Below are 72089 nucleotides of genomic sequence, written 5' to 3'. Positions count from 1 at the left end.
AATGAGTCCTAACTTCGTTTTATGCTTGTCACTCACCGGACTGTGAGTGCCATTTCTCCTGTGTTCAGGAACCGTGGCCATCAACCATCCTGAGGGTCTGCGCATGTGAAGCCCTTATGAAACCTTCAGTACCTGTTGCTTTTAATTAATTGGATGATCAGGCAACCCTCCCTATTTAAACCACCTGGGATCATTACCTGATCTTGGAGTCTCATTTCCCCATGAGCCTCTGAAGGTGTTCCTGTGTTTCCTCGTGTATTCAGCTCCAGCTGATTCCTGTCTACTACGATTGTGGTTTCCTGACCACTTCAACTCTCCTGTGTTCATCGTGTCTGCACTCAGCTGATTCCTATCTGCTACTGCTGCCGGATTCCAGACCGCCTCAACTCTCCTGTGTTCAGCATGTCTGCTCTCCGCTGCCTCCGTTACTACTGCCGGGTTCCAGACCATCTCAACTCTCCTGTGTTCATCGTGTCAGCTCTCCACTGATTCCTATCTGCTACTGCTGCCGGATTCTAGACTGCCTCTACTCTCCTGTGTTCAGCGTGTCTCCCCTCCGCTGCCTCCGCTACTACTGCCGGATACCAGACAGCCTCAACTCTCCCGTGTTCATCATGTTTCCAGTTTTGCTTACTACTGCTTCCTGAGTATTGCTCCTTGGATTACCGGTTACCTTTCGTGCGCTGCACCAACCTGATTACCGCTTCTCTCCTCCTGCCGGCGTTCAGCCGTTCAGGTATCCCTGCACTTCTCCTTGACAGCCTGCTCTCCTGAACCGCGGTATGCATACTTTCCATTGACTTTGCTATTGTATTGCATATCCGTCTGGACTGTGTTGTGTTCATCTCCGGAGTCTTCCATCTACTGAAGCTATTGTTACTATTGACTTTGTTTCCTATTACCTGGATCTCTATAGTGACTTTGTATACTTCAAGCAGTGCTTGTCAGTTATTATTGTATTGTGGTTATCATCGTGGGATCAAGTTCCGTGTGCACCCCGTGTATCCTCTGTATTCCATTCATCTCCTCGTGCCCCTCCTCACATATATAGAGCAGTGGTACAACTTGCTGAACGCAGACCACTGACTCCTGTTTCCCATTGGCACCAGTTTCAAGTATTCTCTCACATAAGCAGTGGTACAACTTGCTGTACACAGACCACTGACTTCCCCGTTACCTACTTGCACCTGGAACCCAGTCCTTCACTATAGAAAGTGGTGCAACTTGCTATACGTAGACCACTGACTTTCACTACCTCCTCTCTACTCCTGGACATTCCTCCTCACTATAGCAGTGGTACAACTTGCTGTACGCAGACCACTGACTCTCCTTGCGTTTACTTGTCCATCTGGTTCCTCGTGTTCATACATCTAAGTCATTACCAGTTGCTGCTAGTCATAGACTTTCCTTGAGCATTCTCTCACCATCTGCTGATTCTCCTGTTCCTCTGTCACCCTGCTACCAGAGGACCATAGTACCAGCTATATTACTCAGGTAAGAACTTCATCTGGTGATATCCTGGGCAAAGACTCCTAGTGCCCGTGAGAGTAAGATCAGGCCATGACAGACCCAGGATCGGAACCCACAGCTAAAGAGATGCTGCAGTATCTGGTTACCCGTATTGAACAACAGGATGTTCGCCAACAACAATTGCTGCAATGTTGCCAGGCGTTAGCCTCCCAAAATATCACAGCTACTGTGGATGCTCCTGTGCCTTCATCCGTTTCCCCAGTGCTATTCCAGGTGTCTACTGCTTCTACGCTACACCTGCCTACTCCTTCAAAATATGATGGAGACCCCAAAACATGCAGGGGTTTTCTAAATCAATGCTCAGTTCATTTTGAGCTTCAACCTCACAATTTCTCTACTCATCATTCCAGAGTGGCCTATCTCATTTCTTTGTTTTCCGGACAAGCTCTCGCATGGGCTTCCCCTCTGTGGGAAAGAAATTATCCATTATTACAAGATAGTGCCAAATTTATTTCCACGTTTCGAAGTGTATTTGATGAACCTGGTCGTTTTATTTCCGCTGCATCCAGCATCCTCAGTCTACATCAGGGTTCTCGTACTGTAGCCCAGTACGTCATTCAATTTCGGATATTAGCCTCTGAACTTCAGTGGAACACTGAAGCTTTAATTGCCGCCTTCTGGCAGGGGCTTTCTGATAAAATTAAAGATGCACTGACTACTCAAGAATTACCTACTTCTCTAGAAGATTTGATTTCTCTTTGCCATCGTGTAGACATGAGATTTCGTGAAAGAGAGTCTGAAAAAACAACTTCATATAAAGCACCTCTTCGCTCAAGTCCTCAAGTTCGCCAAGTTTTATCTCCGGTAGTATTAACTTCAGAGGAGAGGGACCGAAGAGTAAAACATAGACTTTGTATCTATTGTGCTGATTCTACTCATATGCTCAATTCATGGCCTAAAAAATCGGGAAATGCCAGGCCCTAACCAGTTCTGGAGAGGTGAAGTTAGGGTCCCTGGAGTCCTCTCCATGTTCTACGAAATTAAAAGTTTGTGCTTTTGATGTTACTGTTTCCTTTGCTACCAAATCTTTCATGTCCCAAGCACTTATTGACTCTGGAGCTGCAGGAAATTTTATTTCTAAATCCCTCGTGAATCAATGGTCCCTACCAGTGATTACTTTGAAAATACCAATTACTGTGACTGCTATCGATGGATCACGCATTATTAATGGTCTCATCACCCAGAGTATGTCTCCAGTAACCCTTCAAATTGGTGTATTACACCAGGAGGAAATTTCATTTTTAATTCTTCCTGTTACTACCAGTTCGATTGTATTAGGCCTTCCATGGCTTCAACGTCATTCTCCCCAGATTGACTGGCACACTACTCAAGTTACGTCTTGGGGGTCTGAGTGTCATCATCGTTGCCTCTCTCAAGTCGTTCCTCTCAAGATACAGCAATCCTCCATTTCACCTTGTTCACCGGGACTTCCTCCTCAGTATGCTTCTTTTGCCGATGTATTTGATAAACTTCAGTCTGAACGTCTTCCTCCTCATCGTTCGTGGGACTGTCCGATTGATCTTCAACCTGGCAAGACTCCTCCCAGGGGTCATGTGTATCCACTTTCGTTACCTGTTTCCCATTGGCACCAGTTTCAAGTATTCTCTCACATAAGCAGTGGTACAACTTGATGTACGCAGACCACTGACTTCCCCGTTACCTACTTGCACCTGGAACCCATTCCTTCACTATAGACAGTGGTACAACTTGCTATACGCAGACCACTGACTTTCACTACCTCCTCTCTACTCCTGGACATTCCTCCTCACTATAGCAGTGGTACAACTTGCTGTACGCAAACCACTGACTCTCCTCGCGTTTACTTGTCCATCTGGTTCCTCGTGTTCATACATCTAAGTCATTACCAGTTGCTGCTAGTCATAGACTTTCCTTGAGCATTCTCTCACCATCTGCTGATTTTCCTGTTCCGTTGTCACCCTGCTACCAGAGGACCATAGTACCAGCTATATTACTCTGGTAAGAACTTCATCTGGTGATATCCTGGGCAAAGACTCCTAGTGCCCGTGAGAGTAAGATCAGGCCATGACAGACCCAGGATCGGAACCCACAGCTAAAGAGATGCTGCAGTATCTGGTTACCCGTATTGAACAACAGGATGTTCGCCAACAACAATTGCTGCAATGTTGCCAGGCGTTAGCCTCCCAAAATATCACAGCTACTGTGGATGCTCCTGTGCCTTCATCCATTTCCCCAGTGCCATCCCAGGTGTCTACTGCTTCCACGCTACACCTGCCTACTCCTTCAAAATATGATGGAGACCCCAAAACATGCAGGGGTTTTCTAAATCAATGCTCAGTTCATTTTGAGCTTCAACCTCACAATTTCTCTACTCATCATTCCAGAGTGGCCTATCAAATTTCTTTGTTTTCCGGACAAGCTCTCGCATGGGCTTCCCCTCTGTGGGAAAGAAATGATCCATTATTACAAGATAGTGCCAAATTTATTTCCATGTTTCGAAGTGTATTTGATGAACCTGGTAGTTTTATTTCCGCTGCATCCAGCATCCTCCGTCTACTAGGGGTTCCTGTACTGTAGCCCAGTACGACATTCAATTTCGGATATTAGCCTCTGAACTTCAGTGGAACACTGAAGCTTTAATTGCCGCCTTCTGGCAGGGGCTTTCTGATAAAATTAAAGATGCACTGACTACTCAAGAATTACCTACTTCTCTAGAAGATTTGATTTCTCTTTGCCATCGTGTAGACATGAGATTTCGTGAAAGAGAGTCTGAAAAAACAACTTCATATAAAGCACCTCTTCGCTCAAGTCCTCAAGTTCGCCAAGTTTCATCTCCGGTAGTACCTATGGAGATAGGTTGCTCCAAATTAACTTCAGAGGAGAGGGACCGAAAAGTAAAAAATAGACTTTGTATCTATTGTGCTGATTCTACTCATATGCTCAATTCATGGCCTAAAAAATCGGGAAATGCCAGGCCCTAACCAGTTCTGGAGAGGTGAAGTTAGGGTCCCTGGAGTCCTCTCCATGTTCTATGAAATTAAAAGTTTGTGCTTTTGATGTTACTGTTTCCTTTGCTACCAAATCTTTCATGTCCCAAGCACTTATTGACTCTAGAGCTGCAGGAAATTTTATTTCTAAATCCCTCGTGAATCAATGGTCCCTACCAGTGATTACTTTGAAAATACCAATTACTGTGACTGCTATCGATGGATCACGCATTATTAATGGTCTCATCATCCAGAGTACGTCTCCAGTAACCCTTCAAATTGGTGTATTACACCAGGAGGAAATTTCATTTTTAATTCCTCCTGTTACTACCATTCCGATTGTATTAGGCCTTCCATGGCTTCAACGTCATTCTCCCCAGATTGACTGGCACACTCCTCAAGTTACGTCTTGGGGGTCTGAGTGTCATCATCGTTGCCTCTCTCAAGTCGTTCCTTTCAAGATACAGCAATCCTCCATTTCACCTTGTTCACCGGGACTTCCTCCTCAGTATGCTTCTTTTGCCGATGTATTTGATAAACTTCAGTCTGAACGTCTTCCTCCTCATCGTTCGTGGGACTGTCCGATTGATCTTCAACCTGGCAAGACTCCTCCCAGGGGTCGTGTGTATCCACTTTCGTTACCTGAAACTCAAGCCACATCTGAGTACATCAAAGAGAATCTCCAGCGAGGATTTATTCGACCTTCTACCTCTCCTGCTGGAGCAGGTTTTTTCTTCGTAAAAAAGAAGGATGGGTAATTACGTCCTTGCATAGATTTCCGTGGACTTAATGCCATAACTATCAAAAATCGGTATCCCATTCCATTAATTACTGAGTTATTTGATCGTATCAAGGGAGCCCGGATCTTTACCAAGTTGGATCTTCGCGGTGCCTATAATTTAATTCGAATCAGGTCCGGTGACGAATGGAAGACAGCTTTCAACACCAGAGACGGGCATTATGAGTATTTAGTAATGCCCTTCAGGTTATGTAACGCCCCCGCTGTTTTCCAGGGCTTCATTAATGAAATCTTCCGGGACTTGTTATATGTTTGTGTCGTCGTCTATCTGGACGACATATTGATCTTTTCTCAGGACCTGCCTTCTCATCATCAACATGTGGCAGAGGTTCTTTCCAGACTCCGAAAAAATTCATTATTCTGCAAGTTAGAAAAATGTTCATTCGAGTTGCCCCAGATTCCATTTCTGAGATATATTGTCTCCGGAGTTGGTCTTCAAATGGATCCAGAAAAGGTGAATGCTGTATTACATTGGCCTCAGCCAACTACTCTTCATGCAATTCAGCGTTTTTCAGGTTTTGCCAATTACTATAGACGCTTCATTCAAGATTTTTCCTCGATTGCATCTCCTATTGTGGCCCTAACTCGTAAAGGGGCCAATATTAAACAATGGTCCTCTGAGGCCCTTCAAGCTTTCCAGTTGCTCAATAAGTCCTTCTCCTCCGCTCCTGTTCTTCGACAGCCTGATGTGACGCGTCCCTTCTTCCTAGAGGTAGATGCCTCTAATGTTGGCTAAGGAGCCATTCTCTCCCAAAGATCGGAGCAACAAAAATTCCATCCTTGTGCCTTTTACTCTCGGGGTCTTCTGCCTGCAGAGAGGAATTATACCATCGGGGACAAGGAGTTGTTGGCTATAAAAGTAGCATTAGAGGAATGGAGATATTTGTTGGAAGGAGCTCGTCATCCCGTGACAATTTTTACTGATCATAAAAATTTGTCATATTTACAGTCTGCTCAATGTTTGAATCCTCGTCAAGCAAGATGGTCTCTTTTATTTTCTCGTTTTGAACTAATCATAACCTTCAAACCAGCTGCAAAAAATAAAAAAGCAGACGCCCTATCTCGAGCTTTTGTGACATCCTCAGACGTTGAAGATGTTCCTAACCACTCTATATTAGACCCCAAATGTGTTTCTCTGGCTGCTTCTTCCACTAAGGTGCTACCATTTGGGAGAACCCTCGTGCCTCCTGCTCTTAGGAAGAAAATCCTTTCGTGGTTTCACTCTTCTCATTTTTCTGGACATTCTGGTGAACGCAAGACTTTTGAAATTCTTTCTCAAAGTTACTGGTGGCCTTCTATGAGGAGAGATGTCAAAGATTTTGTTGCTGCTTGTGAATTGTGTTCCCAGTTTAAGACTCCCCGCAGAACTTCAGCGGGTTTGCTTCAACCACTACCCATTCCTTCCAAGCCGTGGACCCATATTAGTATGGACTTTGTTACTGATCTTCCTCCTAGTAAAAAGTGCAATACTATTTGGGTAGTGGTGGATAGATTTTCGAAGATGGCACATTTCATTCCTTTGACCGGTTTACCTTCTTCATCTACTCTGGCTGATTATTTCATCAAAGAAATCTTCCGTATTCATGGATGTCCTTCCGAGATTGTTTCAGATAGAGGAGTGCAATTCGTTTCCAGATACCTTGGGTATCCGATTATCACTCTCATCCTCTTGCCATCCTCAATCAAACGGGGAAAACAAAAGGGTCAATCAAGATCTTGAGACTTTTATAAGGATGTTCTCTTCAGCCAACCAAGACAACTGGGTAGATTTGCTTCCATGGGCTGATGTCAGGATTTCCCAGGTATGACCACGGAGAGGAGATAAGTGGTTATAATGAGTTTATTAATAAACAGAGATGACAAGGTAACTCATGAGACAGTTCAAAGTGCAGATGAGAAACAGGTAACTGCAATAGTAGTTTTCAACAGGCAGCGTAGAACTACAAGTACCAGGTATAATGGTTAAAGATGCAGGAGTCCAGGACACAGGTAACAGCAAATAGTGGATTTCAACAGGCAGCGTAGAACTACAAGTACCAGGTATAATGGTTGAAGATGCAGGAGTCCAGGACACAGGTAACAGCAAATAGTGGATTTCAACAGGCAGCGTAGAACTACAAGTACCAGGTATAATGGTTGAAGATGCAGGAGTCCAGGACACAGGTAACAGCAAATAGTGGATTTCAACAGGCAGCGTAGAACTACAAGTACCAGGTATAATGGTTGAAGATGCAGGAGTCCAGGACACAGGTAACAGCAAATAGTAGATTTCAACGAAGAAATATGCAGGAGTCCAGATAGCAGATAGAAGCTGAGCACAGGGAATGCTCCTCGGAATGACCTGATGATCTGGCCCAGACTGTTTGAAGCAGGCAGGTATAAATAGGCCTCATGCAGCTGAAACCACTCCCAGTGATCAAGGAGAATAATCAAGTAGCACAGTGGCCCCTTTGGTGGGCAGTGGTACTACAAGTGGAAAGCATACCAAATCCAATAGAGTCACTGCAGACAGCAGCTGCAGAGTGCAAATCGTGACAGCTGAATTCGCTCATAACAACATGTATCATGAATCATCTTCTAAAAATCCATTCTTTGTGGTTTACGGTCACCATCCGTCTTTTCCGGAGTTTCCTGCCCTCCCTCCCACCCAAGTTCCTGCTGTAGAGACTGTTTGTCAGACCTTCAAAAATATTTGGTCTCAGGTCAAAACCTGTTTAAAGAAGACATCTGCCAGATATAAGTCTTTTGCAGATAAAAAGAGACGGGCTATTCCACCACTTAAAATCGGAGAACGTGTATGGTTATCAACCAAAAATATTCGTTTGAAGGTCCCATCTATGAAGTTCGCTCCTCGTTTCATTGCCCTTATGAAACCTTTAGTACCTGTTACTTTTAATTAATTGGATGATCAGACAACCCTCCCTATTTAAACCACCTGTGATCATTATCTAGTTGCCTTATCTTGGAGTCTCATTCTCCATGAGCCTCTAAATGTGTTCCTGTGTTTCCTCGTGTATTCAGCTCCAGCTGATTCCTGTCTACTACGATTGTGGTTTCCTGACCACTTCAACTCTACTGTGTTCATTGTGTCTGCACTCAGCTGATTCCTATCTGCTACTGCTGCCGGATTCCAGACCGCCTCAACTCTCCTGTGTTCAGCGTGTCAGCTCTCCACTGATTCCTATCTGCTACTGCTGCCGGATTCCAGACCGCCTCTACTCTCCTGTGTTCAGCGTGTCTGCTCTCCGCTGCCTCCGTTACTACTGCCGGGTTCCAGACCATCTCAACTCTCCTGTGTTCATCGTGTCAGCTCTCCACTGATTCCTATCTGCTACTGCTGCCGGATTCTAGACTGCCTCTACTCTCCTGTGTTCAGCGTGTCTCCCCTCCGCTGCCTCCGCTACTACTGCCGGATACCAGACAGCCTCAACTCTCCCGTGTTCATCATGTTTCCAGTTTTGCTTACTACTGCTTCCTGAGTATTGCTCCTTGGATTACCGGTTACCTTTCGTGCGCTGCACCAACCTGATTACCGCTTCCATCCTCCAGTGGTCTCTCCTCCTGCCGGCGTTCAGCCGTTCAGGTATCCCTGCACTTCTCCTTGACAGCCTGCTCTCCTGAACCGCGGTATGCATACTTTCCATTGACTTTGCTATTGTATTGCATATCCGTCTGGACTGTGTTGTGTTCATCTCCGGAGTCTTCCATCTACTGAAGCTATTGTTACTATTGACTTTGTTTCCTATTACCTGGATCTCTATAGTGACTTTGTATACTTCAAGCAGTGCTTGTCAGTTATTATTGTATTGTGGTTATCATCGTGGGATCAAGTTCCGTGTGCACCCCGTGTATCCTCTGTATTCCATTCATCTCCTCGTGCCCCTCCTCACATATATAGAGCAGTGGTACAACTTGCTGAACGCAGACCACTGACTCCTGTTTCCCATTGGCACCAGTTTCAAGTATTCTCTCACATAAGCAGTGGTACAACTTGATGTACGCAGACCACTGACTTCCCCGTTACCTACTTGCACCTGGAACCCATTCCTTCACTATAGACAGTGGTACAACTTGCTATACGCAGACCACTGACTTTCACTACCTCATCTCTACTCCTGGACATTCCTCCTCACTATAGCAGTGGTACAACTTGCTGTACGCAGACCACTGACTCTCCTCGCGTTTACTTGTCCATCTGGTTCCTCGTGTTCATACATCTAAGTCATTACCAATTGCTGCTAGTCATAGACTTTCCTTGAGCATTCTCTCACCATCTGCTGATTTTCCTGTTCCGTTGTCACCCTGCAACCAGAGGACCATAGTACCATTTCTATTTCTCTGGTAAGTCCATCATCTGGTGATATCCTGGGCAAAGACTCCTAGTGCCCGTGACACTAATACTGTATAATTACCATCCTATGCAAACTAACAATGTCTATTAAGGTTGGCAAACCAAAGGTCATTCCAGATTATAGATTTACACTGTACACCGAACTAATACTTACACACCTGCCAGTGTACACTTTTCACAGGACACATACCCTTTACTATTAGCTCTGTTTCAGTAATAGGCCTACATTACCATTAAATATCATATTATTATAAACATTGATTAAACTACTCTATAGTAGCGCCAACTACAAATACAAGGCACATGCGCTATATAACACATTGTGTAACAGTAACATCTCAAGTACAATATTATATTTATGAAATCTATCTTTGTCCTACATTGTTACTAACAAGTTATTTTCAAATAATTACCAAGAAGCAACGCATCTCCGTGTGGTCTGACACCCACTTGCCTCTATTGCAATCTAGGCCACAACCATGAGTTATGAAATGCATAGGAGTCATGGGTACTCCCCCCCCCATTTCGCAACCAGGTTACGAATCTGGAGAGACGGGTCACATATGGCCTGGACATTTATTGAGTGGAAATGCTTCCGGTTAATCAAAACCGAAGCATTTCCACTCAACGGCACCAGTGCCACATGCGTCCCGTCTACAGCCCTTATGACGTGCGGAAAGCCAGCTATGGTGGCAAACTGCTGCTTGATCTGCACAAGAGACTCCTCATCAAGTGGCAGATGGATAAACTGCCGGAGCCGCGACAGAAACGCCCTCAAGATAACCTTCAGCACACGGCTGAAGGTCGCCTGAGACATAACTGCCGCGACCCCGACTGTGCACTGGAATGACCCAGTAGCACAGAAGTGCAGTACCGCCACAAAGGCGGTACTGCTGTCGAGATGTTACGCATTGGCTCAAGGTCACACTGCACAATGCGCAAGGTGTACAAGATCACATGTGGAGAAAACCGATAGCGACGCACAACCTTCGCATCTGACATCTCAAAGATGCTGACACGTGGCCTGAAGATGCGCTCCCTCGGACGGCGACGTTGGCGTAGTTGCTAGTTAGGAAGGGGCAGAGGAGAAGGCCCCTCGTGAAACAGAATGAGGTCCAACTCCAGGAGTGCCTGTATGTGTTGCAAAAGCCAGAGTTTACAAACCAACACTTTTAAACTTTGCTTTTTCTTACTTTGACACAAATGAGACAACCAATACATACAATGTAGTCGTTATTCATCCTAAAGCTTTTTGGTTGAAAAGGACAGTCCATAAGTAGAGGTTTTCAAAAAATGGGGAAGGCGAAAAAATGTTTAAAAAGAAAAAATAATAATAAAAAAAAAAAAACAGTAACACAAAACCTATTCATTGACCAAACAGCACCTAATCATATAGAAACACCAGCAAAGTGCATGCAAACGTGATACTTACCATAGCCATATAACCTTTTAAAAATCAAGTTAGTTACATTACAATTGTTCAGGTGTAATCCGTTTAAGATAGTGCAACACAAAATACAGAGTGTTAAGGTTTTTGTTTTTTCGCTACCAAACCAAAAAATAAAAAAAAACAAGTGTTTGAAAACACACTAAAACACCACCTAAACCACAGCATGCCCCTTCTTACTGCAAATGTTTTCAAAAATGTGTATGTTATTACATTTATCACATTTCTGCTTACCACACACACAGAAAATATGGTGTCCTGATTACACCGATCACTCTCACAGCTCCAAATATGAACACAGATCAACACAGATCCAATATCTGTGGGGGAGGGTCAACAGGTAACAAATTAAACCATGAAAAAGGTATAAGATTTAGGCAATTCACTACATTCTAGAGGTCTGTATGCAGTCCCACCTTTAAGTATACACAGTGGCCTAAACATTCAAACTCTGCAGCTAACCAAACACTTTACCACTAACCTTCTACATATAAACCACTACCACAGTACATTAAGCCCTTTCAACAGCAATTGAGGTTTCTAGCTCACCAACACCAACCAATGCTTTGCTAAATATTTAAACATACTGAGGGCGGAGCCAGGTACAGCAGTAAACAGCAGAACAAAAAACATTTGACCATCTACGGTCTACTTACCCAGAACTGTGAAACTCCCAACAACACAGAAGTTCTAGCAAGGTATTTTTAACTACCGCTGTAATTAGTGAATTAAATTCCGGTGAATACGCGGGAAAGTACACCGGACAGACATCATTACGAGCACACAGGTGCGTTCTAATTAACTGAGTGTGTTTTTATCTAAATGTGATCTGCCATGTTAGCAAAGTGGTTTGAATGTACAGGAAGTCTATTTTCTAACGATTATTACATATGTAACAAATGAGCTTAGCTGTTAGTGTTGTTGCAATATTATTGTTTAATTAGTATACATTTGAAATATATGCCGTAGAAAATATTTACTATGTCTGGTAGACGATAGTGTAGTGGTTAGGTATTGCACCCACTAATACTAAGGGCAGAAATTAAAGGCCACAAGTCAACCCTGAGCAGAAAGTGGTTTAAGAGCCTACATTAAGCATACACACAAAAGAATAAAGTATAAAAGGCAAATTAAATACGCAAATGCTTATAACTCATCCTGAGATTCGCAATCATTTATTGTTTTTTTCTGGAGTGTTTGCAGCTCCTGCTGGTTTAGAAAAACAGTTTTTTCTGTGTGTGTGTGTGTGTGTGTGTCTAGGGTAATCAATTTCATAGCACTTTATCCGTCATGCTGATAATAATAAATGCAACATGACAGAGTATTGATGAACAAGACAGCGATTCAGCTGACCCAAATAAGTTGAGTGCAACCACTTTTAGGAATCAACCACTACTGACAGTGATGTATTTTCAAATATGAGGCGCAAACCCCTTTGTCTCCAATGTGTGCAAAATGGATAAAGAGATGTTTGAGCCACATGTCAAATTCCATTTTACAATTAATTTTTATTACGTTACACAGTGCATATCCCACTGAGTGCCATCTGTAATACTTTTTTGTTCAATATTTCCCATTATCTGTATATACACAAAACATAGGAAAAGTAGATAAGGTTGCTAGTGTGTAGTTAAATGTATGCAAGTGTCATTGTTTGTAGAATCACTTGCTAATTGTTGTAGCGGTTAGAGAATGCACCTTTGCACATTGTAAACCTGAGTTCAAGTCCTCCCCCATCCAATTGTGCGCTTGTAATCAGTAATTTTGTACTTAGTGTCTATAAATTAAGATGTACCAAAGTGTCTATATAGTGAAAGGCAGCTAGCTCTATTTTCTGCCACTTCTGGCGTTCAAAGTGACAATGTAGCAGTATAATCTGTTTACTGAAGACCCACTCAGAAGCAGAGGGCGCTATATTGAGCTATCTAATTTCACCCTTCCGGCATTCCAGCAGTTCGTGATTGAGGGCAATGGGCTAAAATAACATCAAACATCTTGCACTTGCCAATGGCATTTATTAGAAAGGTGTCTGTAAGGAAAAAATGATTAGTTTAATCAAAAATACTAATGTAACCTTTGAAATATATATATATATATATATATATATACTAATAAATGTTTTTTGTTGTAAACAATAAAAAGCTTGTCACAAATGTCTGTATTGATATATATGTATGTTGTGCATATTTCCTTTTGATTTTTAAACGGCCAAAAATGCTTTTACACACATTCCCTTGACCTATAACTCCCAAAAAATAAAAGGCCACTAATGCAATCACCAGCAGCAAATCACAGAAACTTTAGCAATGTAATCAACTTCCAAAGTCTGCATGAGGATGTATTTTATAGTGGTTTGTAATGTGGTTTGTATGTGTTTAATATTTCTATGTATTGTCCTTTTTAACAACGTTGAAATAAAAACAACTTATGATAGAAGTAGGTGGTCAGCTTTTAGTTCTATCACATTTCCTTGACATGTTGGTTTCATCACTTGTACATTGGTGTAGCAGTTAGCTATTCTACCTTGCAAGCCTGCAAGTGTGAGATCAAGTCCTGACCAATGCTCTTGTCTCTGAGGGATCATTAATATTCTTGCCATACTTGTGCTGACGTTAAAAGTCCTGGGCTCGTATTACGCTCTGGTTAAAGTCACATAAATCATGCGTGTAATTCCAAAAAAAATGTAATATATTTCTTTCGATTCATAGTGGTTTTTCATGCAAAAGCACCATCAACAACTGTCACATTATCCATTTCACATCGACAGTAATTAGAATGGTGGTTGTGGTGATTCTAAAGAGAATTAAAAACAATATTTATGATAACGTTGAATGCTAGTGGTAGACTAAAAATAATTTTTTTCATCATGCACGCTGCACTCCATTCCAGCTGCCGGAATAAATGTTAAATGAGTGTGCACTCCATTCCGGCTGCTGGAATGAATGGGGAATGAGTGTGCACTCCATACCGGCTGCTTTAATTAATGGGGAATGAGTGGGCACTCCATTTTGGCTCCCAGGATGGATAGGGAGTGATAGTACAGGAGATATCTGCCCAGCATACCGAACTGCAGTGTAGAGTCCTGTAAAAGCCTGGCCTCTATACTGAAGACCCAGTAAGCAGCAGAGGGCGCTATATGAAGCTAACTAATCCCACCGTTCCGGCATTCCGGCAGTTCCGATTCTAACCCAAAGGGCCAAAATATCATTAAACATCTTACACTTGGCAGTAGCATTTATTCGAAAGGTGTCTGTAAGGAAAAGAGGTTTCTTTTACACAAACACACTAATGGAACATTTCATACATATATATATATGTATGTATACAAATAAATGTAATTTTTTTTTATTTTTTTAAATCTATAATGTCTGTATTGATATGTATGTTTGTTTTGCATACTTGGTTGTGTTTTTTATCCGCAAAGTATGCTTCTAAAGGCGTTTATTAGTTGTTTTCGCTAGCTGTTTTGGACATAAACATGACCAGGAGCTTCCTTAACTTTTGACAAGAATATGAGGCATGAGTGACGTCAGTTTCCCTTAACTGCACAGAGGGAACGCCTACTGTTCTCAAGTTACAAAGCATAACGCCTACTTGACTCAAGTGATTTCTCATCTCCACCCGGTCCACGCCTACTCTCCTCTCATTCTCACCAATTTCTTCTCAAGTGGTCAGCCGCCATCTCAAATATATTTGCGTTGGAATTTGCAATTGAATTGCCTTTGAGTGCTAGATCTGCTCTGTTTGAGCAGCGTATGTGGTGTTTTACGCGGCTCAATTCCCATTTTCGCGCATGCGCAGAGACGACTAGCAGATTATCCTCATGCGTTTGAGTTTGCGTAACTTGATAAATCGGGCCCAGGATCTGTAATGTTATATTAAAGTGCAGATGAACTAATATTGTGTGAAGATAATTTTGACATCAGTGATGAGAATAATGATGAGATTTGACATTGTCAACAAATCCTGCTTGCATTTCCGCCATTGTTCCGACCGTTGCCAAGGCTATGGTCGGACGCTTTTCTCTGTAGCGCCGCATCTCGGCAACTGAGGACAGCTGGGCATGTGCGAAAAAGCAGGCAACAATCTGCAGCCCATTAGAGCTTGATTTATTAATTAGTGAGCTACTGGAGATGTTTTCAGAGCTAGACTCTGATTGGTGGCCACCAGTATTTAAGGCAGTGAGGTCTGCAGCCTCACTGCCGGTTATAACTTCTGTTACCAGTTCTGCTGACATGCTCTGCTCCTTGATCCTATCCTTTGGATATTCTGTTGGATTGCCCGTGTATGACCCCTTGCCTGGATTTTGGCCCTGCCTGTGTTTCTTGTGACCCCGACCTCTGGCGTGTTTAACGACTTTCCTGTTTGCTCGTGACCCTTGACCTCGACTTGTTTATTGGATTCGCTGTCTGCTGCCGGCCCTTGACCCTTAATTGGACTTCGCTCTGCTTTCCTGGGTTCTCCCCAGCTGGTACGCACTTCACTACCCTCTGATAGTCTGCGGCCAAATCTGTCCCCACCACTAGGGTGAACACTAGACTGGCAGAGCAGACTCCGGGTTGTACTGTAACGGCTAGAGGGGTTCCTAACACACACATAAGTGGTTAAGATTAAAAAATAAATTTGCAGTGTTTGCAACTGTAAATTTGCGAGACGAGACTATACATAGTAATAATTCACATTTATTTAATAATTTAGAGAGTAAGGTTATAGTCATTTGTGTGTTTGAAGTGAGAGAAAGAAACAAAGAAGTAAAAGAGGAGAAAGAAGAAAAGGGAACATAAGAAATAAATGTTTTTACATGATTTTGTTTTAGAGTCTAGATTGAAATCACTGGGGAGTAAGTATTTGCATTGTATAGATTCATCTAGACTTTTTATGTTTTAGATGTAAAGTTGTCACCTCTCCAGAATTTATTTGCATGTTTGTCTTGTGAGTGATAGTTTAGGTGGATCTATGTTATGCACTGTCAGTGGTCGAAGTGGAAAATTAGAAGTGCTGGTGTGGAAAATCAAGAGAATGGCCAGGGTGAAATTCATTTTAGATGCTTTGCAACACTCCCGAAAGTGTAAACAGGTGACAGTAATGTAACAAATGCTAAAAGAATGCAGATGTGTGTGACGCAGAAACACATTTTAATATAAACATCCCAAGATAAAGTCTTCACTCAGAAACAGAAATTATAAGTACTAGGGGCTAATGATGCCTCTTGAGTGCCCCATTTCACATATTTTTGCTCTATGGATGTTGTCTGGGGTCTGTATTTATTATTTATTGGGCAATTACATTTGGACAACATCATTTTGAAATATGACAAGACCTTAGCTTAGTGGATTGGAAAATAAATTACACAGTAGAGAGATATCAGATCCTTTGATTGTTTGTCCCTTGTTTGCAATTTGCCCTTTTTATATGACTGCTGGACACCTCTTTGCTCCTTGACCCACCATCATGCTTCACCGCCAGAGGGGGCTTTACTCACAGCTGCACTCACATCAGAATTTTGGGTTTTGAGTTTCAAAATGTTCTGCTAAGGGAATGATAAATGGTATGTAATAGAGCAGTTACATCACAGTGCAAAATGTGCTGAAGTCGGTTACAAATTTTGGATTTTTGATACATGAACTCAACATGTGATTGTATAATATGAATGACTTTTAAAGGCATATAAATGAGAATACTACAAATTCATTTCTATGCAATGTTATAATAGTAATATTTTAGGCAAGCTGTCTGTTTGTGATCTTTAAGTAATTATAACACTAATAACAATAACAGTAATTATACAAACATGATGTTTCCCAGTGATGCTTTATTAAAATTTCAATACAGTAAAATGTAGGATAGTAAATATTTATATTGAATTATTAGCAGCTACAACCAAAATAACCCAAATCACAATGTAGTTGTTCATGTGTCGTACTATGAAATTAATAATCCAGTTACCATGATCTCTTAATTACTATTCTCTTGTTTAAAGTTGTCATAGATGATAGTCACACTTTGATGAAGATATTGTAATGTATTGTATATATAGGACGCCCCAGTACTGAACCACAATACACAACTAAATATCAACAAAATATTTCACTAACGTTGAAGTTTCTACAAATTTCACTGTTTGCCAAAAAGAAATCAGCTCTCAAAGGTTAAGCATTGTAGTGAGAAACCACTGAATTTTATCAAGACTATTAATTGCAGAATTTATAAACCTTCACGTGACGATCAGGGCCGCCGAGAGGGGGGGGGAGCGGGTACTAATTACCCGGGCCCGGCATGTCAGGGGGCCCGGCCCGGGCCCTTGCGCTGCTGATTTTTTTTAATTTTCAAATATTTTTTTTCAAAACGTTTTTTTTCCTTTTCTTTTTTTTTTTTTTTTTTTTTTGGCAGGGGGTATTTGTGGTATCCTATAGATTCATGCTGACTACCATCTAACATTTAGACCTTCATGCAGCTGTAGCAAGACCTAATTTCACAATATTCAACAATTAAGTATATCTTAAAGAGAAATCAAAATGTATTGGGGGTCATTATCACATTTATTAAACAATTAAATACAGGTAACACACACTTAGTACTAGGGATGTGCACCGGCGACTTTTGGTGTCTCGTGTTTTGTGTTTTGGATTCAGATTTTCGTGATGTTTTGGGTTCGGATTTGTTTCGCAAAACACCTGCCGAAAGGTTTTGGTTCGGATTTAAGGTTTTGGATTCGGATTTTTTTTGAAAAAAGCATAAAAAGTTCAAAAATCAAGTTTTTGGGCTTATTTTCACTCCTACGCTATTATTACCCTCAATAACATTCAATAACAAGCATTTCCTCTAATTTACAGTGTATTATGAACACCTCACAATATAGTTATTAGTCCAAAACGTTGCAACGAGGTATCTTTCTGGACTGCGTAGTAAAGTGGTCCCCACAATATAATAAGAAAACCATCAACTGGTCTTAATCGCACCAAAAAATGCACCTGGACTGCGTAGAGGAGTGGTCACCACAATATAATTTAAAAACCCTGAACTTGTATGATTCGCACCAATAAATGTATCTGGACTGCGTAGAGGAGTGGTCACCACAATATAATTTAAAAACCCTGAACTTGTATGATTCGCACCAATAAATGTATCTGGACTGCGTAGAGGAGTGGTCACCACAATATATATATAATAAGAAAACCATCAACTGGTATGAATCGCATCGAATAATGTACCTGGACTGCGTAGAGGAGTGGGTCACCACAATATAATAAGAAAACCATCAACTGGTCTGAATCGCACCGAATAATGTACCTGGACTGCATAGAGGAGTGGGTCACCACAATATAATAAGAAAACCATCAACTGGTATTAATCGCACCAAAAAATGTACCTGGACTGCGTAGAGGAGTGGGTCACCACAATATAATTTAAAAACCCTGAACTTGTATGATTCACACCAATAAATGTATCTGGACTGCGTAGAGGAGTGGTCACCACAATATATATAATAAGAAAACCATCAACTGGTCTGAATCGCATCGAATAATGTACCTGGACTGCGTAGAGGAGTGGTCACCACAATATAATTAATAAAAAACCCTCCACGGCTCTGAATTCCCCAAAACAAAAATTCTGGACTGTGTAGTGGGGTGGCCCCGGTACTAAATTTGATACCAGGGCCACAATATAATAAATAGTTACACCCTCAACTGGTCAGAATTCCAACAAACAAGTATCTGGACTGCGTAGTGGGGTGGCCCAGGTACTAAATTTGATACCGGGGCCACAATACCTCCTCCAAGTTCCAAGTGTAGTGTTTATAACATATTAACACTACACTAATTCTAGCACGTCAGTACCTCTTGTTTTAAACAATGACAGATCATTTAACTTTTCATTAAATTTTTTGAATTTGCTGACATTTTCTTTTACTTTTTGAACATGGCAAACGACTGTTGAATGGTCACATAATGCCAAAAAAATAGTTGCAAGATGGAATTGTCCTTGGGCCCTCCCACCCACCCTTATGTTGTTGAAATAGGACATGCACACTTTAACAAACCAATCATTTCAGCGACAGGGCCTACCAAACAACTGTGGCTGAAATGATTGTTTTTTGTTTGGGACCCCACACCAAAAAAGCAATTAATCTGTCCCTGTACAAACTAAACAGGCTTTACTGAGGAAAGATGTCGTCCTCATCCTCAACCTCTGATTCCTCTCCCCCTACAGTGTGTACTTCCTCCTCCTCACACATTATCAATTCGTCCCCGCTGGACTCCACAACCACAGGTCCCTCTGTACTATCTGGAGGGCAGTGCTGTACTTCATTGAGGAATTGATTATTCATTTTTATAAACATAATTTTTTCTACGTTGTGAGGAAGCAACCTCCTTCTACGCTCACTGACCAGGTTCCCCGCTGCAATAAAAACTCTTTCCGAGTACAAACTGGAGGGGGGACAACTCAGGTAAAATAGAGCCAGTTTGTACAAGGGCTTCCAAACTGCCTTTTTTTCCTGCCAGTAACAATATGGACTGTCTGACATGTCTACTTGGATGGTGTCAGCAAAATAATCCTCCACCATTTTTTCAACTGTGACAGCATCCAATGCAGCGACAGTAGACATGTCTGCAATGGTTGGCAGGTCCTTCAGTCCGGACCAGATGTTATCAGCATCCCCGCCAGCTGCTCTTTTAGGAAAACTGAGCTTTTTCCTCGCAGCCATAGATGTGGAAGAAAATGAGGATGGAGCTGTTGGCATGTCACGGTCCTCTTCAGAGGACAATCTCCTGACCAGAAGGTCTTTGCACCGCTGTAGACTTGTGTCCACCGAAAACAGAGACACAACATACGCTTTAAACCGAGGATCGAGCTCGGTGGCCAGAATATATTCCTCTGACTTTAAAAGAGTGACCACCCTCGGATCCTGGCAAAGCGTACGAAGGGCTACATCCACAAGAGCTACATGCTTGGTGTAATCGCAATGGTTTACCAGCTCCTCCCTCACTTTCTCCAGCTGCTTCTGCAACAGCCTGATCAGGGGAATGACCTGACTCAAGCTGGCAGTGTCAGAACTGACTTCTCGTGTGGCAAGTTCAAACGGCTGGAGAACCTTGCACAACACAGAAATCAGTCTCCACTGCGCTTGACTCAGGCGCATCCCCACTCCTTTGCCTATGTCGTAGGTGGCTGTGTAGGCCTGAATGGCCTTTTGCTGCTCCTCCATCCTCTGCAGCATATAGAGGGTGGAGTGCCAGCGCGTCACAACCTCTTGTTTGAGGTGATGGCAGGGCAGGTTCATGCTTTTTTGATGTGCCTCTAGTCTGCGGTAGGCACTGGCTGAATGCCGAAAGTGTCCAGCAATTTTGCGCGCCACCGCAAGCATCTCCTGCACACCCCTGTCACTCTTGAGGTAATGCTGCACCACCAAATTAATGGTGTGGGCAAAACATGGGACCTGCTGGAAATTGCCCATATTTAATGCCCGCACAATGTTACTGGCATTGTCTGACACCACAAATCCCCATGAGAGTCTAAATGGGGTAAGCCACTGGGAGATAATTTCCCTCAGTTTCTCTAATATGTTGGTAGCGTTGTGCCTCTTATTAAAGCCTGTAATACACAATGTTGCCTGCCTTTGCACGAGCAGCCATTTTGTAGATGCTGCCACTGATGCAGCTGTTGCTGTTGCTGCGGAAGGCGATGCATCTACCCAGTGGGCTGTCACAGTCATATAGTCCTTCGTTTGCCCAGAACCACTTGTCCACATGTCCGTGGTTAAGTGGACAGTGGGTACAACCACATTTTTCAGAGCACTGAGGACACTTGATTGTACTTCTCTGTACATTTTTGGTATCGCCTGCCTAGTGAAGTGGAATCTCGACGGGATTTGGTACCGGGGACACAATACCTCCATCAACCCTCTAAATTCCACTCCACTGATGGCGGACACCGGGCGCACGTCTAACACCAACATTGCAGTTACAGCAGCAGTTATACGCTTTGCAATAGGGTGACTACTATCGTATTTTGTGGTCATGGCAAACGACTGTTGGACGGTCAATTGTTTTGTGAAAGACTAAGCGGTCTTACGACTTCCCCTCTGGGAAGATGACCGACTAACAGCAGCAACAGCAGCATTGGCAGTAGTAGGCTTACCGCTGCAGGATTCCTCGGATGAATCCCGTATTGGAGAGGACTTAGTCTGGCTGCTGACTTGGGCTGCAGGACTGAATCTGATGGAGATCGTGGAGGAAGTTGACGAGGAAGGTGTTGCTGGTGTGTATCCAACTGGACCACGGGATTTAGGTGTCCCTGTACCGATGACGGTCCTAGCCCCAGTTCCTGAACTAACCACTGAACTATGAAGGTTATTCAGGTGACGTATAAGGGAGGATGTCCCTAGGTGGGCAAGATCCTTACTCCTGCTTATTTGAGCTTTACATAAGCTACATATGGCCATACATTGGTTGTCCGGATTTGGATAAAAATAACTCCAGACGAAGAGGTGCATTTTTTGGTCTTCTGACCAAGCATGACGATGGGCTTTTTCATCCCATGGACATCAGCTGTTTCCCCCCCTTTTGCCTCATTTACAATAACCACATCACCATCCTCATCATCAAGTTCCTCCACAGCGCCAGCTACATCATCAATAGCCTCCTCCCAAGCCACCTCTTCCTGTACAGTGATGGGAAGGTCAGGCTTGACAACCACCAACACCCTTGGACTCGCCTTGGGGATTTGTGATAATTTCTCTTTAGAAGGCAGAGTTGTTTGCTGTTTTGTTGCTGACAGCATAACTCTCTTCAATTTTTTGTAGGGGGTGGAGGAGGAGGAGGGCTAAGATCCTTGGGTGAAGATGGACCACTAGTCATGAACACGGGCCAGGGCCATAGCCGTTCCTTGCCACTACGTGTCGTAAATGGCATATTGTCAACTTTACGTTTCTCCGCAGATGATTTTAAGTTTCTCTTTTTGCTTTTTTTTGAGAACTTGGGCTTTTTGGATTTTACATGCCCTGTACTAGGAGATTGGGCATCGGGCTTGGAAGATGACGTTGATGGCATTTCATCGTCTATGTCATGACTAGTGGCAGCAGCTTCAGCATTAGGAGGAAGTGGGTCTTCATCTTTCCCAACTTTATCCTCCAAATTTTTGCTCTCCATTATATGTAGCACAAGATACTGCAGAATGTGTGAACTTGGTAATATTGCATTACCAATGGGCTTATACTGCAGGATTGGTTTTGCAAATTTTGTTGTAATTACATTTTTTTACAATTATTTTTTTGTATTTTTTTTAACAACTTTTTTTACATTTTTTAAACACTTGGGAATATTGGGGAAATAACTATGCCCTTAGAAGAACAGAGCACGGGACACAGGACCACTGGACTGAACAGGCCACAGTACACAGGACCCAGCAGCACCACTGAACTCAAAATTGACAGAGCACAGCACACAGCACCACTGGACTGATACTGCAGAATGCGTGAACTTTGTAATATTGCAGCAGTACCACTGGACTTTTACTGCTGAATGTGTGAACTTGGTAATATTGCAGTACCAATGGGCTTATACTGCAGGATTTGTTTGGCAAATTTTGTTGTAATTAAAAAAAAATTTAATTAGTTTTTTGAATATTTTTTTTATTAACTTTTTTTTAATTTTTTTAAACACTTGGGAATATTGGGGAAATAACTATGCCCTTAGAAGCACAGAGCACGGGACACAGGACCACTGGACTGAACAGGACACAGCACACAGGACCCAGCAGCACCACTGAACTCAAAATTGACAGAGCACAGCACACAGCACCACTGGACTGATACTGCAGAACACAGCACAGCACAGCACAGAACTAAACAGCACAGCACAGCACAGCACGAGATCTACCAGAACAGAGGACCACCTAACACACCCACCCTCTACCTTGATCAATGCCCGAGTGAAGATGGCGGTGACTAGCTGGGAATTTATAGGTTCTGAGTATTGCGAGATCCGACAGCGGGATTATGACTCTGAGCCTCGGTTTCAATTTTTCATTACCCGGATCTGTCTCGGATCCGACTCGGATCGGCAACGTTCGGGTGGGCTCGGATTCAGGAAATCCGAGTGCGCTCATCTCTAGTTATTACGTGGAAGAAGAGAAGCATGTATGTGGAGAGGTAACGGGATTCAGCTGTTACTCAGCCCCTGAGGACTAGAGACTCACATCTGCACTGTCTGCGCTATGTTCAATGAGATCCTGATAACAGCAACCGGAAGTCACAAATGCTTTCCAGTGGTTATACCCAAAAGTACTAAATTCAAGTTCAATAAGTAATACAATAATACCGAACATTTCTTACCTTGGTTCCGGAGTTCCCTCTGATTCAGTAGGTACCATAATGACTGTAGCAGGCCAGCAATGCTGATCCAACCAGAAATGTTTCAACAAGCAGTTAACGGGAACGGGGCATCAACAACACTTCTGCCAGTGTGAAACATGAAGAGAATCAATGACCTGTTACAGATGTCAGGGTACTCACTGAAACAGGGTGATCACCAGACCCCAGTGAAGTATAATTCAGCATTATTATATTACTAGGTATGCTCTTATCATGGTCACTTATAATTAAAGCTTATTTTACAACCCACAGCACAATAGTTCATTGAACACCCCTCTTTCTCTTTCTCTGTCTCTCTGTCTCTCTCTTTTTCTCTCTCTCTGTCTCTCTCTCTTTTTCTCTCTCTCTCTGTCTCTCTTTCTTTGTCTCTTTCTCTTCATGTTTTAAACCATCTAATTCTTCTACTGATATAAATTTTTTCCCCACCTATATGTTTCTCTTTGTCAAAACCTGACACACAAACAATGAACATGGTAAAGGAGATAGCAACATCTCATCCAGGTATAACCGTTAAGAATAGACATAGTCCATACTGCCCTAGTTTAGCTACACACTGCCGAGCATGTAAATATGTTTACCATTAAATATTGTGCATTAATGACCATCACTGGGATATTTTACATACTTTTGGGTAAGTAAAACATTTATATTTTGGAAATTTACTACAGCACAATTAAAACTGTTTGCTAAAGATTGTGTTATTATTCCCCTTTACTCTGTATGTGATTATACTGACATTGTCAATGTCTATTTGGATTTTTCATATTTTTAAAATATAATTTGAGATGAGTGAACCTTCTGTGGTTCAGTTAGGAGAAGGTCTTACGATATTGTTCCATATAGTCTTATTTTATCATTTAGTCAAAAAAAGTAATTTTTAAATATGTAGAGGGGCATAAAAGTTGATTATATTGTAATTTTTTATGTGATATGTATGAATGTGTTTGTCTTGGGGACAATGCTGTCTGTTTAGCAGTCTCAACAACCTCACTCACACTTACTTCTGAATTGAAAGTTACAAAACAGAAGTAGGAACATTTTCCTAATATTTTTTTTAAACCATATACTAGACATTTATATCTGGACACACTGTAACATATGAGAGTCTGGTCATATAACATATTTATCTGGTCTTACGGAAGTCATGTATAGCAAAAAAAAACATAAACATAAAATGTAGATTACATTTTTAGGAATTTGTTTAGTAAACTGCAACAACTGCACTCAGGAGACTATTCATATAAATGTATTATACACAGTTATCACATTGTAGGTCTCAAAGGATCAAAGCAGAGGCCACTTGTGAGGATACTAAGAAGAGGTCCTCAATCTGCTCTTTTCAGAGCCACAGATTGGGGGTGGGGAGGGGGCAGAATGCTGTAGGGGCAATGGAGCCAGGCAATGTTTTGTCCCTGTTCAGGAGACTATCCATATAGATGTAGTATACATTGATACCACATTATATGTACATTTGTATTTACAGCAGATACAGATGCCAGTGAACCTGAAGATATTTTCAGCAGGATTATTGAAGTCAACAAAGGTATCAACCTACTACTAAATGCTAAAATGCAATACAAAGGAGTTAGGTTAAGAAGTCTAAGGGGGAATTGAATTAGCTATAACGAGTCTATGGAAATATGGAAATATATTGCCTCAATGTTTTTTCTCAAATCTCTGCTCATTCTCCCTATCATTTCGTAGAGATGTGGGGAGAAAAGGACTGGAAACGTGTTACTGCATTTTCTGGCAATGTGTACAGACGGACATTGGTATGATGTCCGTCGGCACCTTGCCTCTAATTTAATTCATCCATAAATGTAGAACAATAGTATTTATGTAGAACAATATTATTTTCAGTTGGTGTGTTGAAATGACTCTTACATTGTACATGCATTTGTAATTTAACTACAATAACTCTTATAAAGTAAGTGAAGTTGTGTTATTGATCTAAGAAACATATTTTTAATGGAAACAAAGATGGGTATAATATTACTTTGATATTGTTACAAGTTAGGATTAAGTTATTAATCTGACATTTCATTAATTTGTGTTTTTCATCTCTGCAACTTTCTTTTTAAGAATAAGTATATTCATTCAATACCACGCTCAATCAGACTTTCCCACAGCCTTCAAATCTTTAGATGCTCTTTGAAAACCAATCTCTCTTTTAGAGGTGACCTCATCCCCGATAACACTATTCACACTAATGCACCCTTGTAACTGTCCCAATCTTCATTCTCAACCACATTGGCTCCTACTATTTCAGCTGTGCCTGCTTCCACTTAGAATGTAAGCTCTGTAATGGGCAGGGTCCTTCATGCTGTTGATTTCATTTCTGCGTTTATTTTGTCTACCTTGTATGTCACTGTTTTATGTATGTCCTGATTTTATTACTGTACAGCGTTTCAGCACTTTAAAAATCTACATTAATAATAATAATAATAATGTCACTCACCGGACCGTGAGTGCGTGGCTCTCCAGTATTCATGCCAGCACCTATCCTGAACCGTGGCCGCCTGCCATCCTGATGGTCTGCGCATGCGCAGTTCCTAAGAACTCTTCTGACCTTTGCTTTTAGTTAATTGGTTGATCAGGCAACGCTCCCTATTTAAAGCACCTGTGTTCATTACCTCGTGGCCTGATCTTGGAGTCTCTTTCCCTGTGAGTCTCTGAAGGTGTTCCTGTGTAATTCTCCCTGTCTTCAGCTTCCTGCTGATTCCTGCTCAACTCATTGCCGGTTTCCAGACCGCTTCAAGTCTCCTGTGTTCTACTATGTCTTCAGTTCCCTGCTGATTCCTGCTCTAATCATCTGCGGCTTCCAGTCCGCTATTACCTCCAGTGTTCTACTCGTGTTTGCTATCTCCAGTGATTCCTGCATTGCTCATCGTTGTTCTACCCGTGTCAAGTTCTCTGCCTGTGTGCTGACCCGGACCCTGATTACCGCTACCACTCACCTGTGGTTTCTTTACTCGTGCTGGCGTGCAGCCGCTCAGCTGTTCCTGTATCCTCTCGTGGACAGCCTGCTCAACTGAACCGCGGTATTCTTACTTTCTATTGACTGTATTTGTTTACTGCATATCCGCTTGGACTGTTCTCCACTTACCCACGGAATCCTCTATTTCCCTGAGACTGTGTTATTACTCCGCATATCTGCTGGGAAGTTTACCTCCTTGTTCAGTCGTGAGATACATATGCTAATTGACCTTCTGCTATTAGCCTGGATTCCAGTAGTGAATTTGTCTCTGTCAAGCAGCGCCTGCCACACCAACATAGACTTGTGCATATGGTTTGGGATCAAGTTCCTTGTGCTCTCAGTGTCTACATTCTATGTTTCCACTCATCAACACTTGTACACCTCCTCACCTATTAAGCAGTGGTACAACTTGCTATATGCAGACCACTGACTTCCCCGCTACCTACCTGCACCTGGACAAGTCTTCTCACCATAAGCAGTGGTACAACTTGCTATACGCAGACCACTGACTTTCCCGCTACCTACCTGCACCTGGACAAGTCCTCTCACCATAAGCAGTGGTACAACTTGCTATACGCAGACCACTGACTTCCCCGCTACCTACCTGCACCTGGACAAGTCTCTTCACCAAAAGCAGTGGTACAACTTGCTGTACGCAGACCACTGACTTTCCCGCTACCTACCTGTACCTGGACAAGTCCTCTCACCATAAGCAGTGGTACAACTTGCTATACGCAGACCACTGACTTTCCCGCTACCTACCTGCACCTGGACAAGTCCTCTCACCATAAGCAGTGGTACAACTTGCTATACGCAGACCACTGACTTCCCCGCTACCTACCTGCACCTGGACAAGTCTCTTCACCATAAGCAGTGGTACAACTTGCTATACGCAGACCACTGACTTCCCCGCTACCTACCTACACCTGGACAAGTCTCTTCACCATAAGCAGTGGTACAACTTGCTGTACGCAGACCACTGACTTCCCTGTTACCTTCCTGCACTTCTTTACGTCCATCAAGATCCTCGTGCTCATATCTACCTAATCATTAACCAGATTGCTGCTAGTCATTGACTTTTCTATTTGCATCCTCTCACCATCTGCTGAGTCATATGTTCCGCTAGTCACCCTTCTACCAGAGGACCACTGTGTAACCCACACTACTCTGGTAAGATCATCATCTGGTGATATCCTGGGCAAAGACTCCTAGTGCCCGTGACAAATAATAATTCTTTATGTGTGTTGCTTTGACTAACGATCCCCCTGGGCCGCACCAATTTCTTGAAAATTTCTCTGCATGGCTCCCTCACTTCTTATATTCCTACATGCCCAGCATCATCCTGGGTGATTTTATCTTACCCATTGTTAATCCACTTTCCAATGCCTCTTTCAAATTATTGTCTTTAAGCTCTTCCCTTGGCCTCCCCCAGTTGGTTGAATCCTGTACTTATTGCGATGGCCACTGCCTTGATCTTGTTTTCTCTAGCCTATGTTCATTTTCTGATTTCCTTAACCCTCCATTTCCTCTCTCAGATCATCAACTTATCAGCTGTATGCTCACCCCCACTACTTTATCCTATATGCTGTCAAACTCTACCAAACCTCCTCATACCCGCAGAAATCTTAACAATATTCATTTTCAACAGTTTTCCACCTCTCTCCAACACCTTTTCTCCCCAATCTCTATATTATTCTCCCCTGATACAGCAGTATCTCATTCTCACCAATCCCTAGCAGCAGTCCTAGATCATGTGTCTCTAGCGAGTCTCCTCCACATGGTGTTGGAAGTCAGCCGTGGCACACTAAAGTAACACTAAGTCTTCAAAGATGTTCCCGTAAGCAGACTGTCACTCTTGTAAATCTCCTACCTTTAGTGAATTCCTCACATATAGTTCGAACTATTACACTTATCCACATGCTCTGGACAAATCAAAACTAACATACTTGAAATCGTTCATTTCTGCTCATGCTTCTAACCCCCAAACGTTTTTTAAACATATTTTCTTCTGAACCCTCCCAGCCCAATCCCTCTCAATACAATCTGTGCCTAGTATCATCATCATCATTATTAGTTATTTATATAGCGCCACTTCTTACTTCAAGTACAAGATTGATAAGATCAGACTTGGAATGGTATCATCTCCCTCGACAAGCAATCAGCTCAATTCCTTCCCAGCATCCTCTGACATCCTCTTTTTATTTGATTTCACAAATGAAGATCTACTCTTTACTTATCTTCCTGCTCTACCTTCTGTCCTCTTGATTCTATACCTTCACATGTCTCTTGTACTCATTTCACCTCCAAATACAAATAAAACAGAGTTAATAATATTCCCACCCAACAAGAGAAGTTTCCCACCTGACATTTCTATTTTGGTTGACAACATGATCATAAACCCCACCCCACAAGCTTGCTGCCTTGGTGTGATCTTTGACTCAGAACCATCCTTTTTTCCCCACATGACTCTATATTTAAATCATGTTGCAGACTTTCAAAAAAACTTTGCTAGTATACACACATATCTTACACAATACACTGCAAAAATCTAATTCATGCACTCATCATCTCCCACATTGACTATTGCAAATCCCTCATTACTGGTCTTCACCAAAACAGACTCAAGCCTCTACAATCTATTTTGCACACAGAGGCTAAATTGATTTTCCTGGCAAATCATTCTTCCTCTGCTGAGCCACTCTGTCAGTCTCTACATTGGTTGCCTGTTTTTTACCAAATGCAATATGAAATTCTTCTACTAAACAACAAGGTCATTAGCAAAACTGCACCAGCATTCAGCTTCTTACTTTTACCACCCTTTGCACAATTCCCACAAGACAATAACACTCTGACCCCTGACCAACATTGCTATGTGACTGGATCATATTGCATACTAATAACTTTTACCTTTGCAATATGGCTGGACCGAAATGCAATATGTAGACCTAACCTAATGTATCAAACTCCCATTGTCCCTTAGATTGTAAGCATGTAGGCAGGGCCTTTCTACCTCTTTATCTGTATTATCCAGTATTGTATATTATTGTGTTTGTCCCCAATTGTGGGCTACAGAATTTGTTTGTACTATATATAGAAATATTGATGATGATGATGACACGACATGAATTTTGCTCATAGTAAATTAACATTTAAATGCTTCATGTCTATTTTTCTGATTAATGCAGGTTATAACATGACAAGACAGCAAGGAGACATTGTTATAAAAACTGGGCGCAGCGCTATCATGTGTTTAAGATGCCTGTGGCCTAAATCTGAAGATGGGACTGTCCCTGTTCCATACACCTTATCCCCTGATTACAGTGAGTTTCCTCTTCCATATGGTTTACTAATGTATTCATGGCCATCTATTGCTCTAATCTATTAATAAATGTGCATCATTCTTTCTCCACAGATGACAAGCAACTGAAGGTGTTTACAAATGCTATGCAGGAGTATGAGACATTAACCTGTGTGAGGTTTATACCTCGGACAACAGAGACGGCTTTTCTCAACATTGTCTCTTCAGAGGGGTAGGTTCTTCCATTCTGTCTATGTCAAAAAGGAATTATTATTATTAAAGGTTTATTAAGAGGAGAGATGAGAAAAATAGTACAACATTGTTTGGAATTATTATTATTATTATTATTATTATTATTATTAGCACTGACATATTACACAATGCTGTACATTGACAGAATCATGATACATACAAATGACATAAAACAGAAGGTAAAGAAGGCCCTGCCCTAATGGGCTTACACTCTAGGTGTGGGGAAGACTTGATACATAAGGGAGTGGAATAACAATTGTATCAGCTGTTGGAGAAAGTGTGTGTGATTATAGTAAGACAGAACCATTATCAGCCAACAATAATAAAGCAGTCATTGGTGACCCAAAATATTAACCAGTTACTTTAAAAATCTTAACACAGTCAGCAGATGTCAACCATAGCTGCCCTTCACTATTTATTGTGGGGTTTGCAAACTTCAGGGATCTTGAATCAATCTGGACACTGATTTGCAGGGAAACAAATACCATGGGAGATTTGCTAATCTATATTCTCGAGTGCAAAACAAACAAAAAACAAATAAATAAAAATCACACATATGTATATATGTATATGTTTTAACAAATATATTAGAAATAAAAACAGGAAACAAGCAGTATGTATAACCTGCTAATAACAGTCTACATACCTCACTGTGCTGTATAGAGGAGTCTGTACATGGGATACAATAGTTTTAGAAACAGTTGTGCAACATATTTCCTGTTTATATAACACATTCATTTTTTCTGGTCAATCAGTCGAGCCAGACATCTGCCACCTTTTTGAATTTAACTATGAGACTAACTATGCAGAATATTCTTAATATTGAATATATAGAAGAAGTGATTCTTACATTACATTTATTTGAATAGATCTAAATCTTCCTTCCAGGTAATTACTATGTATTGCTCTGTGTGGATGACTATGCTGTAACCATTGAACAAACTCTCATTGCTTCCTTACTGTTTCTAGCTGTGAGTCATTGGTCGGACGAACAGGTGGAGGTCAGAAGGTTGGAGTACAGATTGGTGGTTGTGTGAGCAGAGGGATTATACAACATGAACTAAATCATGCCCTGGGATTTTACCATGAACATATGAGGAGTGACCGTGACAACTATGTCGACATCATGTACCAGAACATCTCACCAAGTACTTTGCACAAAGCAATTACATAAATATTAATTTTGAGTTGTTTTCATTGATGCATGTGGTGTTGTAACTGGGCATTTCCTGTTGCAGTGTGGTGGCCTGATTTCAAGTCCACAGACACTAATAACCTGGGTCTGGAGTATGACTATGGCTCAGTGATGCATTATGGAAGGTAAGTTAATACCATTTGCTATGCACATTTTTATTATATTGTAGATGATGGTGCTGGAAAATAACTAGAACACATTGATGTTGGAATATTCCTTTTTATGATGTATCATTCTGGAATGTACTGATGTCTTTTGTCTGTGTGACAGGTATACATTTTCTAACACTGCAAACCAACCTAGCATTGTATCCAAGCCAGACCCCAACGTGCCTATGGGACAAAGGAATGGATTAAGTATCTTGGACGTTTCCAAAATTAACCGGCTTTATCAGTGCAGTAAGTATTGATAGATATTTGATTCTCAACAATGGCCTTATCTGTGTGCAGTTTGTATGTTCTCCTCTTGTTTGCGTGGGTTTCCTCCGGGTGCTCAGGTTTCCTCCCACACTCCAATAACATACCGGTAGGTTATTTGGCTGCTATTAAATTGCCCTTAGTCTCTCTCAGTCTGTGTGTGTATGTGTGTGTACGCTAGGGGATTTAGATTGTAAGCTCCAATGGGGCAGGGACTGATGTGAATGAGTTCTCTGTGCAGCATTGTGGAATTAGTGGCGCTATATAAATAAATAGATGAAAATGATGATATGAGGCCCCAATTAGATTTAGGAGTAAATCGAGCTTGCACCTTGGCATACCATGTTGGCTGCATGCGGGGAAGGGTAAGCTCCTATCTCATCTCTAAACTGCAGTGTAATGTTATAGTTGCTAATATATTTGTGCTGTGTGCCAAAGGTAATTCAAGAATATGTAGAGGCAGGAGAGAAGTTCAAATGACTATGAGATTATTTGAATTTAATGTAAACATATACAGTTACCAATGATCATATTCAGTGAAAGCACAGCTTGCAAATGATTTGTAAACTAAGAACAGAGTAGTCTAGTAGTGGCTTCATCTGACAGCCATAGTGAATAAATGATCAGTAGGTAGTGATATAGAAAGATTTCCTTCCTAGCCAGCTGACCAATGTTTAATAGACTGTTCAATGTTGAAAATGCTCTACACACAGGTAGATATCACAGTAAGCAGAAAGCCAAAATGCTGAGTTGGAGTAGTAATGTTGGTGCCAAGGTCCAGAGTCAGAAGTCTTTGTATGCCGTTAGTCAGGGAATAAAGAGCCATATTTGAAGGTGAAAACAGTAAACTGAAGAACCCCAGAGGGGAGACTGTACAGGAGTCAAGAATAAAACTCACTGACAAAGCTGCAGAGAACAGGAGGGTCATTTAAACTCCACAGGTCCAATCAGGTCAAAAGAGAAGCATACCTTAATTTATTGAGACAGGTGTATATTAACACATGCCCACCTGAGCTAAAGTGGCAATCCCAATATCCTAACAGGAAGAGTGTATTTTCCATGCATTGAAAACAACTTGTATTTACACTCCTTACATAGCGCCATGGTTTGTCCAGGTGTAAGATTCTACCCTGAAGAGAGATTCCTTCCTAATTCTACATGAGGCTCATAGAGTGTGTAGGTGAAGTTATCTGTCACATATATAGTAAATCAAAATGAACTAATAACTGGAAATACTTCACCAAGTCTACAGTAATTGATTAAAATCACTGTCTCCCTTCATAGATGTTTGTGCTCATTTACTTACGAACAAAAATGGAATATTGAAATCAGCCAACTATCCCTCAGCCTATCCCAATGATGCCAGCTGTGTTTGGTTGATCAGAACAACCACTGAACAGGTACAGTATAGAATGCTTGGAACAGGTGACAAACAGAAGGCAAAGGAATTAAATATAATTTCCAAAAATCAGTTCTGCCACTTCCGGGGACATGAAATCCAATACACCTGGAAGATATTCAGAGCAGATCTCACTGCATTGAAATGGATTTTGATCTATCACGATGGAGCTTCAAAAGATCCAATCACCAGCTAATAAGTGTAATATATGTGTATTATGGCACTACACACACAGTGATATAAGTAGCGTTAGATGCCTTTCTGTCCTGACTATTTGCAGGTAAGGACACACACACGTTATATTCATTCAGACGGATCTCAAGGTGCGTCCAGCTGTACATCACTAGCATTGGTGCCAAGTGTACATCAGAAATAAGAAGTTTGTGTATTTAGCCCCACGATAGCCTATAGAAAGTATAGGGATGTCACAGACTTAGTAGTAAATACAAAAGCCACATTACTCTATATGTTCACAATCTAATAATGTGTCATACACAACTGAGATTAGTAGCTTTACAGTTTCTAATAAATGTGAAATGTTCAATTACCTTATAAATATATATAAGTAGAAACACAAATATCATTGCACCTCACTGAACCAGCCCTCCTAGCACCCACATCAGATACCTTCCTACTGGTGTATCTGCAGCTCCATGTCTACTACAGTCTCAGTTATGTGACTATTCCTTACTTACTGTACTCGGCCTATGTTTGCTCGCATGTTCCCTCCACCTTTTCATTAGTTGTAAGTGTAAGATGCATTGTAAGCTGCATACAGACGTATCAGTATGGCTTTTATACATATGCTCAGTAAGAAAATGTGTATTTTACACAAATAAAAGAGACAACTCTGCATGAGCCCCACAGTGTTCATCGTGCATTACAAAATCACAAGAACCTATAGAGTTTGGGTCCGAACCAGATGTATTTCTTGGAAATTATCAACCTTCACTTAATAAGTAAGGAAAAGGCAGATTTATAATAGGACCTATAGATGGTGCTTCCCTGAATAAGAATAATCATTTATCAAACAAAATAAAGTGTATTCCTATAGGGGCATTCGGGGGCTGAAATATTATAAAACACCTGCTGCTCAATTCAAAATGCAATGCTTCTAGTTATAGTTCTACAATACTCTAGGGGATAAGTGATTATCCCCAATGACTTATCAACTCTTTTTTTTATCCCCCTAAAAGAATATTTGTCTAGATTTTGTGGAGCGTAGGACAGGAGAGAGGTCCAGGAATATTTGTGGACATTTAAAAAAGAGAGTTGAGAAGCTTTAATCACATATTGATCACATCCTCTGTGCAGTAAAGTCCAGTTTGGCTTAAAAGTGTAAATTAAGTTACACGTGGTCTTATTTCTTAAACTAACATTTCTGATATTAATGTTTAATATTTAGATCACCCTGGATTTTAATGGCTTTGATGTCCAATACTCACCTGATTGTGTATCTGACTACATCAAGATTTATGATGGTCCCAGTAGGACTTCTCCTGTGTTGCTGGACAAAACATGTGGGACAGGACCGATCCCTCGCATAGTTGCTTCCACTAATCAGATGCTGATTGAGTTTGTCAGTGACAGCCGTGTTACTGGGGTCGGCTTCAAAGCTACATATAGCTCAGGTATTGTATTCAGATTTTAAAAAATGGCTTATATGTCCCTTGTATTTGCACAGTTTTATCATATGGACATTATACTGTATATTAATGAGAACAAAGCCATTGGTTAACCCCATATACTTGGTAACTGTTGTATATAGTTATGTGTCTTCTATATATGATTATTACATAATATGCAGGTAGAAGAATGTACATATGTGTGATCATTTAGTTTTCTAATTCCTATTTCTTTCTCTTTCTTTACAGTATAATTGAGGAATATTACACACCGGGCAATGTCATATTGCAGTAAGAACAATAATTAATTGAGGAGAAAACTGACATCACAACTGAGGCAAAACTCACAGTATCATTTCCTGTCTATACATGGTGAAATTTTTTTTATTTCTCCCAGCAGATTTGTAATAAAAACCATAAAGATAAACAATGTAATATCTATATAAAATATTGTTTATACGTTAATAGGAAATTATATTTGTATCTCTCTTACTATGGATTTGAAAACATATTTTTTGTAATGTATACATAATAAAATGGTTTTCTCGAATAGTTGTGTAAGATAATTATTTTTAACACTATGTTTTATATTCAGTGACTTTAATGGTCATACACATTTGAGTCTGGAAGAGGTTGATCTAAAGTTACATGACTACAATTGCAATGTATTTCTGTACACCATAAATATCTATGAAATAAATGGGATTTATCTACCAGGAAATATAAGCATATTAGAGGTGACTAATACCACTTTCATACTGCTGCCCAGGCAATATCCCGGGTTTTTCAAGCCGGGTTTTTGCAGGGGCTTGGAGCGTCCCAGCTCAGAAACACCATTCATACTGCACCTCGGACCCGGGAATTTTCCGGGTTGACCCCATTCATACTGCACAAGTCTGTGCCCCGGCAATTTGTGGGAGTCATCACCAGAGCAGTTTTCATTGGCAGAAAAATGAAGACTGGATGCTGCTCCAGTGTTTAAATCCTGGCAGAAAAACCTGAACTTTGCTTCCTTTCACACAACTAGTATTTCCCAGACTTTGTAACTCTGTAATGTGGGATATCAGCTACATCAGACACCCAAATAAAAACACAGCACTGCACTTTAATCAGGACAAGTAACCTTTAAAGGGAAATATACTCTATCTATTAGCATGATTTATATATGTAAAAAAGTACAATAGTGATGGTCTCTATATATCTCCAATCATGTATACCCAATGGTATATTTATGTATGTAATAGCCATTAATAAAATTTCTGTAAACTGCCCTTCTTTTCATATACATTCTTTGTATTCTCCTGCTTTAAATCCTCCAGAGACAGGCAGACAGCCAATCATCTTGTTTTCTGTGCAACCCGGGTTGAAAAACCCGGGTTGCACCATTCATAGAGCAGGCAACCCGGGTCCGACCCGGGAATTACCCCTCGATAAATCCCAAGTTGAAGACCCGGGTTTTTAGACCGTTGATTTTTGACTTGTATCATTCATACTGCACCAAGACCCGGGTCATTTGAGCTCGCCCCGGGAAAAACCCGGGATTTTGGTGCAGTATGAATGGGGTATAAATCATTCCATGACCATAGGAAAGCACAAAGCCACAAAATAAGAGGTTGCCTTATTTCTCATAATACATAAGTAGTATTTTATAACTCTTCCAGGCAAAGATGAGGCATCCGCTAAATAATATTATTATGTTTGTCCCTCTCTGACATCACTGGTCACAATTACTTATACAAGTATTCACACCATGAATGTATTATAATATCTTACTTGTACTCACAAAGGGGGCTGGTAGTACAGTATTTACCTATAGAACTTGTGCTATCCAGAATCTCTATAACAAAACAATCCACCAATCTGTTTATGTAGAAGACAAGGGGGGTAAAGTAGTAAATCAATGGATTAAAAAATCCCTTTACATTGTCTATAATTTTGGTCAGCATATTATAACAAATTGATTGGCAATTACAAAATGAACAGATTATAAGTAAATCAATGTACACATGGGCCATTTGTCCTCATTAAACAAATATATTATTTGTAGTACCTAGTAATAAAGTGTGCATTTGAATATATTTTTTTAACATATTTTACGTTGGGAAACTGGGTCAATTAGAAGAAGCTGCACTGGAACCTCAGGCAAAGTGCAGCTACAGGAAATGCATAAGTTAGGTGCATGTAATGCTGATATTAATAGTTATTACATGTTAATCCATATTAGATGGATGTAGATGAAATAATAATATGTGTCAGGTCAGCAAAGTTGCTGTGAGAAATAGTCCATGTAGTTTAATAACAACTGTGCATCCTAAACATGATATAGAGGGATGATATTATATATAGAATTGACACTTTGTCTAGTTGCACCCCGCTGATAGTAACAGAGAGAACATAACTGGAAGCACTGTCTAGATTATATTGGTATCACGTATGAGCACTTACCCTTCATCACAACTAGTAGAGCTCATTTTCTTAAAATGCCTTGAGGAAGAAAATGTGCAGTAAAACAACAGCAACCAACCTGCAAATATCTGTGCTGTGTAATTTAGTCAATGACAAAAAAGTCCCTTAATGGCTGCTCTTGTTCAATGCAGATGTTGCACCTTAATGCACTGTTTGTAAGTATTAAAGTAATTCTATCGTTTTAAAATAAGCATTGCCCAATCAATTGAATGTGTGTCCAAAGCACAAAGTGATTTATTTTTAACGGATGTAAATAGTCAACAATTCAATACATTATTATATCATGATAAAGTACAGTACAGCACAGCCAATACCAAAAGATAAGTACATACCAAATGCAATCGCTTGCGCACGCTGCGCAATCACCGGACCCGATGGACAATATTCTGTATAGAATATTGTGTCAGAGTTGACTGAGGCCCCAGTGAGATGCAACTAATATATATACAGTCAGTGTTTCATTGTGAACAATAGAGATGACGTAGATTGTTTCTATAGGTCCAGACGTTGGGTGGGTCCAGGCCAGACAGGTAATAGGTTGATTCAATCTAAGGAATCCAAAGGTGGGGGTCTTCTCTCCAGGGGGTCTGCTCCTTTTCATAGCCAGTATCATACAAAGGTTTTACTCTCTAATATCAATAACTAAAGCATGCAATGTGCGATCTCTTCGCCGACTGCACCGGACGGCTGCTGATGATTAGGGCTTCAATATGATATCAGGCATGACACCTTTCCTATTACCTAAACCTTTAATAACACTACAATGTACATATAATCAACATATACATATATATATATATATATATATATAGACTAATAATAAACCGAATACTATCTGCTCCTGAATTACAGTGTAACAGAACCAATATGAAATTATATAAATAACTAACTGTTGTAATGCGAGTGTGTGCGTGCGTATTTTACCGTGCGAACGCACCACGTCACGTAACACATGGCGTACGCTTCGCAATACGCACGGCAAACCAATATTAAACCAATATACTTTCGTTCATCCAATTATACGACTTCAACAGTCCACCCTTTGATAGTACAATAAACTATCACCTTAAAGATGTTATAAGCAGGATCTCAGTACCACGTTTCATTGTTATGTAATACAAATCCCCTTTGGTGTATGTCCACACTGTTTGTAGATCTAAACAAGTTATCATAAGAGAGAGTCTTAATCCTCTAAACGACTTCTTCTTTTACTATAAACCGTACACTTCTGGAGCTTGGAGATAACTTTTTGTATGCCCTTCAAGGGTGCAATAAAACACTTAATACATTATTTGGAAAGGTACAAGGTACAGTAGAACGTGTATCAGCTATACAGAATTCTCTACTACAGTTCTTCAAGTTTAACAGGTTCTTCTGTCCAACGCATGTCTTTAAGCTCAGAATACATTTAAACACTTCATGTTCATCAATAGCATCATCCTATTTCTATCAATAATGTCATATGCAATCTCTTTCAGCTTGCGTTAATATACACACATCTAATAATGTCACCAGTTCTTTTCATCACCACTTGTGGGCGGGCTATTGTCTGTTCGTTCTTCCCAGTCTCCCAATACTCAGATTTAACAGTGATCGGCTTGTAAAGCATTGGGAGACTTCAGACTAAGGGACCTAGGTGTCCTACTTTTTCCCCTAGTGACCTCCCACCCATAGTTCGGGTACCTCAAGAATATTTAGTGGAAAGAGAACTAATCCTACTTGATATAATCACTGAGGCACGCGTGAGCACGCCCAGCACTTTGTTTGGTCTAAAACCTTACCCTCCCAAAAATGATAATCATTCTCAAGGATGCCTGCTCAAGTCCGAATATTACTGGACTGGCATCGCTGGGTGTGTCTCCTTTTTTTTTAACTATGGGGTCGCCGTACTTACGGACGTAATGCTACTCAGACAATAGCCCCTCGCACTTTCTCCAAGCTCCAAGGTTTCTAAATTTTCCTTTACCCCTGAATTGAATAGAGTAATTGACTGGACTGATTATGCTACTAACTTCTTCCTCCCCAATACCTCCTTATCACTACCTGAACCAGTCTTTGTCACCTGCCAATAATCGAAAGAATTAACCGCCCTGAGAAGAAAATGAAATGAGAGAACACAAAACAGGAAAAACTACAACTTCATGCTGGACAACAGTCTTAGCCTTTGGCTCAGGTGCTACTAACTGCATTCGAGGCCTTCCAGTACAGACTCATGAGTGCCCTTGGACCCTTCTCTGAGTGTTGGCCCCTCTGCAGTGGGTGGTATGGGCACCAGTGTGTCTCTGCTACCCTTAAAGCCGTGAGGCTGGTAGCCTACACCTGGTACCTGTCTGGCAAATAACCTAAGCTTAAGAAATTTCTGCTCCACAACTTACTCTCCCGATCCAACATCCTGACAGTTAGTGTGACCTTTCAGGAAACAGTGTTTTGGACGTTCTTGGTTACTGTCTCGCTATTTTACTTCTCTCAAGGTCTAACCTAGCCTCCCAGTTACAATCTCATCTCACGAGGGGTCAAGAACATTTCAAAAACTGACAGGTTAGGAGTCTGCCCAGGGGTGATCTCTTGGTAGCGGGAAAGGACTAGTGGCACTTCAATCAAGTTCCAACTCTTATTCTATTCAATTCATTCTACCGAGTACCACTACTTTATGTTCACACTGGTTTATGGCTAATTGAAAGTATGTGATTTGTTACCACTACTCATACATTATACATCTATTATCAATAACATGAATACCCTATCATCTATTATAACTCTAGGACTATCACATTGAATAACAAAAGCTTTGAGTATGATACAGTAATACATTAGACACATTTCAATACATCTCTACCCAAACATTTTTCATTGGTACACCTGTGTATACTTGAGGATCCTGCATGGTGGTAATTGGATGACGTGTATTTGTTTTACCTGGAGGAAAACCCATCAGCAGGAGGGATATGGGATGGCTCTATTGGTCTACCTTGTCCATCTCTCCAGAGTCCACCAGACTCCTCACCACATCTCTTCACCTTCCAGACAGTTTATCCTTCAGGTAACACAAATCTTCCTATATTAACCAATATGTGTATGTGTGCACGTGTGTGTGTGTTCACCTTTCTTAAAACTAAAACAATACAACGAAAAACAAAACAAAACATAGATTTGTTAGCTGTCACATAAAACCCTGCTGTCTATTTGACAGCTATGTTCTCCCTGGTGTGACAGCCATGTATGGTTGTGCGTGTAAGTGTGGACCTTACTAGCAGCTACTTCAGTTGGTAACTGTGTCACTGTATAAAGTCCTCTATGTAGTGTCCTAATCATGTGCTGGTATTGCTATAAAACGATTTCTCAGTCACCTCAACATCGCCCTCTAGACTAGAAAAATGCTAAAGACCAATGTATATCAATCGATTTTCCCTCTGCCAACTCACGTCATTCTCAGTACCTCATATTCAGCTACTTGACTAAGTGGGAAAGGCAAAGAGGTCTCTTTCTATAACACTTTCTTCAAATATAACAGTATCCAGTACATGCTTGTCTAACAGTGAAAATTATAAAACATGAAAATTCTACATTTTCTAGGGTTTCACATTATGTCGTATCTTGTGGTAAAAATCCTACTCCAATGTTCTACACAGAGATGCATATCTGTATGCCTATCCTCTAGCAATCTCCTGTCTCCACCCTTTGTGCATCCATAAAAAGGCACATTTTTGTACAGGAGGCACGAACCAAAACAACAAAAAAACAAAAAACAAAACAGATATGCAATCTATAAAACATGAATCATATTTCCACAACAGAACCTTTCTGCTTAAAAATCAGCAGTTTCTATACACATGAAAACAAAACCCCTGACTGTTTCTGTGACTTATGTCAATCTAGTGTGTGTATATCTCTGAATTTGTCTTATGTAAAAACATAAAAATATGTTTTAGCCCCATTGTTGAGACTGTCTGATTTTATCTCTACCAGAGCAGAGAGAGAGAGGGAGAGAGAGGTAGAGAGAGAGAGAGAGAGAGGGAGCGGGAGCGGGAGAGAGAGAGAGAGGGAGAGAGAGAGGGAGGGAGAGAGACTAGCGTTTGTGTAAAGAATGAGAAATAGGAAAGCAATGAATGATGGGAATACAAAGGTTTGAATACAAACATACATGTAGAAAGGGAGATTTTTTTTACAACAAAATGACAGCTGGATTGGACTCTGACTCTATGGGGAAATGGCTGTATTCATTCCACTGTTCCCCTTAACTATTTGCTAACTATGACCCCTCCCCATACTTGACTAGGGGTTCTTAACAGTGCAATCCAGTGTCGTCCGTCATTTGTTCATTAAGAACTCGGTATCTCATTGACTACATACCTTTTCAACGGACTTTTCTAACTTATAATAGAGAAATGTGAAAAATGTACTCTTAGTGACTCATATTTTCTCTGAGATACATAAAACGATATTTTGGAGCAAAGTATGTACATACTTCATTGTTGGATAATGATTCTCAGCCAAACAAATTATCATGAGTCACTGCAGCCTAAAACAAAAGAGGGTTCCAATTGTCTATTGTTAATTAGTCTTTCAAGAGTAATTCTTCTATTTCTCTATCTCACCCCTTTTAAACACTTGTCTATACTTCTTTTATGTCCCTTTTATCTGTGAAAAGAAAAACAAGATAGTTATCTTAAAACAGCAAACAAAACAAACATTTCTATTCTTTGCCGTCGGCTAGCGATTTAGGAAAACAAACATGTGACAACATAAAACGAACAAACAAAATCAACAAAGATTACTTTTAAAAAAAATAAGTTTCTTTCTACATTTTGTACCTTAATGCTCACCACAGATTAACTCTAGAGTCGGCTATATTTCTCCCCCAGAATATTAGTTGTTACAGAGTGTGCAATCAATTAAAGGGGAACCTCTAAGAGAAGTGTACGCCTCCTTTGTGGATGTCTATGTGATTTCCAACCCAGGTATTCATTCTTCTCTCTACACAGTTCCTACTCATGTGTCCCTTCTTATGGCAGTAGAAGCACGTCCCTGTCATGTCTTCACAATGTTTTGCTAGGTGTCCTATTTTATTGCCTTGAAAACACTTCCTCAACTCGTGTTGTTTCTCTTCCTTTTTACAATCTTTTCTAATGTGTCCTTCTTCTCTGCAATTGTAACATCTCACTATTCTGGGTTTCCTGTTATGTGGGTTGTATTCTGGTGGTCGTGTGTGCAGTCCCTCTAGTGCTGGGATACTTATCATCATTACCCTATCACTTAGTGTCTCTTTCTGTTTGTTTATACTTTTATCATGTTCTATAGCTGACTCCCTGAGAGCACTTACAGTGGTTCCTTTCCAGTATGGTAATGAAGTTTGCACCCTTCTTTTCAAGTTTTCCCTGAGGCCATCCATTAGAACTTTAACAGCAACCTCTCTGTAATATAGATTATCTTTTATGTCTGGTACCCCAGTACATTTGCCCATTGTTATCAAAGCTCTGCAAAAATAGTCTGCTGCATTTTCACTATCTTTTTGCTGGATACTAAAAATTTTACTCCAGTCCACTATCACTGGGAAATATGTGGCCAACTGTGTGATTATATGTCTAATATTGTCCTGATTATCATCCTCGGTTAAGGATTCATCCTCCTCCAACATACAATCCTTAATGAACTTTTGTATGTCAGTATTGAGAGGAAGACAGGTCTTCAATAATACTCGCCAATCGTTATTAGTTGGCTCATACACATTACCATAATATCTAATAAACTGGTGACATTTGGTCAAATCTTTCCTAGGATCAGGGAAATCAGACAAAATTGAAAATGTTTCAGACCTAGTGCATGGATCATGCTTTGCTACATGTTTTAAGGGAACATCACTATTCCTGTCTGCTTTCCCACTGGGAACTGCTGCTGTGCAGACAGGATGTAAGTCTACCAAATCACTGAAACTAGTTGCTGAAATTGCTGCTGCAGTAAAATGGATGTCTCCCCCTGTGTTAACTTTTTCATTACTCTCACCACTTTCAGCAGCTGCCCCTGCTGGTGGGACCGTTCCTCTTCTTTGTCCTGAAACATTACTTTTAACGTTACTTAAAACAACATACAAGTTACTAGTTACAGTTTTTACATTTTTGGTATTGGCTGTACTTCCCGCCCCGACCGAATTTATCGGGGGCGTGTTTGCGCTCAGTTCGCCACGCTTTGCAACGCACACTTCCGGAATGCTTGTTTCCGGTACGCTTACTTCCGCTTGAACACGTGTTTTTCCTTACACTCCCTTCCGCTGTGCGTTCGCTGCTCTGCCACGTGTTACCTTCCATTTGCCACGATTTTAAACAATGATTATGTGCATTTCTCACTTTCGTTGACTTAATCAACCGTACCTTATCTTTTACGGTATTTAGCACCTCTGCATTAAAACTCCCTGTTGTTGGGAAAGGCCTATCACATTCTTTGGTCATTTCGACCCACGTGTCACAATACACAGTTGCGTATGCACCATATTTTGCACACATGAGAAACCTCGCTGACTCAATAAGACCTTCCTTAGGCAGTAAACTGGCAATCTCTAGCGTATGCCTAGCACCCATGTTGCACAATATACTTTCTACCCGGAACACAGACACACCGCAATGCTCTGTTCCTTCCGGCCAAATGTGAAACACAGACACACCGCAATGCTCTGTTCTTTCCACCAAATATTTTCAACTCTGTTGCTATACTCACCGCTAGAGATCTATAATCCTCAGTGAACGTATTTCCTGTTAGCCGCGTTCACTCGCTTTTCTCGCCCTTGGCGAGGGTCCCTAATACAGAAATATCACTGTGGGCCCCAAGGGCTATCAGCTCCTCGATACCCTGGCTAAACCACAAAAATCTGCTGAGTTTATTATCGCTGGGAGCGCAAAGTCGATACAATCAACCTGCCTTTCCAGTATAATTCCTCCTAGCTGCTTCACCAATTCGCACTAACGGTGCGACCGGATCGCACTGCCTACCAATACTAATTATTAGCAAACCTTGCGATCTATTGGTAGCGCTTTTGCGAAAACTTCGTTTTCGCATTCGGTATACCTGCCCTGTATACCGTCCTTCAGTTGGGCAATCCGCCTCGTCAGACAGCAACTGAGCACCTCAACAATAAAACAGTGTATCTACGTTACAACATCACACACTATACACCTTTTCTGCGCAGAAAATCAAAAGTTCCCAACAACAGTAATAATGTCTCAGAGGCTTTCACAAGTAATTATACTATGCATGTATAATAACTATCAAAACAATTGTTCAACCACGTGGCAAATCTACCGGAAGTTTGCGTACGCACAGCAGGAAGTACACATACGCACAGCAATGCAATACACTTTAAACCATTAAAACGACAATAAAAAGAAACATTTTTCTTTCTTGTCCCTAGATTCTAATTAGCGTTCCTTCAGTCTATGCAACAACGGACATTCGGTTTCGCAACACACAGTGAACCACAGGTATTAGACGTATTACGTTCTTTCCTGCTTTATACGACGCGTCCGTCCATCCACCCTTTGTTGAGGAACCGAATATCGTAAGCGTTGCATACCTGCCGGTAACGTAATTCCTAACTCACGAGCCCCCATATTATTAAAGTAATTCTATCGTTTTAAAATAAGCATTGCCCAATCAATTGAATGTGTGTCCAAAGCACAAAGTGATTTATTTTTAACGGATGTAAATAGTCAACAATTCAATACATTATTATATCATGATAAAGTACAGTACAGCACAGCCAATACCAAAAGATAAGTACATACCAAATGCAATCGCTTGCGCACGCTGCGCAATCACCGGACCCGATGGACAATATTCTGTATAGAATATTGTGTCAGAGTTGACTGAGGCCCCAGTGAGATGCAACTAATATATATACAGTCAGTGTTTCATTGTGAACAATAGAGATGACGTAGATTGTTTCTATAGGTCCAGACGTTGGGTGGGTCCAGGCCAGACAGGTAATAGGTTGATTCAATCTAAGGAATCCAAAGGTGGGGGTCTTCTCTCCAGGGGGTCTGCTCCTTTTCATAGCCAGTATCATACAAAGGTTTTACTCTCTAATATCAATAACTAAAGCATGCAATGTGCGATCTCTTCGCCGACTGCACCGGATGGCTGCTGATGATTAGGGCTTCAATATGATATCAGGCATGACACCTTTCCTATTACCTAAACCTTTAATAACACTACAATGTACATATAATCAACATATACATATATATATATATATATATAGACTAATAATAAACCGAATACTATCTGCTCCTGAATTACAGTGTAACAGAACCAATATGAAATTATATAAATAACTAACTGTTGTAATGCGAGTGTGTGCGTGCGTATTTTACCGTGCGAACGCACCACGTCACGTAACACGTGGCGTACGCTTCGCAATACGCACGGCAAACCAATATTAAACCAATATACTTTCGTTCATCCAATTATACGACTTCAACATAAGTGATACATATCTCATATCCAGTATATGACCCAGTATGGATTATTTTATGAATGAAATCTAACAGTAACATTACATTTTAATTTTAAACTAAATAAACAAACATATTTAGTGTTTTTATCATTATAATAAATATAAAGTCATTTGATAAGTAACAGATTTGTTTTAAAAAAAATATTTTAATGTAAAGTAATAATGTTTAATTAAGATGTAGGAAGGTTAGGAGAGGAAGAGGAGAAAAAGAGAGGAGGGGATCTACAGGAGGACAAGTGTAATATCAAATAGTATTAATAAGGGTTACTAAGAATGCGACTGAGGATTAGGCAATATCCAAAATAGTCTTAATAGTCATTGGATCCAGGTAGTAGATAACTTTTATAATGTAGGAGATTATGTAATGTGTTACTCAATGTAAAGCCAAATGGACCAGACTCAAATGAAAACATGAGGTTTCTCATGTAGGAAAGATGTGATTTTTTTCCATGCATGCGTCAAGACTCGATTTTTGAGAAATATTAAGTGGTGGATCTTTTTTTTTCCATTAAGTTGTTATGACTAATTTTGCTGCTATTAAAATGTGGTTCATCAAATTAAAAAAATATTTGTCTAGATTTTGTGGAGGAGAGGAGAGCAGAAAGGTCTAGGAATATTTATGATAATTTCTAAAGAGAGTTGAGAAGTTTTATGTACTTCATCCCAATAGTAGGACATTTTGGGGCAAGTTCACCATATGTGGTAAAAAAATCTCATTGGCCACAATTCTTCCAAAAAGTTGGATCAGAGGAGACATATATCATAAGACACCAATGATTATATATTTTATATGCTGTGTCCTAGATAATGTTCGAAATAGAAGCTCGGGCTGTTGTATCTCTAATCAGTTTCCAAAAACCCTCTTTAAGAGAGGAGCCAAGATTAGAATCTCATTTCAATTCATGTTTTTTATGGAGAACTGTTAATTTGTCAAAGAAAAAACTATAAATCAAGGAGATTATACCTTTTTGTGATGGAGTTTATAGACAAAATAAGTCAAAGGGGTATATTTATCAAGTGGAGATTTTAAGTAGTGACTCGATTTCTCACGTTAAATTCATTTCTGAAAATGAGGCAAAACATAATTTGCAAGAAAATTTCAGATCTCGGTTCTTTTGGATCAATATTTTCTTTATATAGCCCATCCTCCTGCTCTCAGCTGCTATTATAGAAGTGATAACATGTGGGTAGGACACATGCTGCAAGTGTGTGCTCATAAAGTGGGTTGTAGAGGGTTGAACAAGGTGAAAGAGGCAATCAATGTATATTGATATAGCTGTGATCTGACTGCACTGATCTTATCAGGTTATTTACCGATCAGTCTGCTGGAAATGTGCTGATAAAGTGAGTGTGAGAGAGTGATGAGCAAACAATCAGTGAGTTATGAAAGTGTTAGTATATTAGTCAACTATTCAGGAGTGGACCAAAGCAGTCTTTCTAACTTTTCCCTTTCACACAGATAATGAGTCAACACAGCACACCAATGTTGAAGGTTTTTTTGTTTTTTTTATTGAAAGCCCGAGAACAGTGCTTTTGTGCCCCAAAGTGCAAAAAGCAAAAAAGTGCAGAACTGGACCTCCTCTAAAGAGGAAATGCCCTAGCCTCAACCCCTGGAACCAAAATACATTTCCCTTAGGGGGTAAGGGTCTTCAGAAACCCTTAACCACAAAGCTAGGGGGGACACTTTTTGCCCCTTGGTATCTTCTGTGGATACTCCCAGGTCGAGACAACTGCTCTAACCCTCGGAAGGGAGAGCAAAGATTAGATTCAGGTGGATTGGCCTCTCAGGACCACACAGCACCCCCTCTAGATCTTCAGGGAATTCGAAACCTCTACAATCCGAGTGGAAAAAAACACAAGTAAAGGTGACATACAAAAAGTGTGATAAAGTGTAATAGTGAAATAAAGAGAAAAAAAAGGCCAAGGGCGCTATTATAATAATTTTCTCACCCAGCCAAAATGCCAGGGCAAAAGAATAATAGGGGTGTGTAAAAGAAAGTGGTCTAATGTGCAAGCTGCCAACATAATCACATGTTTAAGTGACTAGATCAGTGATTTATGATACCCCTAGGGGTACATTAATCATGGGCTGTCAACGCCGCTCCCCAGCCCCAGGCCAGAGGACCAAGTACAGCTCTGCTACAACTGCACTTGATCTTAGCCAAATGACAAACTAGCTATGGCGTCCTTAAGCTGCCCACCCTTCAGTGTGTATTTGGAAAGTGTTTAGCACAGCTGGGAACATTGTGAGTGGAGGTCGGCGGAGACTACATTCCATAAATTTTGAAAAACTGGTTCATCAATTAAACTACAAATTATATGAGGAATACCATGCTTACTGCTAATTACTAATATAATCTGTAACATTAGGTTAATTAGCTGCTATCAAAATTGACCCTAGTCTCTCTCTGTCTGTCTGTGTGTATATGTTAGGGAATTTAGACTGTAACCTCCAATGGGGCAGGGACTGATGTGAATGAGTTCTCTGTACAGCGCTGCGGAATCAGTGGCACTATATAAATAAATGGTGATGATGATGATGATTAGATACCAGTGGGGATGAAATAAAACTGTTTGCCAATGATTTGGACATCAGTGATGAGATAGATGATAATGGTGATGACATTGTCAACAGAGAGGAAGATGACCACTGTTTGTCAAATATCCATTAGTAATTTGTTAAAATCCCTATCTATTTTCCAGTTTATCAACCAACAACCAAAATCTTCGCTTTGTGTGGACCCAAACAAATTAAGCACTTCAGCCACAAAAGTGGCAGTCCCTTTTGCTGAAGTGCTTGGTTTGTTAAACTATGCATGTTCTTTTTTAATAAAGAGTGGGTTGACCCAAAGACAATTCCATCTTGCACTATTTTACAATATGGCCTTAGTCAATCATCTTATGTAAAATGCTATGTGGTCGAACACTGACTGGTCGACCTTTTCCTCAGCTCTCCACAAAACGAGTTGTTATTGTAGACCAGGGCTAATATGCAGCCTCCACATTGGCACCTGATCTCATCCAACATCGGGTCCACACTAACTTCTACAATTGGGTGCTTGAATTGTCCCTCTAGTTGCCCTATGATGCCTTGACGACGCTAGGGCCTACCTCCATGAGGATCCATGGACTAGCAGACTCAGAGGGGCTTATACTACTAATGTCTCCTGGACGCAGGGGCTTATCCACCAAGTGCTGCACCTTGTTTCCGCCACGACAGACCCCCTGACCACTCGGGGCTACAAGCGGACGCACCCGGACGGATAGTCTGACGTTTCCTGACTATTCAATCCATGATGGTGTCTCTACAGAACTCCTTTACAGTTGAATTCCATAAACTGTCGGCTGATCTTCGAGGAGAAATTGCATTGTTTACTAAACGTACAGCTTCTATTAAACATAAAGTGGTCTCAAATTCCAAAATGCTGCATGAAGCGATGCAAGATATTGATTACCTTCACATAGAGCTGAAGATCTTTAAAGATAAAGCAGAGGACCTTGAAAATAGAGACCACCTAAATATTCTTTGTATCCGCAATATTCCGGAGTAGGTGGACCACCAACAGCTAGAACCGTACCTGGTTCTTCTATTTCAATCCCTGATCCTCCCAAGTTCTCTGATCAAGATATCCATATTGAACGAGCCCATAGTGCCTTGTGCCCCAGACCTAAAGACATTGAACTTCCTAGGGATGTTGTCCTCAAGTTTCTATCCTTTAAAACCAAAGATTGCCTAGTTACAGCAAGTAGAAATTCTCCCTATATTCTTTATGAAGAATCTAAGGATCAAATATTTCAGGTCCTAGCCCCTCTACAATTTTGAAACAGAGAGAACTAAGGGAAGTCCCGAGGACCCTACGTGTACATGGATAAAAAATATAAGTGGGGCTTCTCTTTTCGTCTAATTATAGAGGCGGGGGGTCGTCAATTCACCGTACGTGATTCTAATGACGACAAAGATCTGCTATGAAAACTCGACCTGGTCCGCATGAGCTCCAAACAGTGATGCTTACTTTTGGCCTCTCTCCAACCGGGTAGCCTTTACACATGACAGCCCCCCGGGCTGGAGCTCAAGTTCCTGTAGTACCTGTAATTCTCTAGCACCCGTTCTGGACCCATCTCCCTAGTTGTTGCAATCCGGGCATGTGCCTCTGGACTTGACAGTACTTTTAAGAGGAATTTTCTTTAGGAAAATGTTGATGCCAATTTACAAAACATAGTTCATGTCTCTCTAATTTTAAATTTGTTGCGCATAGTCTATGCTTATAATCACTAGTTGTGTTTGTTTCCACATGCCTGGGGTCTATTTGCTTTTGTTATGTTTTTGCCTTTTCTTTGCTTTTTACTGTAACCACTTACAGACCTAATTGCGGTCGTCCCCCCTCCCCCCTCCTGGTGCTCTGGCCTGTTTGTCTACTGCGGGTCAGTTTGGGCAATGACTTTGTTTTTGTCCGTTGTCCGGGGCACCTGGAGGCTGGTTTTAGGGCTTGGTTGCCCTTCAACATCTCGGGCTACATGGAATCCCAAGGTCTCCCAGGTTCATATTTTATGTCCCTCCTATTGTTCAATATGTACTCGAATTCATGCCACTGTTTTATTGTTACACCACATAATGTTTACACTTAATTATATTGTGTGTTTCTGGGTGGGCTGGGTTGGGTCTGCCTGCCCAGTCTTGCCTTCCCCCATACTCTGGGATTTAGGAGTGAAGGGACTGTATAGTCCCCACCCTCTCCTTGTTACTATTATTTTGCTTCCAAAAACTCGCAACACCAACCTCTGTGGCCACTTCTCCCCTCATTTTTTTTTTTACGAGATTAGCTAACCACTATCTACCCCTATCCCCCTACCTCAAACAATTTCCTATTTCCTTCCTTTCCTGTTTTTTTTCCAGATACTGAAAACTTTACTTGTCTGCCCCCTTTTCCTTCTTTCACTAATACTCTCCTCTCCTCTTCATATGTCTCCTAGTGTTAACGCGTGCAACCATGTCCCTCACTTTTGTATCCATTAATGTTAAATGGCTTAATACACCAAGAAAAGATCACTTCTACATAGAACAGTTAAGAATTTAGATGCAGATTTTGTATTACAGGAAAAGCACTTTAAACAAGTTTACCACCCCTCCTTGTCCTCTCGTAGATTCCTCACTGTGGAATATGCTTCCCTGCCCACCAAGAGGAATGGAGTTGCCGTCATGATGAGGAATTCAGTGCCTTTTCAGTTTACTGTTTCAATTTTAGATCGTGAGGTCCGCTTCATTATACTGGTGGTTCAGGTGGGACACCAAACTATTGCCATGGCGAATTTGTATCCTCCCAACTCAGGGCAGACTTACTTCCTCAACAATTTTTTTCTAAAACTGAATAAAATACAGAGAGGCATTCTCCTGATCGGTGGGGACTTAAACACAATATTGTCAGAGGAACTGAACAGATCTGGCGTGAGGCACACCTCCCCACTTACTACAGACTTCAAAGCATTACTCAAAAACATGGCTGGGGCTGGTCTGTTTGATTCATGGAGGGCCCTCAACCCCTCATCTCATGATTATACCTTCTACTCGCACCCACATACATCCTACTCCAGAATTGATATGAAAATGGGTTGTAGCAAAGTCATTCAACTTCACACTCGCACTGATATACTCCCCAATCCTTTGTCGAATCAATCTGTAGTCAAGGCGTCATTTGATCTCCTGAATAATTCCAGAGGCGGATCATCATGGAGACTAAACAAAACCTTGCTTAAACTTCCCCAGTTTAAAAAGCAGGTGGGATCCCACCTCCAAGAATATTTTGACCATAATCTGACTCCTGAATCCTCTCTCTCCACCGTGTGGGAAGCACACAAATTAGTCGTTAGAGGAGCCATTATTAAATATGCATCCTTTTGCAAAAAACAACAAATGATGAAATTAAACTCTCTTCCTGCTCAATTGCAACAACTTGAGCACAACTATAAACAGAACCATTGAAAATCAATTGATAAACAAATTCTATCAGTCAGGGGAGAAGCTCAATCCCTACTGGTGGAAAAAACTGAAGGGGCTCTTTGTTGGCTCAATCAAGGCAATCATGGGTAAGAGAAAAAAAGGGAACACTTAATTAGGCCCCATTTTCTTACTAAACACGAACACCAAGCTATTTGCTAAGATCCTAGCAAACAGGATGACTAATCACCTGACACAACTTATTGACCCAGACCGAGTTGGTTTTGTCCCTATGAGACAAGCCCTTGATAATACCTGGAGGACAATAGACTTGATTTCCAATATAAATCAAAAATCCCTCTGTGATTTTAGTGCTAGATGCTGAGAAAGCCTTTGACAGGCTCTCTTGGCCATTCATGTTTCAAACTCTTAAAACCTTTTTAATTTTTGGCAATTTTCTTCAAGGTATTCAAGCTCTATACCATATCCCGTCCTCCTCGGTCTTAACGAATGACTTGAGTTCCTCTGTGTTTGGTATTAATAATGGGATGAGTCAGGGCTGCCCTCTTTCCCCTCTCATCTATGCGTTATGTATTGAACCACTTGCTGACCAGATTCGACTGAACTTGGATGTGAAGGGAATCCAGGTTAAAAATAGACAATATAAGATCTCTCTCTTTGCGGATGATGTCCTCCTAAGTTTATTCTCGCCCCAGACCTCCTTCCCTAACCTATTTGTGGAATTGCAGGACTTTGGTTCTCTCTCCAGATATAAAGTGAATAACTCCAAGTTGGAGGCACTCGCTCTACACCTTCCACCTCACACTAAGAAACTATTGGAAACTCAACCATGATTTTCAGTGGCACCATCATGCAATTCGATACTTGGGTGTTTTCCTTACAAATTCCTATGACACACTATTTTTCAGGCCAACTATCCCCCTTTGCTATCTACTGTTAAACAAGAACTACTCACCTGGAATTCTCTTTGTATCGCGGGAGAATCAATACCATTAAAATGAACCTCCTGTTCTGGTTGTTATATCTATTTCAAACTCTTCCTGTTAAAATACCAGACTCCTTCCTGAGCTCTATCCAGTCTCTTTGTGATAATTTTGTGTGGCACGGTAAAAGGCCCAGACGTAACAGGCTCTGTTTAGCTAAATCTAAACAATAATGGAGGCCTAGTTCTCCCTTTATTTGATAAATATTACCACGCCACAAAGGTGAGCCACCTCCTTTCTTGGCTGTCACCTTTAGGGCTAAGAAAAATGGGTGAACATTGAAGAAATGTTGTCCCCAGACATGGGAATAAGTTTTCTACTCTGGATTCCTAGAAGTCTCAGACCAGCCTTAGCTTATACCATCCCCTTCATCCGCTTCACCTTGGAGGTATGGGACAAACTGAAGAAGCAATATGTACTGGCCCCCTACCCCTAGCCACTTACTCTGCTATGGAGACACCCTTGATTCCCGCTTGATTCTATTTTGCGCAAGGGATTCCAAACTGCCTTTTTTCCTCAGAAAATTCAATGGGAACTATCTGAGATGTTAATTAGTACATTCTCTACCATTGTACAAATATATGGTGTATCATTTTGGGTTGAAGAACATAAGCTTCTCAACTCACTTTTGGAAATGAAAAAAAATACTTGTAATGGAATAATAATAATATATACATTGGTGAGCGCTCCCTAGTGGCCACTAGAACAAGACAGAGGGAGGAATAGGGGAATGGTGCCACTGATCCTAAGAACTAAGAATGTCCTGACAATCCTCAATCAAAAGCCAATAAAACACAATGTATGGGATGGGCGCAAATGGGGAAAGGAATAGGGTTAACAATAGTATAATGGATGATAATAAATTGTATATAGATATCTCAAATTGACGTGAAAATAAACATTTACATAAATGAATACCTTAGATCAATCAGTATATAACGAGGGCAAGGTTACCCACATGATACATAAAATAACATTTTATTACGACATTCAACTAATTGAAATGGTGGATCAAATATGTCCAATGCAATAGTCTTAAAAGATTATACTGTCCACATAAGATGTATTGAAGTATTTTAGCAGATGGTAAAAATTATATACATCAAACCTATGATTGATGTGTAGAAAACAAATCCAAAGAAGAGTGAATCCTCCTTAATGATAGTCAATGCAGCCGCTATTGCACCCAATGCTCCTCAAATCACACCGTCATATAGATCGAATAGATTCATATATAGAGGAAAAATGACAAGGGAGGGAAGGGGAAACAATAGTGTAGTATATCCAACACGGTTTATTTCTAAATGAAGAAATAAAACACTCACATTCGAGTAAATGTGATGGTCATCAAAAGTTATCTTCACATTAGTTCTTTTGTTTAAATGCGGCATCCGCTGACCTTATACACGCTGCCTCGCTCAGTCTGTTAAGCCGCGATAGTAAACCAGCCCACACTTCCGGGGACAACTTGCTAAGAAATCCTTTGAGAGAGGACATTCAGATATGGAACAAATATTGATTGAAAAGGATCTCATTAATTTAGACATGAACAATGAAGGAAAAATAGAAAGTGGAACATTTTTAAGTGTAGAAAAGAGATATGATATAACAGCAGAAATGTTGGAACCCACCAAAAATGAGGAAGACAACACTCTATTGAAGGATTGCCAAAATACCCCTCCCACAACACAACATTTTTTGGAAATAAGCTAAATATTGAACACCTCGCCAGGGTAGACACCCACCCTAAAAATAAGAAGGGATACCTTATTAGAAGAGGAAAAAGAGGAGGGGTTAACTAGGAAAAAACATAAAAAATCCAAGGATACAGTAAAAGTTAAGGACCTAGAAAAGGGAATATATAACTTGAGTTCCTTGGAATTAAACACACATGACTTAACCCTCCTTCAAAAAGGATTGAAATTTGCACCGTCAAACAATAAGGACAAATTTTCCACATACATAGATGTACACAAGTATATAAGAAAACTTACTTTGAAAAAATTCTTTATGAGGGAGTCCGTAGTATACACACCAAAAGAGAGACCCTACATGCAAACACACAGATCTGAAACCCTCTTTTACGTTTTATACAACATATATAAAGGGTAATTTTTTTACTACATTTCAAAAATTTGTTGAAGATGATATTATAAAATTTTAAAATGCAAATATTAAAAGAAAACAAAATTTAACGTGCAAAGAGAAACAATCATTATAAGAATTGGCCGAACAATCAATCCATTGGTATAAAACCTGCAGGTAAGAGAGGAGGGACTGTCATCCTTAATAAGGAAGACTAAATTAAGGAGGCCCTTAATCTCATTAGTGATGATACTACTTATAAACAATTTAAAAAGCATCCAATACAGGAGTATAAGGAAGAACTTGATACCATTTTAAAGACAGGTTTCAATAAAGGCATTATCTCCAATGAGGAAAATAAATATATTACTATTCTGCATCCTAAATTACCATTTTTTTTATTATTTACCCAAAATTCATAAAGATCCCATTTGTCCACCTGGTCGTCCAATAATATCTGGAATTAATTCCCTCACATCTTAATTGTCTGAATATATCGATTTTTTTCTTCAAGGTGTAGTTAAAAAACAAAAATCATATATAAGAGACAACACCGAGATTCTTAACATTCTAAATGGCATTATCTGGGAAAACCACTACTATATTGTGACAAGTGATGTTAGAGCACTATACATTTCTATAGAACACAAGCAAGGCATAGAAATTGTGAGATCATTTTTAGAAAAAGAAGGAGAACTCCCATTGGAACAAATCGATTTCATTATTGATGGCATCTGGTTTATCCTCACCCATAACCATTTTTGGTTTCAGGATTCACATTAATTGCAGATACGAGGCACCGCTATAGGGACCAGGTTTGCGCCCAGTTACGCCAATCTCTTTAAGAGTAGATGGGAGGAAGACACGATATGGGCAGATCCCATGTTGAGCTCGAGCCTGGTCCTCTGGCGGAGATACTTTGACAACATTATATTCATTTGTAAGGGAATCTGCAATTCACTACTACAATAAGTAAGGATCATGCCATTTTTCTTGATCTAGATATCAAAATATCAAACAATGTTATTGAAACAAGTACCCATTTTAAATCAGTTGACTACAACAGCTATTTCTCTATCAATAGTAATCATCATTTAAATTGTTTACATAACATTCCCTTGGGACAGTTTACACTTTTGAGGAGAAATTGCTCCAAAATAGAAACTTTTAACACAAAGATTTGAAGAGAAAGGCTATAACTCTAAAACTATCGATCAAGCAATACATAAGATAAGTGAATAGAGAGGAACTTCTCTTATACAATAAGAAGAAAAAACCTCAGAAGAACCAAACACAGAATCTATCCTTCATTACGCCATATTCAGACTCATCACACAAAGTAAGGAAGATCCTAAACAAACACTGGCACTTATTGCTGAAGGACGAAGTCCTTTTGACAATATTACCCAAACGCCCACAATTCAAAAATTGGTACAGAGACATCTGCCTAGAGTTCAGGGAAATTGGCTAACCAAAGAAACAAAAATGCCAAAGTTTCATTACTGCAACTATTGTCTTCCATGCAGAACATCCAAGATTAAAAGCATTAAACCTATAAAAGAATTCACATCTAAAAGTACAAATATCAAGTACTAAATTAAAAAAAACATGTTCTGTGACTCTATGGGAGTTATCTATTTAATAACCTGCCCATGTGGATTGCAGTACATAGGGCGCACTTCAAGAAAACTAAAAACAAGAATAGCCGAGCATATTAGGAATATAAAATTGGGAGTTGAAACACATAGCTTGTCTAATCATTTCAAAGTAGCTCACAATCAAGACCCATCAGGAATTATGCTTATGGCGATTACATGCCTCAAGAAAGATGGGAGAGGAGGAGATTTTGAAAGGAGGCTTAATTGCGAGGAATCAAAATGGATTTTCGTCAAGAAAACGCTAGTCCCATTAGGTCTGAACATAGACTTTGAACTTGCCTCCTTTTTATAATTAATATACCCATTCTACATACTAACACATTGAGGATCTCCGTTATGGAATGAGAAATTTAGAGGGATAAAATACTAAATTTGCAGTAGTAGTATCCAATAAATCTTTTTGTAATTCGCATGACACAATGGAGTGTACATAATATAGGAAGAATAGCCATTTTTAACGGTATTCATAGTCAGATTACTTTTTTATCTTTTATATATATTTTTATTATTATTACACTTTATATTTGCCTGTTAAGAAATGTTGTCTTATTCTGATTTGAATTAATATTGTTTTAAATCTATGAACATACTTAAATAGAACAATTAATGTGTGGGTATATGAAGTCATAATTCAGTTTGCTGCCAATTAGAATATATTGGACATAAGCTTATAAATATAGAGACTCCGAATGAATACCAAACCCCCTGATGAAGTCACTAAGAGTGACAAAACGCGTTGGGCCAATCACTACACAAGACACCCCCCCCGACGTCACGGGATTTCCCAGAACTGTGCGCTGGTTTGATACTATAGCAGCTTAACAGACTGAGCGAGGCAGCACGTATAAGGTCAGCGGACGCCGCCTTTAAACAGGAGAACTAATGTAAAGATACCTTTTGATGACCATCACATTTACTCGAATGTGAGTGTTTTATTTCTTCATTTAGAAATAAACCCGTGTTGGATATACTACACTATTGTTTCCCCTTCCCTCCCTTGTCATTTTTCCTCTATATATGAATCTATTCGATCTATATGACGGTGTGATTTGAGGAGCATTGGGTGCAATAGCGGCTGCATTGACTATCATTAAGGAGGATTCACTTGCCTTTGGATTCGTTTTCTACACATCAATCGTAGGTTTGATGTATATAATTTTTAACCATATTCCTTTCCCCATTACCTTGTTTTTTATTGGCTTCTCTTTTGGAAATATCCATCAATATCCCTGGACCTCTCTCCTGTCCTACCCTCCACAAAATCTACACACACATTGTTTTAATTTAATGGACTACAATTAAATAGCAGCAAAATTAATCATAACAACTTATTGGAATAAAAAGATCCTTCTCTTTTTACAATACTTAAAAATCGTGTCTGACGTGTCGCATGCACGGAAAAAATCAAAACTTACCTACATGACAAACCTGATGTTTTCTTTTGAGTCTGGTCCCTTTGGCTTTACATTGAGGAACAAATTCCATAATCTCCTCCTTTATAACACTTAGCTACTACCTGGATCCAATGACTATTAAGATTATTTTGGATATTACCTAACCCTCAATAGCATTCTTAGTAATCTTTCTTATTTTCATTCGACATTACACTTATCCTCCTTTAGATCCCCCTTCCCTCATATTCCTCTCCTACACTTCCTACATCCTAAGTAACAATATTACATTACATCATGATTAATCTTTTTTTAATCATAAAACCTGTACATTATCAAATGATTTTTAATATATTTATTACAATAATAGAAAAACAAAATATGTTTGTTTACTTATCTTAAAGTTAAAATTTAATGTTACTGTTAGAATTCATGTTATTTAAAACAATATTCTGTCATGCTATAAAGCTCTAGGACAGCTGCTTACAGGTTACCTATACTAGATATGAGATATGTATTACTTATAAAAAGTGCATTAAGGTGCAACTTCTGCATTGATCAAGAACAGCCATTAAGGGACTCTCTGTCATTGATTAAATGAAAAATTACATGGCAAAGATATTTGCAGGTTGGTTGCTGTTGTTTTATTGCAAATTTTCTTCCTAAAGACATTGTAATACAATGAGCTGTACTAGTATGTGATGAAGGCTAAGTGCTTTTATGTAATAACAGTATAATCTAAACAGTGCTTCCAATTATGTTCACTATGTTACTATCAGTGGGTGCAACTAGACAAAGTGCCAATTCTATATATAATATCATCCCTCTGAATCATGTTTAGGATGCACAGTTGTGATTAAACTACATGGACTGTTTCTCACAGCAACTATGCTGACCTGACACAAGTTCTCTATAATCTATATCCATCTAATATGGATTAACATGTAATAATTATTAATATCAGCATTACATGCACTTAATTTATGCATTTCCTGATGTTGCACTTTGCCTGAGGTTCCAGTGCAGCTTCTTCTTATGGACCGAGTTTTACAAAGTAAAATATGTTAAAAAACATATTAAAATGCACACTTTATTACTAGGTACTACAAGTAATATATTTACTTAATGAGAAAAATTGGTCCATGTATACATTGATTTGCTTATAATCTGTACATTTTGTAATTGCAAACCAATTTGTTATAATATGCTGACCAAAAAAGCGTTAATGGACGCCAATTAACCTAATGGAGAATATTAATACAGTTGTTATGGTTGAATAAGTTGCAGCACTCAAATCAGGCTCTGGAACATGTGCATCCAAAGAATCAAAAAAAGGAAAAAAGAGAGAGCTCTAAACTTGAAAATAACACCAATATAAAATATATATAAACATTTAATGCAATATCAAAATTACACAACCCAATTTCAATAGTTGACATTTATATAAAAAATAAAAAAATATATAAAATATAAATCCCAGTCAGTGAGAAACTGCAAATGGAATAAAACGTAATAACTCAGTCCAACTTCATACATTGATAATGGAAAACCACTTTCAAAAAAAATTATAAGTGCATAGCTCATGCGGTTGTAATGGAACCAATATGTAATAAAGACATCAGCATCAGACGATCACTATGTATAGGCGGAGGGGTCTAAATAAGCACAGCTATGTGTGCACCTGATCATGTTGTCACGGAATATGCATATCTCAGAGATACATTAGTCTATCAATAAGATCCCAGTGGAATAGTATAGGTCCGTTTCACATTATAATAATGAACAAACGAGCAATGAGTCACCACCATCTAGAGGCTAGGAAACGAATTCGGCACAGCTATGTGTGCGTCCGATGTTAAAAGAAAAGATAGTAAATCTGAGACATACACGTGCTAGTCTTTAGGAATGAAGATTACTACGTTGTTCCAGAGTTCCAGTGCACAGATGTAATATTACCGACTCTCAGTGTGTCCAATAACGAAAAACTGAAGCTGCAAAAATAACCCCGGAGTTGAAAGAAAGTGTTCCACATCGATCTCACCAACTAGGATAAAAAATAGGCGGACATGTTTCTCGTCACTCTTCCGGCCATTTCATCAGAGGCATAACTTAGATGTAAAGCAGTCTGCTATAAGTAGCCGACTCCCACAATCACATGTGACACAATTCACCAATATATTGTCCGGTAATCACATGATGCTGAACGACTAAATGTAAAAGGTTCCCATTCATAATTATTAGAGACACGATACACATGTAGCCAAAACACATTACAGAAATTTGTAGATGATAACGTATTAAAACAGCTTCCTTTCAGGATGATGTGAGTTTAATCAATGAGTGAAATTCTATTCTTGATAATTGTTCTGTTAATTTGATGCAACTCCTGATTAAGTATAGAAATCATAAAATTGATACCATACAAAAATAGACTGAAGATATTCAGGACTTTTTTGAGAACTATGATGGTTTTAAGAATAGAGATACAAAAATAAATAAGAGAGTGATGGATTTTAAAAAATCCTTAATAACACGTAAGGATAATAATCTTTTGAGAGATTGTGAAGACTATGAGAAAGAGTCAGGACTTTCAACAGATTTATTAAGGGCGATCCCCAAAGGAGAGATAGGTCTAAAGGCCATACTTGTTATGACTCTAGATCCAAAGGGTATCGTTCCTTCTATAAGAGAAGTAATATTCAATGTTCAACTTCTGGTTCTGGTCCACGTATAGGTTTCAGTAAGAAGTCAAGTGCAAGGGATTCTGTAACTAAAGTTACTGCTACGGGCCTTGGAGGCCATGATCCTGAGCCTGCGACCAATTTAGGGGGACAAGAGAATTATTTCTCTGCCAATCAAAGGAATAATAATTAATATGTAAGAGATACTAGATCTAAAAGAACTGAGGCTAGTTCTGTTCCTCGTAATAATGATCTAGCCCCCGCTGCTTCCTCAAGCTCTTCTTCTTTTTTAGGAAGAGGACATCGCCCTCTTTCTTATGCTCAAAGAGCATTAGGCTCAGATATACATACACCCAAAAGACCAAGAGACGAAGAGTCAGAGGATCCAGAGGAGGGTTCTTCAAATCAAATAAGAAATATGTGTCGCTAGTAACTGGCAGGGTGTTTTTAACTTATCTTCTAGGGTACTATCACAGTCCAAATTGAAACTCCTACAAAAGGGTTTGAAGTTTGCCCCTGCAGCAAAACCAAATTTATTTAATTTATTTTTGGACCTTAATAGATATATTAGGACCCTTAGTAGGAAATGTTATTTTGCTTCTAAAGCCATTAAGAATACTAAGCAAGGTCATATTCCGATATTATTGGATGATGATGAACAAGTGGCATTGGCACATTTGGAATCTTTAAGAGCTAAAAGTGATAATATAGGCTCTTCATCTGCAATAAATCTGTATGATGTCAATTCTTCAGTATCAGATAGGATGTTTAAAACTAAATTAAATTTTTATCCTTTGCAATATAAAGGTCCTTTCATTGACAGTTTCTTAAGAGCACTATGGTAGATTTTAGGAAAGTCTGTGAGAAGTCATCGTGTGAACCTATTAGAGATAATTTAACCAATCAAAAGAGAACAGCCCTACAATGTTTAACAAAAGATTCTACAATTATAATTAAACCAGCTGACAAAGGCGGTGGTGTAGTAATTCAGGATAAGTCGGATTACTATAAGGAAGCCATGATAAAACTAGATAATAAATGCTACTATATGTTACCTGCTGGTGATCCGACACCAAGATTTCAGCGAGAGTTCAGATATTTGTTGGATACGGCTCTATTTGAGGGGATTTTTCTAAAGCTACATTCTGTTTTTTGTTATTTCAATATCTAGTGATACCTACGTATTACCACTTACCCAAGATCCACAAGACTCTTTCTTCACCTCCTGGGAGACCTATAATTTCGGGAGTGGGTTCCCTCACAAGTAATTTGTCCTTTTTTGTTGATTTTCACCTTCAACCATTTGTCACAGAGTTAAGGTCACATATCAAAGATACTACTTGCTTTCTGAAACTTATTCAAAATGTCAGTTGGAAAGCTACGTATATTTTCCTTACTTGTGATGTGGAGTAACTTTATTACAATATACCTCATTAATTGGGCTTGGAAGCAGTGAGACATATTTTGACAAGAAGCAACACTAGCGATCCTGCGTTATGTGACTTTATATTGTCATCTATTAGTTTTATTTTGAATCATAATTATGTTTTATTTTAACTCTCGTTTTATTTGCAGGTGTTGGGCATGGCCATGGGGACCAGGTTCGCCCCGAGCCATGCTAATATTTATATGGGGCTCTTTGAGGAGCAATTCATGTGGGATTCGGGCTTTGGGGCAAATCTGGTCCTCTACGGTAGGTATATAGATCATCTTTTTTTCATTTGGCATGGGGGCCCTCACTCTGTTTCATTGTTTATTTCTCATATTAATTCAAACAATTTTAGTTTGAAATTTACCAGCAATTATCATCCAACTACTATTAATTATCTAGATATTACTTTAAAAATGATACAGGGTGTTATTTTGACAAAAAATTATTCTAAAGAAGTTGATTCGTTGAATTTTCTACATTATAAGAGCAGTCACTATAAGCCTTGACTTGATAACATCCCTAAGTGTCAATTTCTCTGTCTCAAGAGAATTTGTTCAGATATTAACGATTTCAAAATTCATTCTGTTAAACTCTATAAATCATTCCTTGAACAAGGTTATCCAAAATTTATCCTAGATAAGGCTTTTACTAAAATGGAAAGGATAGATAGATCGAACTTATTTTCACATTCATCTAAACGTGGAGTAGACAAATCACTGGTTTTGGTTACCCAATATAGCAGTCTTGCTGGCGAAATTAAGTCTATTGTGTAGAAAAATGCCGCATTATTGGAGCTAGATGAATACATTGTTCCTTTAATTATGAAGAATCAAATTACAGTATTTAGGAGATCAAAAAATTTAAAGGAAAGATTAGCGCCAAGTTTCTTTAGGAATACAGATCTAGGGCTAGAATTACTAAACTGCGGGTTTGAAAAAGTGGAGAAGTTGCCTATAGCAACCAATCAGATTCTAGTTATAATTTATTTAGTACATTCTACAAAATGACTGATAGAATCTCATTGGTTGCTATAGGCAACATCTCCACTTTTTCAAACCCGCAGTTTAGTAAATATACTCCCTGGTCTCGATATTACCTCCTATGTAGAGGTAATATAGAGGTAGATCCAAGGGTTTCTATAGATGTGGCAGACTCACATGCACTACTTGTGCATTTGCTGATCATCAGTGTACCAGTTTTGCTTCTTTCACACCAGGTAAAAGGTTTTCAATCAACAAATCGCTGGATTGCCAATCTACTTATGTTATATATGTGATCAACTGTAAATGTGGGATTCAGAATGTAGGCGGCACGTTTAGATCTGTGGGGGTCCGTTTTCTGGAACACCACCGTAACATACTTAAAAATTTTCAATCTCATCATCTTTCCAACCATATCCATGTGTGTCAAGGGGGTCTCCTTACGGGTTTGAAATTCAGGGCTATTGAACAAGTTAGTACCACTATGAGGGGAGGTGATAGGTTTAACATATTATGCAAATGTGAGGCCTTTTGGATTTTTAGACTTAGGACATTGACCCCACAGGGTTTTAATGATACTATAGAGCTTAACAATTTCAGTTAATAAGATTTAATTTAACAATTTTATTATTATATAAAAAAAAAATTGTCATATTTTACTATGATTGTTTTGCTTTATTGGTTTATTATCGAGGTATTTTATTGTTATTAAATTCATTTGAGTGTATCTATATGTTAGCATTGATGTTGAGAGTTTTGAGCCTCTCTACTTCTATTTTTAATTTTATTTTTATCTTTATTTGTATATTTGTTTAGGTATATGTATTATTTCATATCTGTATATGTATATGTATTATTTTTTACACTATGTGGTTATGTGTTTATCTCATTATTATTTCTAATGGAGAGATGAGCTATTCTTGGTTCAAGATAAATATGGGTTATAATCTTTTTTTACCCGGGGTCATATGGCTTTGCTTTTTATGACTGAAAGAACTGTATTATTTATATATTTGTTCATTTGGGTCACTTTGATTGATGATTCTGAAGGTACAATTGTTAGCTACAAGTGGATCGTGTCTCTAATAATTAGGAATGGGAACCTTTTACGGCTGGTTGCTCAGCATCATGTGATTACCTTAGAGTATATTGGTGAATTGTGTCACATGGGATTGTGGGAGTCGGCTACTTATAGTGTACTGCTTTACATCTAAGTTATGCCTCTTATGAAACGGACGGAAGAGTGACGAGAAACGCGTCAGGCTATTTTTTATCCTAGTTGGTGAGATCGATGTGGAACGCTTTCTTTCAACCCCGGGGTTATTTTTGCAGCTTCAGTTTTTCGTTATTGGACACACTGAGAGTCGGTAATATTACATCTATGCACTGGAACTCTGGAACAACAGCGTAGTCTTCATTCCTAAAGACTGGCAGGTGTATGTCTCAGATTTACTATCTTTTCTTTTAACATCGGACGCACACATAGCTGTGCTGAATTTGTTTCCTAGCCTCTAGATGGTGGTGACTCATTGATTGTTCATTATTATAATGTGAAACGGACCTATACTATTCCACTGGGATCTTATAGATAGGCTAATGTATCTCTGAGATATGCATATTCCGTGACAACATGATCAGGTGCACACATAGCTGTGCTTATTTAGACCCCTCCGCCTATACATAGTGATCGTCTGATGCTGATGCCTTTATTACATATTGGATCCATTACAACCGCGTTAGCTATGCACTTATAATCTTTTTTGAAAGTGGTTTTCCATTATCAATGTATGAAGTTGGACTGAGTTATTAGGTTTTATTCCATTTGCAGTTTCTCACTGACTGGGATTTATATTGTATATATATTATGTCAACTATTGAAATTGGGTTGTGTAATTTTGATATTGCATTAAATGTTTATATATATTTTATATTGGTGTTTAGAGCTCTCTCTTTTTTTCCTTTTTTTAATTCTTCAAAATTATAGACAATGTAAAGAGATTTTTAATCTATTGATTTACTAGTTTTCTCCCATTTTCCTCTACATAAACAGATTGGAGGATTGTTCTGTTACAGAGATTCTGGATAGCACAAGTTCTATAGGTAAATACTGTACTACCAGCCCCCTGTGTGAGTACAAGTAAGACATTATAATACATGCATGGTGTGAATACTTGTATAAGTAATTATGACCAGTGATGTCAGAGAGGGACAAACATAATAATATTTTTTAGCGGATGCCTCATCGTTGACTGGAAGAGTTATAAAATACTACTTATGTATTATGGGAAATAAGGCAACCTCTTGTTTTGTGACTTTGTGCTTTCCTATGGTCATGGAATGCTTTAGTCATCTCTAATATTCTGATATTTCCTGGTAGAAAAGCCCATTTATTTCATAGATATTAATTATTTATTTGTATGATCATTACAGTCACTAAATATAAAACATACTGTTATAAATAATTATCTCACACAACTAGGCAAGAAAACCATTTTATTATGTATTCAATCTATTGACCTTATATTTACTAAAAGAGATGGATTCAAATCCATAGTAAGAGAGATAAAAATATAATTTGCTTTTAAGGTATAAACAATAAACACTATTTTATATAGTAATTCCATTGTTCTTCTTTATGGTTCTCATTTGAAATCAGCTCTGAGAAATAGATTTGTTTCACCATGTATAGACAGGAAATTATACTGTGAGTTTTGCCTCAGTTGTGATGTCAGTTTTTTCTGCAATTAATGATTGTTCTTACTGCAATATGACTTTCCCCGGTGTGTAATATTCCTCAATTATACTGTAAAGAAAGAGAAAGAAATAGGAGTTAGAAAACTAAATGATCACACATATGTACATTCTTCTACCTGCACATTATGTAATAATTATATATAGAAGACACATAACTATATACAACAGTTACCAAGTATATGAGGTTAACCAATGGCTTTGGTTTCACTAATACACAGTTGTCATACGCCGGGTCTTCGGTACCTCTAATCCGAGATCCGGCTTACTTACCTCCCTGCCGGCGTCCTCCCGTCTCCGCGGCCGGGCGCCAACTTAGGATTTCTCTTTAAAAACTCTCCTACTCTCTCATCGGTTCCTGGGCGCGTCTCCACTATATAAAGCAGCCTCCCCTCTTCATCTGAGCCTCTTCTTGGTCATCATCCCTGCTGGGAACAAGCTCTGGATTGCTCCTCTCCACTGTTCCAGTGGCTATACCTGCTATCTGCAGATCATCATACCCGCTGTTCCAGTGGCTATACCTGCTATCCGCAGATCATCATACGGGCTGTTCCAGTGGCTATACCTGCTACCCGCAGATCATCATACCCGCTGTTCCAGTGGCTATACCTGCTACCCGCAGATCATCATACCCGCTGTTCCAGTGACTATACCTGCTACCCGCAGATCATCATACGAGCTGTTCCAGTGGCTATACCTGCTATCTGCAGATCATCATACCCGCTGTTCCAGTGGCTATACCTGCTATCCGCAGATCATCATACCCGCTGTTCCAGTGACTATACCTGCTACCCGCAGATCATCATACAAACTGTTCCAGTGGCAATACCTGTTATCCGCAGATCATCATACCCGCTGTTCCAGTGGCTATACCTGCTATCCGCAGATCATAATACCCGCTGTTCCAGTGGCTATACCTGCTATCTGCAGATCATCATACCCGCTGTTCCAGTGGCTATACCTGCTATCCGCAGATCATCATACGAGCTGTTCCAGTGGCTATACCTGCTATCCGCAGATCATCATACCCGCTGTTCCAGTGGCTATACCTGCTATCCGCAGATCATCATACCCGCTGTTCCAGTGGCTATACCTGCTATCCGCAGATCATAATACCCGCTGTCCCAGTGGCTATACCTGCTACCCGCAGATCATCATACCCGCTGTTCCAGTGGCTATACCTGTTATCCGCAGATCATCATACGAGCTGTCCCAGTGGCTATACCTGCTATCTGCAGATCATCATACCCGCTGTTCCAGTGGCTATACCTGCTATCTGCAGATCATTATACCCGCTGTCCCAGTGGCTATACCTGCTATCCGCAGATCATCATACCCGCTGTTCCAGTGGCTATACCTGCTATCTGCAGATCATTATACCCGCTGTCCCAGTGGCTATACCTGCTACCCGCAGATCATCATACCCGCTGTTCCAGTGGCTATACCTGCTACCCGCAGATCATCATACCCGCTGTTCCAGTGGCTATACCTGCTATCCGCAGATCATCATACCCGCTGTTCCAGTGGCTATACCTGCTATCTGCAGATCATTATACCCGCTGTTCCAGTGGCTATACCTGCTATCCGCAGATCATTATACCCGCTGTTCCAGAGGCTATACCTGCTACCCGCAGATCATTATACCCGCTGTTCCAGTGGCTATACCTGCTATCCGCAGATCATTATACCCGCTGTTCCAGTGGCAATACCTGCTACCCGCAGATCATCATACCCGCTGTTCCAGTGGCTATACCTGCTACCCGCAGATCATCATACGAGCTGTTCCAGTGGCTATACCTGCTACCCGCAGATCATCATACCCGCTGTTCCAGTGACTATACCTCTTATCCGCAGATCATCATACCCGCTGTTCCAGTGGCTATACCTGCTACCCGCAGATCATCATACCCGCTGTTCCAGTGGCTATACCTGCTATCCGCAGATCATCATACGAGCTGTTCCAGTGGCTATACCTGCTATCTGCAGATCATCATACCCGCTGTTCCAGTGGCTATACCTGCTACCCGCAGATCATCATACCCGCTGTTCCAGTGGCTATACCTGCTATCCGCAGATCATCATACCCGCTGTCCCAGTGGCTATACCTGCTACCCGCAGATCATCATACCCGCTGTTCCAGTGGCTATACCTGCTACCCGCAGATCATCATACCCGCTGTTCCAGTGGCTATACCTGCTATCCGCAGATCATCATACGAGCTGTTCCAGTGGCTATACCTGCTATCCGCAGATCATCATACGAGCTGTTCCAGTGGCTATACCTGCTATCTGCAGATCATCATACCCGCTGTTCCAGTGGCTATACCTGCTACCCGCAGATCATCATACCCGCTGTCCCAGTGGCTATACCTGCTACCCGCAGATCATCATACCCGCTGTTCCAGTGGCTATACCTGCTATCCGCAGATCATCATACCCGCTGTCCCAGTGGCTATACCTGCTATCCGCAGATCATCATACGAGCTGTTCCAGTGACTATACCTGCTATCCGCAGATCATCATACCCGCTGTTCCAGTGGCTATACCTGCTATCTGCAGATCATTATACCCGCTGTTCCAGTGACTATACCTGCTACCCGCAGATCATCATACGGGCTGTCCCAGTGGCTATACCTGCTACCCGCAGTATATCATACCCGCTGTTCCAGTGGCTATACCTGTTATCCGCAGATCATCATACCCGCTGTTCCAGTGGCTATACCTGCTACCCGCAGATCATCATACCCGCTGTTCCAGTGGCTATACCTGCTACCCGCAGATCATCATACCCGCTGTTCCAGTGGCTATACCTGCTATCCGCAGATCATCATACCCGCTGTCTCAGTGGCTATACCTGCTATCTGCAGATCATCATATCCGCTATCCTTGTAGCAATACCTGCTACCCGCAGATCATCATATCCGCTGTTCCAGTGGCAATACCTGCTATTTGCAGATCATCATACCCGCTGTCTCAGTGGCAATACCTGCTACCCGCAGATCATCATATCCGCTATCCTTGTAGCAATACCTGCTACCCGCAGATCATCATATCCGCTGTTCCAGTGGCAATACCTGCTATTTGCAGATCATCATACCCGCTGTTCCAGTGGCTATACCTGCTACCCGCAGATCATCATACCCGCTGTTCCAGTGGCTATACCTGCTATCCGCAGATCATCATACCCGCTGTCTCAGTGGCAATACCTGCTACCCGCAGATCATCATATCCGCTATCCTTGTAGCAATACCTGCTATTTGCAGATCATCATATCCGCTGTTCCAGTGGCTATACCTGCTACCCGCAGATCATCATATCCGCTGTTCCAGTGGCTATACCTGCTATTTGCAGATCATCATATCCGCTGTTCCAGTGGCTATACCTGCTATCCGCAGATCATCATACCCGCTGTTCCAGTGGCTATACCTGCTACCCGCAGATCATCATATCCGCTATCCTTGTAGCAATACCTGCTATTTGCAGATCATCATATCTGCTATCCTTGTAGCAATACCTGCTATCTGCTGATCAACGATTCATCATCCCAGTGGTAACCCCAGCTGCCCGCTGATCTTCGCCCACCATTCCTGTGACCCAGTCTACAGTTAACGCTGAACTCCTCTGATATTGCCATACTCTCCTGAGGGCCGCAACGTGCGCAGCGGAAGCCGCTAAAATCCATACCTGCTTGTGAGGGTTCCTGGAGAAAACCAGCTGCTGCGTTAGACTCTGTGCCTCTGGTAAAAGTACTAGTAATTTGGCAGATCAGGGTCCTAGCATCCTAGATTTCAATGACAACAGTATAATGTCTGCTACGGGCAACTTGCATGTGAAGCACTTGTTCATCTACACTGTCAGGCACCAGTATAATTTTTATTAAAAATCGACTGTCAGTTTCCGTTCATGGGCATACTGTCGATATAAATATGTAATCCAACTTGTATTGTTTAGATAACTTTTTGATAAATTGTGGCATTGTCTCTAAGCACTTGCTGTCAGCAGAGATACGGGAAGAAACCAGAGTGAGACAATGTAATAATTACTAACATTGATGACAGATGCTTGCTGGATTATTGCATCTTGAGATTATTATTATTATCATTTATTTGTTAGGCGCCATAGTACTAACAGTAGACTATACAAGGTGAAACCATACAGAACAATGAACAAAAGGTACCAATACTTCAGAAACTCCAGCCAGTCATATGCAGTAAAGACGGAGCGGAAGAACAGGTATGGAGACAGGAGGGGAGGGGGCCCTGCTCATACGAGCTTATATCCTAAGGGAGGGTAAACAGACCAGGCACAAGAGGAGCCAGTTGAGGCAAGAGGAGAGAAGGGAGGACGAGCTAAAGGGAGGAGATGGGGGTTAAGTAGATGGTTGGTAGGCTTTGAGGAAGAGGTGAGTTTTGAGTGCACGTTTGAAGGAGCACAGAGTAGGAGAGAGACGGATGGAACGAGGGAGGTCGTTACAGAGAAGGGGGGCTCCCTATTGAATTGTAGGGTGTGAGCTCTTATGCAGATGTCTGTGGTTAATATGCTTGTAAACCAGTTTATAGTTTTATCTTAGTGGATTTATTGCCAATGTTTAATATTAGTAAGTAAAAATACCAAGATTGGAAACAGTTATGTTTGTCACTTCTAAACCGATGCAAAAACAATATATATTCTGAGATATTATTGTATTATTTTATTTTGTCTTGCAAATGTATTGAAGAGTATTTATAATCTATAGAGGGATCAGCTATATTGAGGTTACAGCCTCAAATAAAATAAGGCAATAACATTTGGAATATCTTTTGTGATATGTTTAATTGTTAGAAAAAAGTGAAGGCATTGTTTTAATGTCCCTGCCCATGTTTTACCTACAGAGGGCTAGATAACCCAAGTTCTGATGTCAGAATATTACAATCAGTATTACATAGTAATATACATAGTAACATAGTTGATGAGGTTAAAAAAAGACACCAGTCCATCAAGTTCAACCTATTTTGGATCTCCTGCGATCCTGCACTTGTATTTGAAATTAATCAGGAGTAAGCAACCACCAATCTGTTTCAATTGTGAAAATCCCCCCAGACTCAATATTGCAGTCCTATTTTTACCCTATATCCACTACTATCCTTCATTTTAAATTAACGGTCGTATCCCTGGATACACCTTTCCGCTAAAAATTTGTCTAACCCTTTCTTAAACATATCTATTGAATCTGCCATCACAAACTTCCCTGGCAATGAATTCCATATCTTGACTGCCCTTACTGTAAAGAACCCCTTCCTTTGCTGGTTGTGAAATTGCCTCTACTCTAACCTTAGGGGATGACCACGTGTCCTTGGGGTAAAAAGTTTCCATGAAAGCTCTCTGTATTGACCCCTAATGTATTTGTACATAGTAATCATATCTCCCCTTAGACGCCTCTTTTCTAAAGTAAACATGGCTAAACTGGCTAACCTTTCCTCATAACTTAATGACTCCATACCCTTTATCAATTTTGTCGCCCTTCTCTGACCCCTTTCTAGTTCCAAATTATCTTTTTTATAGAGTGGTGCCCAGAACTGTACTGCATATTCAAGATGAGGTCTTACCAACGATTTATACAGTGGCAAAATTACACTGTCTTCCCTTGCATCTATGCCCCTTTTTATGCATGCCAATACTTTGTTTGACCTTGCAGCTGCTGCTTGACATTGAGCACTATTGCTAAGTCTACTGTCTACGAGCACTTACAAATCCTTTTCCATTATAGATTCTCCTAAATTAATTCCATTTAATTAATAGATTTCGTTCTTGTTTTTGATCCCTGAATGCATAACCTTACATTTATCTGTGTTAAACCTCATATTCCATTTGGCCGCCCAATCCTCCAGTTTATTTAAGTCCCTCTGTAGAGTAGCTACATCTTGCTCTGATTTTATTACCTTTACAGAGTTTAGTGTCATCTGCAAAAATAGAAAACATTACTCTCTGAACCATCACCAAGGTCATTAATAAATATATTAAAAAGGAGTGGTCCCAGCACGGAACCTTGAGGTACTCCACTTAAGACTTTTGACCAATTAGAAAATGTTCCATTTATCACAACTCTCTGTTCCCTATTCTCTAACCAGTTTTCGATCCAAGTACAAATTTTGATTCCTAGACCAATTCCCTTATTTTGTAAACCAACCTCTTGTGTGGCACTGTATCAAAGGCCTTTGCAAAATCTAAGTAGACCACATCTACTGTCCTGCCCTGGTCTAAGTTCCCACTAACTTCCTCGTAGAAACGAATTAGATTAGTTTGACATGACCTATCCCACACAAATACATGTTGATTCCCACTAATAATTTTATTGCGTACCAAGTAATCCTGAATACTGTCCCTTAAAATACCTTCCAGTAGTTTCCCCACTATTGATGTTAGGCTTACAGGTCTATAATTCTCTGGTTGTGATCTCGTCCCCTTTTTAAACAACGGCACCACATCTGCTATTCGCCAATCCCTTGGTACTGAGCCTGATGAGATTGAATCTCTGAAAATTAAGAATAGCGGTCTAGCTATTTCCAAGTTTAACGCCATAAGGACCCTTGGGTGTATGCC

At 40.1% G+C, this 72089-nt stretch overlaps 1 protein-coding gene across 1 annotated transcript; it reads left to right on the top strand.

Moving 5' to 3' along the window:
- The first annotated feature begins 24981 nt into the window (after positions 1 to 24981).
- On the top strand, positions 24982 to 34882 carry LOC142139076 (embryonic protein UVS.2-like). The gene is made up of 9 exons (XM_075196354.1): positions 24982 to 25009; positions 29629 to 29763; positions 29856 to 29973; positions 30963 to 31141; positions 31232 to 31313; positions 31459 to 31586; positions 32889 to 33004; positions 34409 to 34634; positions 34878 to 34882. The coding sequence occupies exons 2-9, from the start codon at positions 29637 to 29639 to the stop codon at positions 34880 to 34882; spliced, it is 981 nt and encodes a 326-aa protein (XP_075052455.1). The 5' UTR covers positions 24982 to 25009; positions 29629 to 29636.
- Positions 34883 to 72089: the final 37207 nt, after the last annotated feature.

Source organism: Mixophyes fleayi, chromosome 2 (assembly GCF_038048845.1).
Source record: "Mixophyes fleayi isolate aMixFle1 chromosome 2, aMixFle1.hap1, whole genome shotgun sequence".
NCBI lineage: Eukaryota > Metazoa > Chordata > Amphibia > Anura > Limnodynastidae > Mixophyes > Mixophyes fleayi.
This window is presented reverse-complemented; position numbering and strand designations above follow the sequence as displayed.

Excerpts from the sequence above, each read along its gene's own strand:
- LOC142139076 (XM_075196354.1), top strand. The coding sequence starts at position 29,637 with ATGACAAGACAGCAAGGAGACATTGTTATAAAAACTGGGCGCAGCGCT. Across the intron at positions 29,974-30,962 it reads AACATTGTCTCTTCAGAGGG|CTGTGAGTCATTGGTCGGAC; the intron begins GTAGGTTCTTCC and ends TACTGTTTCTAG. Across the intron at positions 31,314-31,458 it reads TCAGTGATGCATTATGGAAG|GTATACATTTTCTAACACTG; the intron begins GTAAGTTAATAC and ends TCTGTGTGACAG.